Genomic DNA, 72,089 nt, shown 5'->3' on the forward strand with positions numbered 1-72,089 from the left:
CCCACGAAATGACCTTAATGACTCCACAAGAAATAAATATTGAATTAAAATGAACTCCAGCCTCCTAGGCCCAGGATTTCTTGATGTTTCTTTGGTGTTTGGGAGGACACTGTATTTCTGCAGCTTTAGGATGGCTTATGTACTCTCTGGCCTGTATTTGGTCCTAGCACCCCTGGTTTGAGTTTACCAGAAGCCAATGTGAGATTCAGGGACCAGGATAAAATGGACAGGCAGGTGCCATTTTGGTTAAGTTTGGTTATCAGGTGGGAGGTCCTCTCTAAAGTGAAGCTGTGCTTGGGGCCCAGATGCTGACTCCATGTGAATGCAATGGGTCTTGTGTGTTAGGAGGACAAGACTCCAGGAATAGAAATTCAGTGAGACCTCACACTAGAGCTCTAGGCAGGGGTGGAAGAACCCCAGGAAAGGAGCTGGGCTCTCAGCAATTCTTGATCCTTCTGTTCAGAGTGTGCAAAATTTGCATGGTGTTACCCCCATGCAGAGACCACTTGGGTTATGTGCCAATGAAAGTTTCAGGGCAATTCTCAAAGCAGGGAGCCAAGCTGAGGGGCTTGGCAGGGGGCAGACTCCACAAGAAAAGGCTGATTGGATGTCTGTGAGGGCACACTCAAGACAGGAGGGAGTCAGCAGGCCCAGCTGAGAAAATTCAAACTCAACTTTCTCTAAAGACATTCTTTAAGACACGTGCCTTCTTTATTTTCCACTCATTCTGCAATGTACAAATGTTAGCTGCAGTTAGAAATGTTAGCTGCAGGTAGAAAAGAAACATAACATGAACATATTTTCCTATTGGTGGATTTTCCCCTACAAGATCATTTTGATGAGCAGTGAAGAAGCTAATGGTTAGGACTCTGGGACCAGACTGCCTAGACTCAAATCCTGGCTCCATGTCTTACTAGGTATATGACCTTGGGCAAATTAACCTCTGCGCTTTGGTCTCCCCATCTGTAAAGTGGGAATAACAGTATCTACTTCACAGGTTGTTATGAGGATTAAATAACAGTTTCATCATATCATTTAGCATACATATATATACATATATACACATATATACATATATATACATACACACATATATATACACATATATATGTGTATATATATAACTTAGAATAGTGCCTGGCACATAGTAAACTCTGCTATAGCAGAGTTGTCTGTTATTGACAAATAGCAAGATACTCTGTCCTTTGGATGTGTGATAATTTCTTTAGCCAATCCCTTATTATTGTATATTTGGTGGCCTTCAGCTTTTTGTTGTTATTCAGAGGAGGATAAATTCTCAATAAATCCATTGGAAATAAATGTCTACAGTCTCCTAAGAATCCATGTAAGAGTTACAGTGGACAGGTAGGTGCCATTTCCTTCTTGTTTTTTCTGGTAGCAAAGCAGGATAGGAAATGTAGAGTCCAGCTGGGTGCCCATATGCCCTGCCAGCATTCACTAGGGAGTTCTACCATTAAAGGAAGAAGGGAACCATGGCTACTGCAGGGCGATTAGCAGACCCTGCCACAGCTTTTAACATCCATCCTATTTTCCAGACTGCAACTCCATGGAAGTTTGGTTAAACAAGGTAATCACAGGACTACCCTTATGTTGTCGTACTTTAGCGGATAAAAGTTAAAAAACCCTGGATCTATTTTTGTCATCCCTTAAATTTCAAACTCCCTTTGTTACCTGGTTTTAGGTACATTTTTTTACAAGCCATACATAGTTAGATTTAGTTTTCTAACTCACTGTTAAACTACCTCTGTCTTTGATGTAGGAATTCAATGTGTTCATATTATTTGTGATAACATTTATTATTGATTTTCGTTTTTACTTGTTATAGTCTACTGTACTTTGATTTTCTTTTCCACTTTCTTTACTTTTTCTATCTTGGTCAGTGTTTGCTTTATCATTTAAAAAAATTTAGGAGAAATTCTACTAAGAAACAAATAGAAAAAGACATTCAACAAAATCAAGGGTAGGCCTAAGTGACTAGTGGTATGGATACTTGAAAAAAGTCATTAAAGAGATGTGAACTACAGAAAAATAAATGAATATAAAAAAAAATTTTTAATATAATTCTTACTACAAAACATCACCTTTGTTAATGTTCTAATGCAATTATTTTAAGCCTTTTCTTGAAAATAAAATATTGTATTAACAGATATACATATGACTATAAATATGCATATACATGATATAAATAAAAATAAAAGAAATACCTGTGTATCCATAACCTATTTAAGAAACGTGAAGCCTCTCTTTTCTCTCCTAAATGTAAGCCCCTCCTTCCTCCACAAATGTAACTGATATTATAGATTTTGTGTTAATCATCCACTTGCTTTCTTTTCTAATTTTGCTACTTACATATGTATCCCCGAACATGTATTCTTGGTTTGTTTGGGAACTTCATATAAATAAAATAACATAGTATCTATATTTTCCCTTTTGATTCAACATCACTTTAAGATATACACATGTTGATGTGTTCAGTAGAGTTTCATTAATTTTCATTGATGTATATTATTTCTACCTTATGATTACATCAACATTTATTAATTTAGTTTATTGTTAATCAACATTTAGATATTTTCTTTAAAAAAAATTTTTTTTTACAAAAGCTATTGCAATGTTGCAGTGAACATTCTTGTACAAATTTGTGGGTGCAGATATGCAAGTTTCTGCAGGGCAATGTTTTTTGTGTGGTGAAGCTACTGGTATTCTAGATAAGACTATTTCCCATCCTTTCACTGACACATTGCAGGGAACATAGCATCTCTGGCCTCCCATCTACCAAGAGCCTGTAGCACGTCAGTCATGGCGACAACCAAAACAACATATTTCCAAACACACTTTAGGAAGTCCCGTTGAGAACTATTGTTTTATGGTATGTATCTAGAATCGGAATTGTTGGGCCACAGGTTATGTGACTCTTCAATTTTCACTTATAAAATATATTGTATTGTTGTGATTCTGAGACAATGGTGGGTTCCCATGTGCAAATCCAACATACACATAATTTATGTTATACAGCACACTCAAATCCTATGTAACTATGTATGTAACCCAACATACTTCAGGAAATCTTCACACATATTTAACGCTATTCTGTCAATGACTGAAATAATTCATAGTTTTACAAAATGATCATGTTTCACAGTCTACTAAGAACAAGACATTTTCTATTATTTAATTAGCCTGATATTACATCTGAAATATGACTTCTACATAAACAATTTATGCACAGGAACATTTTTTGTGTATCTTAAAATTAATTTTTCAGCCAGGCATGGTGGCTCACACCTGTAATCCCAGCACTTTGGGAGGCCGAGGCGAGAGGCTCACAAGGTCAGGAGATCGAGACCATCCTGGCTAACACAGTGAAACCCCATCTCTACTAAAAATACAAAAAAATTAGCAGGGCGTGGTGGTGGGCACCTGTAGTCCCAGCTGCTTGGGAGGCTGAGGCAGGAGAATGGCGTGAATCCAGGAAGCGGAGCTTGCAGTGATCTGAGATCCCACCACTTCACTCCAGCCTGGGAGACACTGCGAGACTCCATCTCAAAAAAAAAAAAAATTAATTTTTCTTCCACAGCTCTGAATCCTTGCTGAAAGCTTTCACATGTTCAAAGCATTCATGTGGTTTCACTCCTATGTTAATTTTCTAATTCCTATTCCTTATAACCTATAAACATACTTTCCTACATGTGTTTACACCTTAGGGTTTCTGCCCTGTGATTTTGCTGATGTTCAACCAATTTGGCTTGAAGATGCAGGTTTCTGCACATGGAGAATGTTGATGGGAGTTTCTTCTTGTGTGTTTTCCTTTGATGTTTGGTGAGAGCTGACCTCTGGCTGAAGGTTTTTCTACATTCATTACATTCACAGGGTTTTTCCCCTGTGTGAATTCACTCATGTTTTGTGAGGGCTGACTTTTCATAGGTTTTCCCACACTCAGGACATCTGTAGCGTTTTTCTCCTGTATGAGTTCTCTGATGCATGACAAGGTTGGATTTCACACATAAAGATCTCCAGCCTTCATTACATTTATAGGGTTTCTCACCTGTGTGGGTCCTTTGATGTTGAATAAGGTTTGATTTCACACAGAAGGTTTTCCTGCATTCATTACATTTGTACGGTTTCTCTCCTGTGTGAGTTATTTGAGGTACTGTGAGGGCTGATTTTTGGCAGAAGGACTTTCCACATTCACTACAGTCATATGGTTTTACTCCTGTGTGAGTTCTCTGATGTTCAGTGTAGTTGGACTTCACAAAGAAGGATTTTTCACATTCATTACATTCATAGGGCTTTTTCCCTGTGTGTGTGCTCTGATGCTGTGTGAGATCTGTTTTCTTATGGAAGCTTTCTCCACATTTATTACAGTCATAGGTTTTCTCTTTTTGGTGAGCTCTCTGGCTTTGTGTGAGTTGTGACTTCCTACTTGAGGCACCCCCACTTTCATTACACCCATTGGGTTTTTTCCCCTGAGTGCCTTCTCTGATGTTGAGTGTGTTTCAACTTCTCAAAGAAAAAGGTTTCTCACATTTATTACCTTTACAGTTTTTCTCTCTCGTTTTAATTCTCTGATTGAGAGTGAGGCAAGATTCCTTCTTTAAGACTCTTTCACTATCACTACACTTGCTGGGTTTTCCTGTTGTGTGGCATCTCTGATGTTGAGTAAGGCATGCTTTTTCATGAAAGAATTCCCCACATGTCTTACGTTCATAGATGTTTCTCTCCTGCATGAGTTCTTTCATTTTGAGCATGGTATAACTTCTTCAAGCCTTTCTCATTTTCATTACACTCATCAAGTTTTTCTCCTGTGTACATTCTTTGATGTTGGGTAAAGTTTGATTTCTTGCTAAATTTTCCAAATTCATTACATTCATAGTGTTTCTCCCCTGTGTGAATTTCCTGATGTGCATGTTTGGACTTCATGCATGAGGATTTCTCATTTTTACAGGGCTCATGTGGCTTCCTTTCCCTGAGGGTTCTTGGACAAGAATTGAGCTTTAATTTTCAGACAAAAGCTTCTCCATATTCATTTCCTTCTGAAGGTTTCTCTACCATGTGAGCTCTCTTACATATAACAAAGGATGTCTTTCTGTGAAAGGCTTTCCCACAATTATTATATTCAAGAAGTTGCTCCAAAGATGAATCCTTCTGATGTTGAACAAAATCCTCATTATGACTGTGGGATTTCTTCTTTTGATCATTTTCACAGGGTTTATTCTCTGTATCAGTTTTATTATGCTTAATATCAAGGAAGTCACACCTACTAAAATCAACTGACTTTTTTCTTACCTGGTTTCTGTTATTGATAATGGGTTCTGAAACACTTTTCAAGCTTGTTCCAAATGAGTCACATTTATGGGATATTTTTCTTGAGGGCACTGTGTTGGTAGCCATACTAAATGCTTCCCTTAAGGTTTTACTTCTTTCCTTAGTCAATATTTTGTTGTTGATGAATAAAGCTTGCCTCAAATATTAGTCTTTATTTTCTTCTCTCTTTCTTGTTATTGGCTTTCTGGACTTCTAGAAATATGAAAAATTAACCATACTTTATAAGTCTTAACACATTTCTTAAGGAAGAGGGTTGTATGCAAGTGCTCCATGCTGAGTTGACTCTTAGGTTTCAGGCCCAATATCCTGGGATAATAGAAGTCCTAAACAAATATTTATGCTAGTCTTTGGATGGGTAATACGAAAGCAAAGATAAAACATACACTATAGTTTAAAAAAAGGGAGACAAAATCAAAAATTAATACAAGTAGCTTTGGCTTATAAAACACATGACCTTAAGATGGATAAATCTTGGAATAAAACAAGAAATAGTGAACTGAGAACAAAGGATGTCAGGAAAATGAGTAATCCAATGGAGGATAATCAAAGCATGGGGCAAAGATAGGGGACACAGTAGGGAGACAATGAAGACTGAAGGTGATCAAAGGAAGTGTCAGAGCACAGATTATGTTTAGAGGCAAATCAAAGATTAGATCCTTCTCTCCATCTCTCCCCTATACCTTAATTACTGCAGGAGAATTTTTACTTTAGTCTACATGCCTCTGATCTTTCTCTTCCTTTCCATTATGCACACCAACCCTCAATTAAAGTTACAAAATCATTTATTTTCTCAGGCCTAAAGGTCAGTCCTATAGTTCAGGCCCCATCTCTCCATGCAGCTTTGATATGGACAAACAATGTCCAACGAGAATGTTACAATGAGAGGACAAGCCATGCTTGTAACAAGATCCATTTCACCTCCATATCCTGATTGTTGGTGCTACCACCTGATTCTATCAGAGTTAATCAATAGTAATCTGTCCTGTTGGCCTATCCTACTTTTCCCTCTTTCAATCTGCTGATTTACTTTACCAATTGTTTGTGCCCTGTCATAATACTGTTTTTTAATAGACTATTTTTAGATCAGTTTTACATTCATGAGAAAATTCCGTGGAAAGTGCAGAGTTCCCACATACCCCCGGCCCCCATATATGCACAAAGTTCCCAAATATCAACATCCCACACAAGAGTGGTATATTTTTAAATGATCGAACCTACATTAACAGATCAGAATCACTCAATGTTCATGGTTTACATTAGAATTCACTCTTGGTGTTGTACATTTTATGGGTTTGGACAAACGTTTACATATATATATATGTATCTCCACCATTATAATACCAGGGAGCATAGTTTCACTGCCCTAAAAATCTATGCTCTGCTTAGTCACCCCGCCCTCCCCTTTAACTCTTGGCAACTACTCATCTTTTTACTGTCTCCATAGTTTTACCTTTTTCCAAATATCATATAGCCTTCTCATTTCAGATTAGCTTATTTTACTTAGTAATATACATGTAAGGTTCCTCCATGTTTTTTCATGGCTTGATAGTTCATTCCTATTTAGTGCTGAATAAAATTCCATTGTTGGGAGGTACTACATAGTTTATTTATCCATTCATCTACTGAAAGACATCTTGGTTGCTTCCAGGTTTTGGCCATTATGAATAAGGCTGCTATATATCTCTATGTGCATATTTTTATAGGGACATAAAATTTCAACTCTTAATTTTATTTTATTTTTTATTTGAGACAGGGTATGGCTCTGTCACCCAGGCTGTAATGCAGTGGTACAATCAGCTCACTGCAGCCTCGAACTCCTGGGCTCAAGCAATCTTCCCACTTCAGCCTCCTGAGTAGCTGAGAGTACAGATGTGTGCCACCACATCCAGCTAATTTTCATTTTTTTTTTTTTTTTTTTTTGGTACAGGATCTTGCTATGCTGCCCAGGCTGGTCTTGAACTCCTGGCTTCAAATGATCCTCCTACTGTGGCCTCCCAAAATAAAATTAAGGCCTCCTTGGTCTTAATTTTATTTAGAGACAGGGTCTCACTCTGTTACTCAGGCTAGAGTGCAATGGTACAATCATAGCTCATTGCAGACTCCAACTCCTGAGCTCCAATGACCCTCCCACCTCAGCCTCCCAAGTGCCCAAGGAGCTAAGACTACAGATGTGCACCAGGATGGCCAACTAATTAATGTTTTTTTTCAGAAACAGGGTTTCACTATATTGCCCAGGCTGGTCTTGAATTCTTGGCCTCAAGTGATCCTCTAGACTTTGTCTCCCAAAGTGTTGAGCCACTGTGCCTGGCCAACTCTTAATTTTTAATTCTGCTTTCATATGTTTTATTTCTCTTTGGTTTCTCTTTTCTGTGAAGATGCAAACACCTGGCTACCTAATGTAGTCCAAGGACTTTTGTTGATCTTTGTCTTAACAATTTTGACTATGGGTGCTAATTGTTATCCTCTGCTATTCACATCATACGCGATAATATCAATTGTATGCTTAAGAGCTATGATTTTTCTGTAGTAGATAAAACAAATAGAAGTCAGTATACTAACAAAAAATTTGATATTAGATTTTAATGCTTAGATTTTATACTAGATTCTTAAACCTAAATTCACAATACATGTTCAAGTGACCATCCCACAAGTCTACAGTATTTTTAGCTCCCATCAGATCAGGCTATATAATTCCAAAATTGTTCATTTTCAACCACAAACCTCCCCTCCTGTTTTTCACTTAGTACACATTCTGTCCTTAGCCCTCCTCAGAACCTAGGCGTCCTTGAAAATAATGCTACTACTGTCCCATTGTTTAAAAAGTAATCTCCTCACCATTTTTATGTTTCATTCAAGGAAAATTTTCCAAGTCAATATTGTCTGTACAATGTATCCAACACTATTTCCACAGCACTGGTTTCTATGATGTTATTTTCTCTACTTCTTCTATAAGCAAGGCTGATTTTCATTGCTTTGGGCAGGTTTTTCACCTTAAAAAATATATCTGATAAGGATTTCAGCTGTCTTAGCATTTCAGCTGCCTCAAACTTCCAGTGAAAATTGAGTTGACATTTTGTTTTGTCTTTTCCTTGTGGTTTTTAGATACTTTTCAGGAAAAGATGAGGCAGTGCTGAACTCTACACTTCCATCTGCATATTGCGTCTCACTCCTTTCTTCTTTTTTTTTTTTTTTTTTTTTTTTTTTTTTTTATTATTATTATTATTATTATTATTATTATTATACTTTAGGCTCTATGGTACATGTGCACAACGTGCAGGTAAGTTACATATGTATACATGTGCCATGCTGGTGCGCTGCACCCACCAACTCGTCATCTAGCATTAGGTATATCTCCCAATGCTATCCCTCCCCCCTCCCCCCACCCCACAACAGTCCCCGAAGTGTGATGTTCCCCTTCCTGTGTCCATGTGTTCTCATTGTTCAATTCCCACCTATGAGTGAGAATATGCGGTGTTTGGTTTTTTGTTCTTGCGATAGTTTACTGAGAATGATGATTTCCAATTTCATCCATGTCCCTACAAAGGACGTGAACTCATCATTTTTTATGGCTGCATAGTATTCCATGGTGTATATGTGCCACATTTTCTTAATCCAGTCTATCATTGTTGGACATTTGGGTTGCTTCCAAGTCTTTGCTATTGTGAATAATGCCGCAATAAACATACGTGTGCATGTGTCTTTATAGCAGCATGATTTATAGTCCTCTGGGTATATACCCAGTAATGGGATGGCTGGGTCAAATGGAATTTCTAGTTCTAGATCCCTGAGGAATCGCCACACTGACTTCCACAAGGGTTGAACTAGTTTACAGTCCCACCAGCAGTGTAAAAGTGTTCCTATTTCTCCACATCCTCTCCAGCACCTGTTGTTTCCTGACTTTTTAATGATTGCCATTCTAACTGGTGTGAGATGGTATCTCATTGTGGTTTTGATTTGCATTTCTCTGATGGCCAGTGATGGTGAGCATTTTTTCATGTGTTTTTTGGCTGCATAAATGTCTTCTTTTGAGAAGTGTCTGTTCATGTCCTTTGCCCACTTTTTGATGGGGTTGTTTGTTTTTTTCTTGTAAATTTGTTGGAGTTCATTGTAGATTCTGGATACTAGCCCTTTGTCAGATGAGTAGGTTGCGAAAATTTTCTCCCATTTTGTAGGTTGCCTGTTCACTCTGATGGTAGTTTCCTTTGCTGTGCAGAAGCTCTTTAGTTTAATTAGATCCCATTTGTCAATTTTGGCTTTTGTTGCCATTGCTTTTGGAGTTTTAGACATGAAGTCCTTGCCCATGCCTATGTCCTGAATGGTATTGCCTAGGTTTTCTTCTAGGGTTTTTATGGTTTTAGGTCTAACATTTAAGTCTTTAATCCATCTTGAATTAATTTTTGTATAAGGTGTAAGGAAGGGATCCAGTTTCAGCTTTCTACATATTGCTAGCCAGTTTTCCCAGCACCATTTATTAAATAGGGAATCCTTTCCCCATTGCTTGTTTTTCTCAGGTTTGTCAAAGATCAGATAGTTGTAGATATGTGGCGTTATTTCTGAGGGCTCTGTTCTGTTCCATTGATCTATATCTCTGTTTTGGTACCAGTACCATGCTGTTTTGGTTACTGTAGCCTTGTAGTATAGTTTGAAGTCAGGTAGCATGATGCCTCCAGCTTTGTTCTTTTGGCTTAGGATTGACTTGGCGATGCGGGCTCTTTTTTGGTTCCATATGAACTTTAAAGTAGTTTTTTCCAATTCTGTGAAGAAAGTCATTGGTAACTTGATGGGGATGGCATTGAATCTGTAAATTACTTTGGGAAGGATGGCCATTTTCATGATATTGATTCTTCCTACCCATGAGCATGGAATGTTCTTCCATTTGTTTGTATCCTCTTTTATTTCCTTGAGCAGTGGTTTGTAGTTCTCCTTGAAGAGGTCCTTCACATCCCTTGTAAGTTGGATTCCTAGGTATTTTATTCTCTTTGAAGCAATTGTGAATGGGAGTTCACTCATGATTTGGCTCTCTGTTTGTCTGTTATTGATGTATAAGAATGCTTGTGATTTTTGTACATTGATTTTGTATCCTGAGACTTTGCTGAAGTTGCTTATCAGCTTAAGGAGATTTTGGGCTGAGACAATGGGGTTTTCTAGATATACTATCATGTCATCTGCAAACAGGGACAATTTGACTTCCTCTTTTCCTAATTGAATACCCTTGATTTCCTTCTCTTGCCTAATTGCCCTGGCCAGAACTTCCAACACTATGTTGAATAGAAGTGGTGAGAGAGGGCATCCCTGTCTTGTGCCAGTTTTCAAAGGGAATGCTTCCAGTTTTTGCCCATTCAGTATGATATTGGCTGTGGGTTTGTCATAAATAGCTCTTATTATTTTGAGATACGTCCCATCAATACCTAATTTATTGAGAGTTTTTAGCATGAAGGGTTGCTGAATTTTGTCAAAGGCCTTTTCTGCATCTATTGAGATAATCATGTGGTTTTTGACTTTGGTTCTGTTTATATGCTGGATTACATTTATTGATTTGCATATATTGAACCAGCCTTGCATCCCAGGGATGAAGCCCACTTGATCATGGTGGATAAGCTTTTTGATGTGCTGCTGGATTCTGTTTGCCAGTATTTTATTGAGGATTTTTGCATCAATGTTCATCAAGGATATTGGTCTAAAATTCTCTTTTTTTGTTGTGTCTCTGCCAGGCTTTGGTATCAGGATGATGCTGGCCTCATAAAATGAGTTAGGGAGGATTCCCTCTTTTTCTATTGATTGGAATAGTTTCAGAAGGAATGGTACCAGCTCCTCCTTGTACCTCTGGTAGAATTCGGCTGTGAACCCATCTGGTCCTGGACTTTTTTTGGTTGGTAAGCTATTGATTATTGCCACAATTTCAGATCCTGTTATTGGTCTATTCAGAGATTCAACTTCTTCCTGGTTTAGTCTTGGGAGGGTGTATGTGTTGAGGAATTTATCCATTTCTTCTAGATTTTCTAGTTTATTTGCGTAGAGGTGTTTGTAATATTCTCTGATGGTAGTTTGTATTTCTGTGGGATCAGTGGTGATATCCCCTTTATCATTTTTTATTGCATCTATTTGATTCTTCTCTCTTTTTTTCTTTATTAATCTTGCTAGTGGTCTATCAATTTTGTTGATCCTCTCAAAAAACCAGCTCCTGGATTCATTTATTTTTTGAAGGGTTTTTTGTGTCTCTATTTCCTTCAGTTCTGCTCTGATTTTAGTTATTTCTTGCCTTCTGCTAGCTTTTGAATGTGTTTGCTCTTGCTTTTCTAGTTCTTTTAATTGTGATGTTAGGGTGTCAATTTTGGATCTTTCCTGCTTTCTCTTGTGGGCATTTAGTGCTATAAATTTCCCTCTACACACTGCTTTGAATGCATCCCAGAGATTCTGGTATGTTGTGTCTTGGTTCTCGTTGGTTTCAAAGAACATCTTTATTTCTGCCTTCATTTCGTTATGTACCCAGTAGTCATTCAGGAGCAGGTTGTTCAGTTTCCATGTAGTTGAGCGGTTTTGAGTGAGATTCTTAATCCTGAGTTCTAGCTTGATTGCACTGTGATCTGAGAGATAGTTTGTTATAATTTCTGTTCTTTTACATTTATTGAGGAGAGCTTTACTTCCAAGTATATGGTCAATTTTGGAATAGGTGTGGTGTGGTGCTGAAAAAAATGTATATTCTGTTGATTTGGGGTGGAGAGTTCTGTAGATGTCTATTAGGTCTGCTTGGTGCAGAGCTGAGTTCAATTCCTGGGTATCCTTGTTGATTTTCTGTCTCGTTGATCTGTCTAATGTTGACAGTGGGGTGTTAAAGTCTCCCATTATTAATGTTTGGGAGTCTAAGTCTCTTTGTAGGTCACTCAGGACTTGCTTTATGAATCTGGGTGCTCCTGTATTGGGTGCATATATATTTAGGATAGTTAGCTCTTCTTGTTGAATTAATCCCTTTACCATTATGTAATGGCCTTCTTTGTCTCTTTTGATCTTTGTTGGTTTAAAGTCTGTTTTATCAGAGACTAGGATTGCAACCCCTGCCTTTTTTTGTTTTCCATTTGCTTGGTAGATCTTCCTCCATCCTTTTATTTTGAGCCTATGTGTGTCTCTGCACGTGAGATGGGTTTCCTGAATACAGCACACTGATGGGTCTTGAGTCTTTATCCAATTTGCCAGTCTGTGTCTTTTAATTGGAGCATTTAGTCCATTTACATTTAAAGTTAATATTGTTATGTGTGAATCTGATCCTGTCATTATGACGTTAGCTGGTTATTTTGCTCGTTAGTTGATGAAGTCCCTTCCTAGTCTCGATGGTCTTTACAATTCGGTATGATTTTGCAGTGGCTGGTACCGGTTGTGCCTTTCCATGTTTAGCGCTTCCTTCAGGAGCTTTTAGGGCAGGCCTGGTGGTGACAAAATCTCTTAGCATTTGCTTGTCTGTAAAGTATTTTATTTCTCCTTCACTTATGAAGCTTAGTTTGGCAGGATATGAAATTCTGGGTTGAAAATTCTTTTCTTTAAGAATGTTGAATATTGGCCCCCACTCTCTTCTGGCTTGTAGGGTTTCTGCCGAGAGATCCGCTGTTAGTCTGATGGGCTTCCCTTTGATGGTAACCCGACCTTTCTCTCTGGCTGCCCTTAACATTTTTTCCTTCATTTCAACTTTGGTGAATCTGACAATTATGTGTCTTGGAGTTGCTCTTCTCGAGGAGTATCTCTGTGGCGTTCTCTGTATTTCCTGAATCTGAATGTTGGCCTGCCTTGCTAGATTGGGGAAGTTCTCCTGGATAATATCCTGCAGAATGTTTTCCAACTTGTTTCCATTCTCCCCGTCACTTTCAGGTACACCAATCAGACGTAGATTTGGTCTTTTCACATAGTCCCACATTTCTTGGAGGCTTTGCTCATTTCTTTTTATTCTTTTTTCTTTAAACTTCCCTTCTCGCTTCATTTCATTCATTTCATCTTCCAGGGCTGATACCCTTTCTTCCATTTGATCGCATCGGCTCCTGAGGCTTCTGCATTCTTCACGTAGTTCTCGAGCCTTGGTTTTCAGCTCCATCAGCTCCTTTAAGCACTTCTCTGTATTGGTTATTCTAGTTATACATTCTTCTAAATTTTTTTCAAAGTTTTCAACTTCTTTGCCTTTGGTTTGAATATCCTCCCGTAGCTCGGAGTAATTTGATCGTCTGAAGCCTTCTTCTCTCAGCTCGTCAAAGTCATTCTCCGTCCAGCTTTGTTCCGTTGCTGGTGAGGAACTGCGTTCCTTTGGAGGAGGAGAGGTGCTCTGCATTTTAGAGTTTCCAGTTTTTCTGCTCTGTTTTTTCCCCATCTTTGTGGTTTTATCTACTTTTGGTCTTTGATGATGGTGATGTACAGATGGGTTTTTGGTGTGGATGTCCTTTCTGCTAGTTTTCCTTCTAACAGACAGGACCCTCAGCTGCAGGTCTGTTGGAGTACCTGGTCGGCCGTGTGAGGTGTCAGTCTGCCCCTGCTGGGGGGTGCCTCCCAGTTAGGCTGCTCGGGGGTCAGGGGTCAGGGACCCACTTGAGGAGGCAGTCAGCCCGTTCTCAGATCTCCAGCTGCGTGCTGGGAGAACCACTGCTCTCCTCAAAGCTGTCAGACAGGGACATTTAAGTCTGCAGAGGTTACTGCTGTCTTTTTGTTTGTCTGTGCCCTGCCCCCAGAGGTGGAGCCTACAGAGGCAGGCAGGCCTCCTTGAGCTGTGGTGGGCTCCACCCAGTTCAAGCTTCCAGGCTGCTTTGTTTACCTAAGCGAGCCTGGGCAATGGCGGGCGCCCCTCCCCCAGCCTCGCTGCCGACTTGCTGTTTGGTCTCTGACTGCTGTGCTAGCAATCAGCGAGACTCCGTGGGCGTAGGACCCTCTGAGCCAGGTGCGGGCTATACTCTCCTGGGGCACCGTTTCCTAAGCCCGTCGGAAAAGCACAGTATTCGGGTGGGAGTGGCCCGATTTTCCAGGTGCCGTTTGTCACCCCTGGAAAGGGAACTCCCTGACCCCTTGCGCTTCCCGAGTGAGGCAATGCCTCGCCCCTGCTTCGGCTGGCGCACGGTGTGCTCACCCACTGACCTGCGCCCACTGTCTGGCACTCCCTAGTGAGATGAACACGGTACCTCAGATGGAAATGCAGAAATCACCCGTCTTCTGCGTCGCTCACGCTGGGAGCTGTAGACCGGAGCTGTTCCTATTCGGCCATCTTGGCTCCTCCCCCCTCCTTTCTTCTTAAAACACCTTGTTCATGCTCTCCTGGTTCTCCCTCTGCCATGCTGGATGGTCCTTCTCAGTCTCCCTTGCTAGAGGCCCGTGTCTTCCTGACTTCTAAATGTAGTGTTTAAAGGTGTAAAGTCTGCCATATTCTCTTACCTATTATTTCACTTGGTGAAACTAAAAGTCTTACCAGGCTTATAAAGGTTTCACCCCAGCTAACTCTCTGGTCTTATCTGCTTCTTTCTCCTCACTGGATGTCCTCTGGTCCCACTGAGTTCCTTGCTGTTCTCTAATTACACCAAACACACTCTTTTCTCAGAATCTTGGCACCTGCTATTCCCCTGGTCTGGAAATTTCTCCAATAATCCATGGCCCACTCCATCCATTCATTGAAAACTCTATTCCACTGTTCCTGTTCAAATGTTCACCTCCACAAAGAGGCCTCCCCATATCCCCTTGCTAAAGCAATACTCTCTAGGAGTCTCTATATTTTTCATCTGACTTTTTCATCGTGTTGATTACTATCTGTTATGTGTTTGTTTGCTGACTGGATCTACTGATAGGAGTGGAGATGTTGCTTCTGTATCCCCCGTGCTTAGAATGTGACTGGTGCATAGCAGGTCCTTAATAAATATTTGTCAAATAAAGGAATGCATGAACAAATGCATGTTTACAGAGTGTTTGACACTGGGGAGAAGGTGAACAATGGCCATTGTTGGACAGAGAAAAACAGACATAAAACTCTAGGATGAGGAAGGCAGCAACTGGATTCTATAAAAACCAAGAAAGTCTCTTCCTTAAAAGTCAGACAGAAAAACAAAAAACCTTTATATATAAGCATATTTGGAGATTTGATATCTAAGGTATGGTGGTCATCTTTCTTCTGTTACTTCTAAAGCCTGGAGCCTCTAAAAGAGATTTATAAAATATATTTCAAAGATACCAACATCTGGACTGGCCACCTAGGATCTAATTTCCCCCAGCTTCTTTCTACCTCACCTCAACTCACCTATGTGGTTCTGACTTGGTGGTTCTCTCTTTAATATCCATGGTTCTTCTTGCTTCAACTTGACTATCAGCTCAGGTTTGGTAACACAGCGCCCTGTTATGGGAAATGACATGAGACTTGGAAAAATTGCTTAGGGTTCAGGGTCTCTGAAGGAGTAGAAAGGAGAAGCTCTAGAAGCTTCACAATAATGGTGTCCAAATGTGCTTCATCAAAGTAGGCCCTTTCACCAGGAAAGTAAGAATACAATATTCTTCAACGTAACCTCAAAGAGTCTTGACTCCCAAATCTCTAACATGAAATTCATCGCTCTCTACAATGATTTGGTTCCTAAGATAGGAAATGCATGCTGTTGGGAGTTGCATGGGAAGCTGGGCTTACCCAGTGACACCAGGTGCCTGTAGTCCTCCAGCATCACATCCCTGTACAGGAAACTCTGGGCAGGGTTCAGGAGCTGCCACTCCTTCTGGGTGAAGTCCACAGATACATCCTCAAACAGCACTGAGCCCTGTAACAGTCCAATCCTGCCCCATCTGAAGTGCCCAAGACTCAATGGCATGGCAAATATGTATGGGAACTAATCCCTACCGTGTTTACCAGAAAATGTTACAAAGGCCGTCTGACACGTACCTTCCTTCAGTTATATTTTATGGGGGAAACAGAAATCATAATGGAAATACTAGGCCTTTATGCTTATTTACAAACCCACTTATTAATTCATAAAACAATTGGAGTTTCCTCTATATGCCTAGAACTGTTCTGGTTGCAGAGGAGACTAGGGCAAAGAAGACATTGGTCCTGTTTTTTAGACTCTTCAGACTGATGAAGAGACTTTCTATACAAACACACACATGCAACAATGAATTCTGGAAGCCATGAAAAAATGTGTGTTCAAGGAAGACAGAGATCACAAAGAGGGGAGAAAAATTAATTCTCAGGTCGTTCTTCATCAAGGAGAGTAAGATTTGATTGCACACGAGCAGTGAGTTTTGTGTGAACACAGGGCAACGGCATAAGCCAAGATGCAGATCATGAACACACACCTCAGATGAAAGGAGTTACAAGGCAGTATGGTGGGACAGAAGAATAAGGCTGGGGATTTGGGAGATAAAGAACAATAAAGGTGCTCTGTGGTCAGACAGAGGGATTTTAGACTTTCTCCTATAGACCAGTGGCCTCCAAAATATTTATTCACCCATTAGTAAAAATCCCTGAGCATCCCTCAGTGTATTTATAAATTACTTACATACACAATTCTCAGCCATTCACCAAAAGTAAAACTTAACAACTTTCTTATGTTTTTTAGATACAAAACAAATTTAAATGGATATTCCAATACTTTCTTTCCACGCACCATCTGATTGTCCTGTGCAGTTCTCTAGAGTACACACCTCTACCTAGAGATCACTTCCATGGACAATGGGGACATACAAATAAGTAACGTAACTAGATTTATATTTTGAAAGTAATGCGCCAGGGGCAGAGTGGAGAATGCTTTAAGGCAGTGGTTCTCAACTAGTGGCAATTTTGCTTCCCCAGGGGCATCTGACAATGTTGTCATGACTGAGAGGGGTGGGGTTGGGATCTAGTGAGTAGAGGCCAGAGATGCCTCTAAACATCCTACAGTGTACAGGGCAGCCCCTACAGCAGCAAATTACCTGGCCCAAAGTGTCAATGGTCAAGATCAGGAAACTCAGTTTTTTGTTTGTTTGTTTGAGACGGAGTCTCGCTCTGTCGCCAGGCTGGAGAGCAGTGGCATGATCTCAGCTCACTGCGACCTCCGCCTCCTGGGTTCAAGCGATTCTGCCTCAGCTCCTGCATAGCTGAGACTACAGGCATGCCACCATGCCCAGCTAATTTTTCTGTATTTTTAGTAGAGACAGGGTTTCACCAGGTTGGGCAGGATGGTCTCGATCTCTTCACTTTGTGATCCGCCCGTCTTGGCCTCCCAAAGTGCTGGGATTACAGGAAACTCAGTTTTAAAGTGAAGTTAGAGAGGAAGATAGTAGACTGGTATGAGAGGTGACCACCTGTCTTCATGTAGCAGCAGTGGGGATTGAGAAGCCTGAACTGATTCTACATGGAATTAACCAGAAGTTGGTTATGCAGTGAAGGGTGAATGGAGCATTGTTCTCAGGTTATCATGAAACCAGCTGGGCTGATGCTGGCACCATACACTAGGATTGCCAAAACACGAGAAAGAATTGGGCAGAGAGAGCGAGAGACACCTGGGACATGTTATACTTAAGGTGCCTGTGAAACATACAGGCAGCCATGTCCAGGTAACAGTTGCATATAAGGTCTTGGAGCTCAGGAGAGAGAGCTAGTATAAACAGGAATCTTTGGGCCAGGCGCAGGGGGTTCATACTTGTAATCCCAGCAGTTTGGGAGGCTGAAGTGGGTGAATCGCTTGAGGCCAGGACTTTGAGACCAGCCTGGCCAACATGGTGAAACCCCGTCTCTACTAAAAATATAACAATTAGCCGGGCGTGGTGGCAGGTGCCTGTAATCCCAGCTACTCAGGAGGCTGAGGCAGGAGAATTGCTTGAATCTGGGAGGCAGAGGTTGCAGTGAGCCGAGATCCCTCCACCGCACTCCTGCCTGGGTGACAGAGTGAGAGTCCATCTCAAAAGAAAATAAAAACCCCAAAGAAGTCATTAAAATCTTTTTTGCCCTCAGTAAAAAAGGTGGAATAAAAGTACCTAATTCACAATGTGGTTGTCAGAATACATGAGCTAATCCAAGTAAGGAATTTAACAGTGACTGGAACATAATATGCAGACTTAAATTGTAAAGAATAGTAGAGCTGACCAACTATTATAATATTGTCATTCTATCTTCAAACTTGGAACAATAAAAATGGCCAAAAATGTATATTCTAATACAAGTTATTGTTCCAGTATCTGGAAGGTGTGATGCAATAGTTAGCAAAGGACTCAAAAAATATTTGTCATATAAAAAGAAGATGAAAAAGAAAAGTATTTAAATGATTTCCACAAAACCTGAGATGAGAGAAGAGTGTATCTTGTTTAGATGTATTATCGATGAAAAAAAATTCTGATGTTGATAGAAAAATACGTTCAACACATCAACAATAATCAATGATAATCCACAACAGAATAAAAATAAAATGTAGACTTTCAAAACCACTGGAAGAGAGAAAAAAGTAAAATAATAATGCAGGAAAAAAAGTCAGGAAGAGAAAAAATGAAGAAAAACAATGATCAAAAAAGCATGGTTACTAAAAATACAAAGTAGCTCTTAAGTTTCACTGGAAAAATTGAATAATAAGTAAATAATTCACCTGGGATGTGTTCATTTTCTTCTGCTCCTGGAAAAGTTTAGAGAACTGTGAAGGCAGAGCTGTAGGAGGGAGAAGGAGCAAAGAAATCATGAGAAAAATGCTCTACCTTGAAGGTCCTCAGAGCACGTGCCTAGAAATCCACACATACATCTGCAGGCAAATTGCTGAACTGTGGGAAAATTTCTCTAGACCCTTCAGAAGTGGCAGGTGGAAGTTTGCAGAGGGGACTCATACCCTGGCAGAACCACTGGAAGCTAGCAGAATCAGAGTTCTCACTGGGGAAAGTAAATGTTTGTTTCTTACAAACCTCCTTGGAATTAATAGCAGACAAATATAAACCACACAAAATTCAACTAAAAAGACCTGCTTGAACAATCATGTTACAACAAAGAATGAGATGTCATGCCATCAGTTCTATTACCACACATATTACAGGCCAAATTTGTTGATGTCTGATTGACTGATATTTTACTTTACAACAATCCATTAGAGGCAGGTAGTAACGGGGAAAGTGTACACGTGTGTGTGTGTGTGTGTTGGGGGGGTGGTATATAGATGAAATAAAATTGACCATATGCTGGAGCTGTAACAAGTACCTGGGAGTCATTATATCATTTGACTTTTGTATGTTTTGAATAATTCCATGATAAAAAGCATAAAAAATAATAGAGCAACAACCTTACAAAGATGTGCTCATTTACTTTTCTACCTATATTTTTAATTCCTTGAGGTTAAAGAATTAACAAGAACCTCTGACAACAAAACTGTTTGCTTTAAGGAAGTCTATTTACAAAAGAAAAAGGTCTGTTCTCCTCTGGTTTCAGTGTCTCCAAAGAATTTTTTTTTTTTTTTTTTTAACTAAGAAACTTGTTTTGACATAACTGAGACAGGTGGACAATGGTCTGGGAGTCAGGGGACCTGGGTTCTTTTTTTGGTTCTGCCACTAACATATAATGCATGCCTAGATTATAATAATATTAAGATACTGGCCGGGTGTGGTGGCTCACATCTGTAATCCCAGCACTTTGGGAGGCCGAGATGGGTGGATCACGAGGTCAGGAGTTCAAGACCAGTCTGCCCAACATAGTGAAACCCTGTCTCTACTAAAAATACAAAATTAGCTGGGTGTGGTGGCGGGCACCTGTAGTCCCAGCTACTCGTGAGGCTGAGGCAGTAGAATCACTTGAACCCGGGAGGCAGATGTTGCAGTGAGCCAAGATCGAGCCATTGCACTCCAGCCCAGGCTATCCTGTGAGACTCCGTTTCACAAAAAAAAAAATACTGACAATACTTGTATAGTAGTTACTATATAACAGGACTTGTTCTTAGTACTTTGTATGTCTTCCTTTATTTAATCTTTAAAATAAAGCCAAATATAGCTACTATTATGATTTCCATTTCATAGATGAGGAAAGCGAGAGGAAGACTGAACAATGTGATGGAGCTGGGCTTTGAACCCGGGCAGTCAGGCCCCAGAAGCCGTGCACTTAAGCACTGTGTTAATATTTTTCACTTTTAAAATGAGGCACAATCACACAACTCCTGAAAAGCTTCCCGGTACTCCTACAAAGTCAACAGTAGGTAGTGGGTAGCATGTCCCCAAATTCCAGATGTGGAGATGGGCGGCGTTTGGGGGCTCTGCAGAATCTAGGAAAAGGGGCTGGAGAATTAGGGGCATGGGAGGAGTTTCCAAGAGGAGTGGCGATGGTATCTTCCCAGTCCATCTGCCCACCAGGTCCTCTCCTGGGAGTTCCTCCTCTCCCGCAGCCGGCCTCCTGCCCACCATCCTCAGCCCAGCTCACCATCCTCAGCCCAGCTCACCTCTTTCCTCTGACAGCTGCCCCACACCTTCGCTGACCAAAGGTTCTTGGCAACCTCAAGATGCTGAGTTATTCAGGGCGGAAGAATCGGGAATTGCTTCAAGAGCAAGCACTTACAGACCTGCCTGTTTCCGGGACGTCCTTGGTGCAGCTGTGTGCGTTTTATCAGAATGGGTGGAGACCTCCCAGGTGAGATTCCTGCTTCTGGCGTCCCCTCCTCACAGGAGCAGGGTGACCCTGGCTGGGGGGAGGGAGGATAAATTCAGATAACTGGGCCCTTCAGCCAGGTTCCAACTTTCTCTTGGAGTTCACCATCTCCTACAGCAGCGGCTTTCAATGTGGACTCCGGACCGGCAGCATCAGCATCATCTGGGAACTAAATAGAAAGGCAAATTCTTGAGCCTCTCCCCAGACCCACTGAATCAGAAACGCTGGGGGTGGGGCCCAGTCGTGGGGTGGGATTTAACAGGCCCTCCAGGTGATGCTGATGCATGCGAGTTTGAGAACCACTGCCTGCAAATCTCCCTTGGGAGCCTGAGAACTGCGGAGGGCACAGACAGATGGACCTTGAGGTTCCCAGAGGCCTCAGGTATACAGTATCCCGAGGGTTCTGCAGAGATACCAAGAAATCTCCAAGAGCCTGAAGGGAAGGCTCAGTCCTTACACACTCCTGTTGGCCCGTAGAGACACGCCACTCTGCTAAGTGCTGTGAAGCATGCGATTTGGAAATAAAACTGTTTGGGGCTTGCACCCCAGATCCTTCACTTGCTAGCCATGTGACTTCGCCTCCAGAGTCCTGGTTTTCTTCTCAGTTAAAATGGGGTGGGTAACACCGACTTTGCAGGGGGTCTTTGAGAATCAAATGATACACGGAGTGAAAAGAACAGTGGGAAAGGCCGGCCGCATTTCCAGAGTGCTTAGAAAATGCCAGGACCTGTGCGGAGTGCTTTATAAGTGCTCTCTTATTCAACACTCAGAACGACCCTGAAGCAGGTTTTAAAATCATTTCATTTCACAGATGGGGAAAGTGAATCTTAGAGGTTAGGTTCATCACTGTGTTCATGGTGATCCAGTGACAGAGCTAGGATGTGAACTCGTCTTACTTTCAAACTCAGGCTCTGCAATCGGCTTGCTAAGGTAGGAATGATAGTATAGCATAAAGTAAACGCTGTAAGAATTGTTCTCATCCCCGCTGGAGTCGTGGGTTTGACCAACTGATGAATGGTTGCCCAGGGCACATGTGAATTTGAGGAGCTTCTGGAAACAGCTCTTTAACATGTGAATGCCTTTTCCTGGAGCCCTTTATTCCGATCAGGAAATCTGTGCCCTCCTCCCTTATCTTCTTTGTGGAACCTGAAGATCCGCAGCTGACCTCGTCCTCCGTCACTTGCTTTCTATAAGGACAGATGCGGGGCAGACTCCGTAACAAGTGCCTTAGGGTCTCGATCCGCATGAGATTTGCGCAAATTTTTGCGTCCACAGGCTGTGAACACAAACCTACCCCAAGCCCCGCAAAGCAGCCTTCTGAGCTAGGCTCTCACCTGCAGAGCTCATCCTTCGTGCAGGACCTCGTCTTTGAGTTACGCATAGACGCGGAGACTCCATGCTGATAGGAGACAGGAGTAAGTAACAATGAGGAAGAACTGCACCTGCGCAGACGGGGCTGCCAAAGGCCGGTCCCCGGGGCGCTCCCGGGGCGATCCATCAAATTCCAGACTCCGTTTCCCACAAGTCTCCGTGACCCCTTTCCTAAGGAACGTCTGGAGAGTTTCTGGGTTATTTGGTGAGTTGGGGGATTCGTGGTCCAAAGTCATCTCTACTCTTGTTTGGAGCTCTAGCTCTTCATAACCCACCAGCTACGGGATTTGAATGCGCTCCACCTACATTCAGTGTCACTTTAGATGCAAAGCTACCGTGAGAAGGGAAGGTGTTTGTCAACTGCACATCTGCAAACAAAGTTAATGAAAGCCAAGCAACATAGTGGAATATTTATAGAAAATAAAGCAAAGCAATAAGTAAAAGATTAATAACCACAACCAGCAAGCTTTTCCCCCAGAATGCAAAGACTGCCTCCACCTGAAACTGGATTTCAAAACTAAAAACCTCACATAATGGCAAATACACATAAATCAAAAGAAAATTTAATCTAAGAAGCACACTCATAATCTCCCCTTTCAGAGATGATCATGGTCAATGTTAGGTGATATTTATATTGAAATGGGACCCCAAAATCTCAATGAGTTATTTGGGTCTTTTCATTGCACATGTTTATAATTTTCTTACCCTTTCACACTCTTTATTTTGAAATATTTTAAACTTACAGAAAAATTTCAGGGATGATTCATTCTGAATGATCATCTGTAAACCATTTACTTAGATTCACCAACAGCAAATATCTGCCTCCCTGCCTCTCCTCATCCTTACCACTATTTGAGGGTAAGTTACAAATATGAACTGTCACCCCTAAAACTTTAGCATATATCTCCTAGATCAAGGGCATTTTTAAAAACATAACCATGATTATCAAACTTTTTAAAATGTAACCACAATTATCAAAAATTTTAAAACATAACAATTATCAAATCCAAGAACTTAAATAGATAAAATAGTATTATCTAAAATCTAGACCATATTCAAATTTTACCCATTGTTCTAATAATATCCTTTATAATTTTTTTCTGGTCCAGTGTTCAATTGAGGATCATTTTTACATAGAGTTGTCATATCATTTAGACCCCTTTAATCTAGTTCCTTGGCCTTTCTCTGTCTTTCAAGACATTGTTAATTTTGAAGAGGACACATCAGTTGTTTTGAAGAATGTTCCTCCATTTGGGTTTGTCTGATTGTTTCCTCATACTTCGATTCAGCTTATATATTTCTTGGCAGGAATCCTATATAAGGAATATTGTGTTCTTCTTGGTATATCATGCTAGGTCAGTGAGATAATGTCAGTTTATCCCACTTTTGGTAAAAAAAAAATTTGGCACAATTCTCCTTTATTAATCTACCTATTTGATAACAATTCCTTGACCACAAATCTAGCACTGAGAGCTGAAAAATATAAAGTAACATAGACTTTGTATTGACTCAAGCTGGATGATGACTTTTACACTAAAATTGACACATACTGAAGAGGTAAAAAGTTCTCAAAGTTTATGCATGTATAGGAATACAAAGTGAATACAAATTTTAAATAGAGGATGATTACATTTCAAATTATTTAAAGGGAAGCCTACTTTCAAACACCCTAGGAACAAGCCACTCAACTACGTAAACTTAGAAGAGCTCCGAAAGAGTATTTTTCCACCAGCAAACCAAAACACGCACCAATTGGCAGTAGACAGATGCATGTCTTCTTACTAAGAAATGGATATTATACACATGCATATTTATGGCATAATTTTACTTCATGTGAATAACCGCTAAAGCATGACACCATACCAAGTACTGGTAAATAATTAAAACATTATTTAATGAATAAGATAAATAAATTGAAACTAAGAAGTGCAAAACTAAAATGGTAATAGAAAAATAAAGAATTTAATAAAACACTGTTAGAAGAATAACAAAATACTCTTCTGAATACCTTCTATGAAATTATCTATACCCATGAAGAATAGGCATTTTCCAATATTATAATTGGTGCATTGTGGTCATACTCCATAATAGATACTGAAAACTATCATCTGTAAAATTTTTTTTTTTTACTTAGGAAATGTACTTTTTACAAAAGGGCAGCTGTAAAATACAGAGATTTTGGCAACTGTTAGTCCACACTGCACCATTTTGTAAGCCCCCTGCCATTTCACAGACCTTGGTCAAAGTGAAACACTCCACGGGGGTTCAGGTCGTGAGAAACATTCTTATCATACCCTGCTGGGCAAAGGCCCAACTGAAGAGACATCCCCATCATATTCTGCAGTGCAAAGGTCCAAGGAACATCTTGTCACATCCCACTGGAAAAAGGGCCAAACCGCTTAACCATAGGTACATCCTATCAATATCCTGCCGGGCAGCAAGCCAGATGGCCCAGACCCCTCCCGCCCATACCTATAAGTACCCCAGCCTTTAAGCAGCGGTGGGCACTGGCTTCAGGCTGATCCCCCATCTCTGCAGGTTTTTGCAATATGCTTGTGTGGCTGTTGAGCCCCCTTCTCTCTGTGTGTCTTTCTTGAACCCTCATCCCTTCAAAACCTCACGGCAACAAATACTTGTTTTTTTCTTAAAGTTAAAGAATGAGTGGGATCCAAGGAATCAAGTGGTAGACCAGGAGCATGTCCAAGTTATTTTCAGGAAACAGCAATAAAGCACAAAGGCAAAATTTCCAACAGAAATTCTTTTAATAACTTAGCTTGTCTCAGGGATTACCATCTCCTCCCCTTTAGTAGAAAAGTGTGACTTATCACTGTAGACCAATTACTCCACTTCAGTAAACACCTTAGAATGAAGTTTTGAATCACATCTGTCTACCTGAAAGCTCAGAGGTGGAATCAGGCAAATACCCACAAAAACAAACACAAAAAACTCAACAACAAAACACCTCAAATGAGGACAAATGTTTTTCAAAAAGTGCCTGGATAAGAAAGCCTAGATTGTAAACAGTAAACACAATTCTGTATTCAAGCCCCAGTTTGTGTTAATAGCTGGGGTTATTTAGTTAATAACCAGACAGTTTTAACTCTATGGCTAACCCCATTTCTTTCTTTATATAGACAGACAGAGCTAGTACTTCTATATTAACAACTACCAATATACTGCTTTGTCCTTTAAGATTTATCTGCCACACAAGGCTTAAACCACAAAACCAAGTTTCTCTACTAAGGCTAAGAATACTGCATCTATGCAGGGATGAGAAGCTTATCACATACTCACACTCACACACACCAAGCTCTTGGGAGTCAACTTCCAGCTCTGCATTGGTTTTATGCCCCTCTATCTTTTATTTCCATTCTTTCTCAATTTTCCTGTCATACAAAACATGGTAGGGCCGGGCATGGTGGCTCATGCCTGTAATCCCAGCACTTTGGGAGGTCCAGGTGGGAAGATCGGCTGAGGTCAGGAGTTCAAGACCAGCCTGGCCAATATGGCGAAACCCTGTCTCTACTGAAAATACAAAAATTAGCTAGGCGTGATGGTGCGTGCCTGCAGTCCCAGCTACGCAGGAGGCTGAGGAAGGAGAATTGCCTGAACCCAGGAGGCGGAGGTTGCAGTGAGCCGAGATTGTGTGACTGTACTCCAGCCTGGGAGCCTCGGTGGCAGAGTGAGGCTCCATCTCTAAATAAATAAATAAATAACCACAGTAGAAATCTCAACACATTTGCACCTGGTTCTGGTTACCCAGTAATATTACTTGTGTGCAAGTAAGCAAGAGACCAAAACCACAGAGCAAGTGGACAGGGTGGGAATTACAGGGTAGGGAACAGATATAAAAACACAGATGTGCAGATTTCAGCAGCAACCTCAAAGATCCACACATCCTGTGTTGCAGCAGAAGGCTCTTTGCAAGCATAAGTCCCTTCACCCATCACTGCTATCCTTGGACCCCAAAGCAGGGCCACAGCTTTTACTTTTGAACCTAGGGTCCTCAGAATGAGTGTGTGAAGTCCATAAACACAATCTGGATGAAAACAGATGACACACCACACCTACATGACCTGTCTGACTGTTAAATTCATGTTACAAAACACTGACTTTAGGATTTATTTTTGAAACTTTTTTCAACCGAGAAAATAACACACTCCTTGGGGAAGGGTCACAGATTGAGAAGACAGGCCCTGGGTAAAAATTATGAAGACAGCACCTGAAGTTGATAGGCCTGCCTAGGAGAGAAACACAGGCACTGTCACACCACCACAGGGGACTGCTGCTGTCTGAGGTCAGCAGGCCAGTTCACACGCCATGCAAGGTGGCTACTGAGCCGAGTCATAAAAATCTTCCAGATCATCATGGAACAAGTCCCACTCATTTTCAAAGTCTGTCAGTTCATCGTCCCCATCTGCAGCCAAAAGCGTAAGCAACATCTCGCCCAGCTCAAAGGTGACAACCTCTTCTTCATTGTTGTCAAAGGGGTCATTGTTCTCTCTTTCCTCAATGAACTCCCAGAAGTGGTTCCTTCACTGGGCCCAGTATCTGCTTACCTGTCTCTGTGTATCCTTTCCATGGTCATCAGGGTATGCCTGCTTGTAAAAACACTTCCCCCCAGGTGGGCAGCTCCTCCGTCCTTCATCAAAATCCCTTCATGTCTGGCTGCTCATTGCCTCCTTGTCCTTCTGGATGAATTTCTGCTTCTCTTCTTTCTCCCACCCGGTACTCACTGGGAATGACAAAGTTAGATGTGATCCAGCATTCTGGGTAGGACACTGATCTTGCTCTCAAATAGCTTAGTGCCCTTCCACTTGTGAATACTTGAGACAGTAAGCATGGCTGCAGCTGGAGAGGATCCCAAAGCTATGCTCACCTCCATGCAGATCCCACACACTGTATCCTTGCTGCACTGCACAGCAAATGAGAGCTCCATTTCCTTCTCATGGGCCTCAGGGCAAGATTTTTATATGCTGTGGTCTCTGGGCAGCATCCATTGGATGTAGGACCTCCAGCTCACAGGATCACATGACTCTCTGTGAAGATACACACAGTTCTACCCATTTCCGCCTCTCCCACTGCAGCCTAGGGGCAAAGCGGCTTCTTTGTTATCACAGCTGTTTGCTCCTTCTCTGATTCTCCCTTGGTCACTGCGGAAAGGGGCAGCACAGCTGCAGTAGAGTTGCCCAGGAACAAACTCAACAGCATCCACCCAGTCCTCTGAACCCGCTCCTACAGTTGCAAAGTCTGAATTTGACTCAGCTTCGCCTGTATTCATTTCCACAAGTGGTCCCGCTATGAAGGAGAGACTTGAGGAAGCAACAAAGAATGAATTTGTAGTTAGATCTAATGTAGCGGTTGCTTCTTCCGGTTTCAGTGGCTTGCTGTGTTCACGTCTGCAGCGGCCTCCATAAACACAGAACCCTGGCTGAAAATACTTGCCCAATACGTCATGTGGACTGTCAGAGAGGGAATGCAAGTAGCGACAGTTATCTCCTTCCTTACAAATCCCATGCACAAAATCCCAGCAGGTGACCTGTTTAGTTCAGCGGTTGCCGCAGCTACTGCCACTCCTTCTTCCCACCTCCAGGGATGGGGACGGGGACGGGATTGTGACTACAGAATAGGGTCGGGATAGCTGACGCTGCAGGTCCTGCTCCTGATATTGTGGCTGTTGTTCTGGGAGCTGCAGCCTCCACTGTTTCTGTTTATCCCACACATTCATTTTTGGTAAAATTAACTTTGATCCCATGGTTAAGATGATATGTAGGCCAATATACTTTTATATCAATTGTTTCTTTTCTGGCAATGATGATATGATAATAATAACTTAATTTATTTATTTTTGATACAGAGTCTCGCTCTGTCGCCCAGGCTGGAGTGCACTGGCCTGATCTCAGCTCACTGCAAGCTCCGCCTCCCGCGTTCACGCCATTCTCCTGCCTCAGCCTCCGGAGTAGCTGGGATTACAGGCGCCCGCCACCATGCCCCGCTAATTTTTTTGTATTTTTAGTAGAGACGGGGTTGCACTGTGTTAGCCAGGATGGTCTCTAACTCCTGACCTCGTGATCCACCTGCCTCGGCCTCCCAAAGTGTTGGGGTTACAGGCGTGAGCCACCACATCCGGCCGATAATAATAACTTTAAAAATAGTAAGCTCCAGCCAGGCATGGTGGCTCAGGCCCGTAATCCCAGTGCTTTGGGAAGCCAAGGCAGGAGGATCACTTCAGACCAGGAGTCAGAGACCATCCTGGGCAACATAATATGATCCCATCTCAAAGAAGAAAAAGAAAAAAAAAATCCTAGAAAAAATTAGCTGGGCATGCCAGGGGCAGTGGCTCACCCTTGTAATCCCAGCACTTTGGGAGGCCGAGGCGGGTGGATCACGAGGTCAGGAGATGTAGACCATCTTGGCTAACACGGTGAAACCCCGTCTCTACAAAAAATACAAAAAAATTAGCCGGGCATGGTGGCGGGCACCTGTAGTCCCAGCTACTCCGGAGGCTGAGGCTGGAGAATGGTGTGAACCCAGGAGGCGGAGCTTGCAGTGAGCTGAGATCGCACCACTGCACTCCAGCCTGGGTGACAGAGCCAGACTCCGACTCAAAAAATAAATAAATAAATAAAAATAAAAATTAGCTGGGCATAGTAGTGTATACCTGCAGTCCCAGGTACTCGGGAAGCTGAGGTAGAAGGAACACGTGAGTCTGAGCTGTCCAGGCTGTAGTGAGCTATGATCGCACCACTGCACTCCAGCCTGGACCAGGGAGTGGAGTGAGACACCTATTTGGGAAAAAAAAAAAAAAAAAAAAAGACCACGTGTGGTGGCTCACGCCTGTAATCCCAGCACTTTGGGAGGTCGAGGCAGGCAGATCACCTGAGGTCGGGAGTTTGAGACCAGCCTGACCAACGTGGAGAAACCCCGTCTCTACTAAAAATACAGAATTAGCCGGGTGTGGTGGCGGGCGCCTATAATTCCCAGCTACTCAGGAGGCTGAGGCAGGAGAATTGCTTGAACCTGGGAGGCAGAGGTTGCGGTGAGCCGGGATCGCACTATTGCACTCCAGCCTGGGCAACAAGAGGAAAACTCCGTCTCAAAAAAAAAAAAAAAAAAAATTAGAATATGATAAAGGTGGAATTTCTAGGGAAGGAGGGAAAATCATGTTAGGAAACTAGAGGTGTTGGTGGGAGAGAGGAAGATTATCTGTCTAGCACATACACCCTATAACACATACATTTCACCTAGACTTTTGGCTTAACATTTTTAACACTAAACCAGCAGGAGTCTAGAGAAAATACAAAATAATTTTCTTATCTACTTTACTCTAGACAAATTTAAAATCTTGCTTTTAGAAAAAAACAAGCAAAAACACACAAAAAATACATTTGTTACGTGTATGAAAGAAATGGTTTGTTGACTTCATTTAATTATCTCTTACACATTTGTAAGAATATTACACTATCATAAAAATGATCTATGAATATGAAGGGTAAGTAATAAAAAGGAAATGCAAATGAAGAATAAATATGCAAAAACGGTCCATAAACTACAAATTAAAAATGCAAATGTTTGTTTATTTATTTATTTTTTGAGACACAGTCTCACTCTGTTGCCCAGGCTTGAGTGCAGTGGCTCAATCTAAGCTCATTACAACCTCTGCCTCCTGGGTTCATGCGATTCTCCTGCCTCAGCCTCCCGAGTAGCTGAGATTACAGGTGTGCACCACCACTCTTGGCTAATTTTTGTATTTTTAGTAGAAACGGGTTTTACCGTTTTGGGCAGGCTGGTCTTCAACTACTGACCTCAGGTGATCTGTCTGCCTCAGCCTCCCAAAGTACTGGGATTACAGCATGAGCCACCACACCCAGACAAAAATGCAAATGTTTAAATACAAGTTTTGGCCTTTATAGTCAGCAAAGATGATAAAGAAAAATGATATCTAGGATGGGTATCAGTTTGGGGAAATGTTAATTCTCATAAATTATTTTTGGAATATAATTTCTAAAACAAATTATATTTGTTGGAGGCCACTCCACATCAAGATTTACAAGGAGCATGCAGTTTAATATAGCAACTCTAGCTCTATTAATGTGACCTAAGGAAATAGTTGTCCAAAGATATGTGTGTAGGTACGTTTCTTATAGTTCACGTTAACAGCAATACATTGTAAAACATCTAAATGTGAAGAAAAAGATAAAATAACTTGTAGGAATCTGTAAGGTGAGATGCTAGATGCCCATTAAAAATTATTTAATGCAGGTGACTTCCTGCTGCCAAGGATAAAAAAGAAAGAACAGGGCCGGGCGCGGTGGCTCACGCCTGTAATCCCAGCACCTTGGGAGGCCGAGGCAGGCGGATCACAAGGTCAGGAGTTCGAGACCATCTGGCTAACACGGTGAAACCCTGTCTCTACTAAAAATACAAAAAATTAGCCTGGTGTGGTGGTGGGCGCCTGTAGTCCCAGCTACTCGGGAGGCTGAGGCAGGAGAACAGTGTGAACCTGGGAGGCGGAGCTTGCAGTGAGCTGAGATCGTGACACCGCACTCCAGCCTGGGCGACAGAGTGAGACTCCGTCTCAAAAAAGAAAAAAAAAAAAAGGAAAAAACTTATAATGCAGGGATATTCTAAGTGATATGGGTGGAGTTTACAGTTTTTTTAAATAAAATGTACTTTACACACAAAAATAAGACATTGTTTTTTTTTGTAAAAATATTGCATATTTCCTCAGGGTTTAAAATATATGTAAATACCAAATACAGGAAAAAATTGAACCAAAAGCAAAATTAAAAATCTACTTCACCCTCACACATAACGATAGTGCAGTCTATGCCAAGATTTTGTTTACAAAGGCCTAGGAAAATTCAAAACCTGCATCATTCAACACTAATATCCCCCTAAGAATAGACATCTGATAGAAAGGAGGCATTCTCAGGGGCATAAATGTACATCCTTTGTGGAATATATCTACGCTAATGCTGCCTTTGTAATTTTCTCAGCTTTAGCTCTGATGTTGTATTGAGTGTTCTCTACTAACCTAACTGTACAGTGCATTGTGGTGTTTAAGTGTCATTGTAGTACATTCTAACATCTAATTGCCACTTCAAAGTAATTGATCTTCATGAATTTTTTAAAATCCTCTAAAAGCTCTACTATTTAATGAATATTTGGATGGGACTGGTGTAGTAATTAAAATACTTAAAATTTTAATAAAAGTAAATGTTAAAATAACTATCCATGTTACAAAATCATTTAGAATATTCTAAAGCATTAGTAACAATGTGTTCATCACAGGACACTAGCAGTCATGGATTTGATTGTTAAATGGGTCTATTTTAGTTTATATGCTAAAGTGATATGGCCAGGTGTCATTGACATAGCCAAAATTGACAATTAGTGTTCTTTACTGCTTATAAGTGATATGACTCCTTACAAATTTTGGAAACTTTGGGAGAACTGCATGATATTGAAATTTGTACCTAATGTTGATGTGGGGCAGGCAAGCCTCCAGATTAGATCTTAGCCCGGGATGGCTTTTGGTGAGCTGGTGGTGTTGGACAGCAACTTTTACTGAGGCGGTGGTGCACAGCAGCAGCAGAAATACTGTTGTGGAGCAGGGCTCCCGGGTAGGTGGTGTGCCCAGAGTAACAGCTCAGGGGCACTTCTCCAGTCATGTTTATATCCACATTTTTATTTTTATTTTATTTTAGACAGAGTCTCACTCTGTTGCCCAGGCTGGAGTGCAATGGCGCAATCTCAGCACATCTCACTGCAACCTCTGCCTCCTGGGTTCAAGCAATTCTCCTGCCTCAGCCTCCCTAGTAGCTGAGATTACAGGCAATGGTCATCATGCCTGGCAAATTTTTTTTTTTTTTTTTGTATTTTTGTAGAGACAGGGTTTCACCATGTTGACCAGGCTGGTCTTGAACTCCTGATCTCAGGTGATCCACTAACCTCAGCCTCCCAAAGTGTTGGGATTATGGACATGAGCCACCGCCCCGGACCTATACCCACTTTTAATTATATGCAAATTAATGGGCAGAATATGCAGATATTTTAGAAAAAGGGTGGTAATCTCCAGGTTGCCAGGCCGTTGCCATGGAAAGAGGCTGTAACTTCCAGTGTTGCCATGGCAATGGTAAACTGACATGGCACTCACTGGTGGGCGTCTCTTATGGAGAGGGGCTTTTGCTTCTTGCCTGCTTTAGCTAGTCTTTAATCTGGTCTGCAGTCCAAGCCTGCCTCTGGAGTGGAATCCCACCTCTTACCTCAATATGAGACACAATTATTAATATGATCATTCTTCGGCCTCATTTCAAATTTGTCTAATTGAAATTCATGTACTCTAGGTGGCACTGTACTAGGTATTTTCTATAGTTTCACCTAAAATGTATAGATATGAATACTTGGAAATAAAGTCAAGAACAGTACATGCTGACCTGATGACAGTACTTATTTCTCTAGAGATGATCAACTTAAATGGGACTTATTGCCAATGTTTTACTTTTTTTAATCAACAAAAACATGTACTCATTTTATTTGATATATAATTAAAAATTGACCATGTGAAAATAATGGTATCAGTAGACAACATTATACCTGTAACAAGAAAAACCCAGATCATAATTGAAAGCTATCCCCCCAAACTGGGAGGGAGCCAAGAGAGCAAAAAATGAGTTAGCTTGGCAGGTAGATGAGTTTATTAGGACTTACATACGAAGCACTCCTGGATGGTAGCGGGACAGCTTTAGAGATTCACCCTACCTCTCAGCCCTAAGCTACTTTTAAGCAAATTTTCTGGCTCTTTGCCTACCATGTGTATGCAATGAGACTGTTTTGTTGTAGATTCTTAGATACCCTCTGGGAGGCTTGGGTTCACAAAAACACCTGCTCCTTGCCTGGGCACCATGACCTTGGCTCATTGGCTGGCCTTCAGGGTTCAGGCAGCAGACATACACCCTTAAGTAAACTGATGGGGGGCATATCACACTACAGTACCACACTTGCTTATCCATATTATGAATGGGTTGGAGAATTCTAAGCTGTCTTTTCCCCAGCTAGTGACTTCTCAGATCATATCTCATCCTTACAATTGCTATCCTTAAAATAGGGACAAGATTCACCCCACTCAGGCTTTTGTATTTAAAATAGTAGAGCTCCCAGAGCTCCTAGGACAATGCCCATCTAATATAAAATAGGCACTCCATAAAAGACAGTTGAATTTCAACTTCTCTCATTTTACAGAGAAAGAAACTAGTGCCAAAGAGGGTCAGTAAGTTTTTCAAGGCCCTACAGTAATTTTTATGAGCTGAGGCTGAAGCCTAGGTCCCCTGGCTGGCTGCCAATTCCCTCCCACTAGAAGATCTCCCACCATCCCCTTATTGGCTCCATCTTTCCTCTTCCTACCTCATCTTCCACCCAAATGGCCCTTCAAGTGAAGCAAGCACTAATTCCAGGTCTTGGTTTTCTCCTTCTCTGTCCCTTTATGTGCTCCATTGAGGTGACCAAATTGCATTAGTGATTTCAGCTGGAGGAAACCACTCTGCGATGTGAGGCTTTCTGTGGGAGAGGGAGGAGGGATGCCTTATGGCCAATGGAGTCTAGAACACGATCTCAAGGTATACTGCAGGTGGGAATCACTGTAGCCATTTTACCAGAGAGGAACCCAAGGGACAGAGTGGGTTGAGACAGGTCCAAAGATAAACACTATCCTTTTATGCTAATTATATTCTACCTTTTCTTTACACGTTAACCACCCAAGCATGCATTCAGAAACACTCTATTGTATGCGTCCGTAAACACTCTATTTTAGCTTTGCCTGTTACTTGAAGTCCAGGTAAATGGAAAAACACTTTACATGTTATCTTGTGTCTATGTTTGTGACATTTGTCCATGTTATCATGTCTAGCATGTTATTTTTATTACTGTACAGTATTTCAGTATATGAATATACTGCCATGTAGTTATCCATTCTACTCCTAATGGATGTTTGAATTTTTCTAGTTTATGAACATTATAGTGCTGCTATGAACATTCTTGTACATAAATTCTGGTGAACAAAAGCCTAAATTTCCATAAGATATTACTCAGGACTATAATTGCTAAGTTACAGGGTACAGATATCTTCAGTTTTAATAGATAATGCTAAAATGTTTTCTTTTTAGAAACTGTAAAAATACACTCTTCACCAACAATGTGTGTGGTTCCAGTTGTTCCACATGCTTGACAAAACTTGGTATTGTCAATCATCTTAGTTTTAGCCAATCCTTTTAATTTTAGGTGGTTGTGTGGTACTGTCATTTTGGGATTAATTAGATTTCTCACAACTACTGATGAGACTGAGCACCTTTTCTATATCTATTGTCCATTTTGATATTGGTTGTGTGTGAAGTGCCTGTTCAAGTATTTTGCCCATTTTAAAAATTGGGTTGTCTGCTATCAATTCAAAAAGGTTTGTGTATATACAGTATAAGAATACTGTGTCAGGTATATTTATTGCCAATACCTTCTTCCATGCTTTGGCTTGCCTTTTTTCACTTTTTTAATGGTGTTTTCTGAGGAACAGGTGTTCTTAATTTTAATGTAGTCAAATTTATTAATCTTTTCGTTTTTTGTTAATGTGGTTTTGTCCTATTTAAGACACCTTTTCCTACTTTGAATTCATGAAAATATTGTCCTATTATATCACCTAACGCTTTGTTTTGCTTTTCACAATTAGACATAAATTCACATGGGATTGGGCCAGGTATGGTGGCTCATGCCTGTAATCCCAGCAATTTGGGAGGCCAAGGTGTGTGGATCACAAGGTCAGGAGTTCAAGACAAGCCTGGCCAAGATGGTGAAACCCCGTCTCTACTAAAAATACAAAAATTAGCAGGGTGTGGTGGCAGGCACCTGTAATCCCAGCTACTTGGGAGGTTGAGGCCGAGAATTTCTTTAACCCAGGAGGTGGAGGAAGCAGTGAGCCAAGATCGCCCCACTGCCCTCGAGCCTGGACAACAGAGCAAAAGTCCATCTCAAAAAAAAAAATTCACATGGGATTGATTTAAGTATATGGTGAAAGGTAGATTGATTGATTGATTTTTCATATAATTTCCCAGATGACTCAACACCATCTATTGAAAAGACCATTCCTTCCCCACTGCTTTGCAGTATGGCTTTTTTCACAAGCTATATGGGTTTATTTCTGGGTTCTATATTTTATTCCTTTCCTTTAGTTATATGTTCTTATGCCAATACCATACTTACTTAATTACTGCCATTTAAAAATAAGTCTTAATATCTGGTAGTGTAAGTCTCTTAACTTTGTTCTTCAAGATTGGCTGGGCTACTCTTGGCCTTTTGCATTTCTAGGTACATTGTAATGTCACTTTATCAATTTCCACAAAAAAAAAAACTTGCTAGGATTTTGATAGGGGATTGCATTGAATTTATCAATTAACTTGTCGATTCTTGACATCTTTACAATATTTAGTTTTCCAGTTCACGGACATAGTAATCACTGCATTTATTTAGGTCTTTAGTTTTCCTAAGCCCTCCAAGTGGTCACTCATGTCTTTCTAGCATAATAGCCAAAGTCCTCACTTTGACTTATGAGGCCCTAAGTTATCTGTTTCCTGTTAACTCTTCTGACCTTCTTCCCTGCTACTCCACCCCTTGCTGAATATAGTCCGGCTATGGTGGCTTCCTTGCTGTTCTAGACCCTGGGAAAACAGCAGTGAACATATACAAGAAGCTCTCCCCTTATGAAGTTCCCCATTCCAATGAGGAAAACAGATAATAAACCATATCAATAAATAAAATACATAGTAAGTTAAATGGTGATGTGTAGTAGAGAAAAACATACAGTAGGGAGAAGAAATACAAATGGCAGGAGGTTAACATTTTGGACTGTGTGGCCAAGGAAGGTCTGAGAAGATGGCTTTTAAGTTGATATTTTAAGAAAGTGAGAGAAATAGCCATGTGGGTTCCAGAAGGAAGACTCTCCCAGGCAGAGAAATCAGAAAGTGCAAAGACTCTAGGACAGCCTAAATAGCTCCTTGTGTTCAAGGATTGGTAAGAAAGCTACTGAAGCCAAAAAAGAAGAGAGCTAAAGAGTTAACAGGAAAATAGGTCAAGTAGGTAGGACCTCATAAGGAAGAATGAAGACTTAGGTTTTTAATCTGGGTCACATGGGGGCCACCAGAAGGCTTAGAGCAGTGAGTGACTCTGTCTGAACTCTGTTTTAAAGGGATTACCCTGACTGCATGGAGGCAAGGGTGGAAGCAGTAATCCAGATGAGAGATGATGTTGGCTTGGACCAGAGTCATGTCAGTGAAATCATGGGAAGAGGTCAAATTCTGAACATATTTGGCAGGTAAACTGACAGGATTTGTTGATTACTAGAAGTGGATGTATTAGAAAGAGAGAAGTTGGGGTTGACACCTCAGTCTAAGCAACTGATTTAATTCTTTTAGTAGTTGTAGAACTATTCACATTTTCTATTTTTTTCTGGATCAGTTAGTCAGTTTTAGCAACTTCTATTTTCTAAAAGTTTATTTGGTCCACTTTTATTGGCATAAATTGTTCGTCCTTCTCTTTTATGATATTTTAAATGTATGCATCATTTGTAAATAAAACTTATTTTTAGTTGAAAAGATTCTTTTCTTCTTTTTATTAGGCTACCCTCATATTCCAATATTCATTATTTGTACCTTTTCTCTTCTGTTCTAAGTAGGTTTCACTAGTGTTAATTTTATTAGTCTTTTTAATAACTGAAGTTTGACTTTGTTGCTTCCTTGCATTGCATGTTTTCTATTTCAAATTGCTATTTGGTATTTCTTTGTTTATACTTTGTTTTGCTGTTCCAACATCTTGAGATAAGTGCTTCATTATTAATTTTTTCTTGTATTCTTTTCAATTGTATGCATGTAAGATGATAAACTTCTCCCTAAGAACTGCTCTAACTATACCTTGATAGACAGTTCTTTCTTATACTTCAGTTCAAACTGTCCTTTTATTTCCTTTAGTTTGATAATAATCCCATTCAAGATCATTTATTCTTTGTTCCCTTCTTTCCTCACTTTCCCAGATTTTAATCATGCATTTAAAAGTGGAGAGCATATTATCTAAATACATGTTCCTAGCTGCTAAGGATACATTCATCAATGAACAAGACAGACATATTCTGCTCCTTCATGGAGTGTACATTCTAGTGAGGAAGACAACCCAATTACAAATGTACAGGGTGGCTATAAAGTTGGGAAACATGAGTAAATATTTCACTTTATGTGACCATGTTTTATAATCAATTAACACCTGCACTTGACAAGGTAGGGGAAGGTCACCCAAAGTGAGTCTATTGGGATTGCATGTTACCCCATTATCCCAGAATGCAGAGGGACTTGTTCGATGATTAATTTTCAAAGATGGATTGGGTGATATGGCAACGTGGAATTGGCTGTGCATTCTCCAGCTCTTAAGCTCATCAATTACTTCTTCTGAGGGATGCTAAATGCACTGGGGAGCCTTGTGAAAATCAGAGTCAAAGCACGTTGAACCACACATTGCTAACTAGGGAGAAGAATTTGAATATATCACATAAGCCATTAAATATAATGTGTCTTGGAGCATCAGTAAACAATTATATATATGTGTATACTCACCTAGATCCAGAATTTATGGCCACCATGTAGATTGATGAAGAGTCAATAGCCAGAATAATTAGATCATGCTGATTCATGTCCACATCTGTAGGAGTTTAAAGTCTTGTATAGAGGCCTGCCACCTCTGCAAGATGCTTGAAGTCTTTTTGCTCAAATTCTCCCTTTGCATGTTGGGGCTAAAGCAAATCTAAGACAAAGAATTATTGTTAAGGCTAAGTGTAAAGCATGTGAAATATAAAGAGTAAAGTGCTAAACGGAGAAAGTCTTCGATAGATACAATGACTGCGTAATGTATTGCTCTAACCAGGGCACCTTTGGGGGCAAATGGGGGTGCAAATAATTTCACCAATTGGCATAACCTTCATCACCTTGGTTAAATTAGGAGCTACGGTAACCCCATCAATAAATGGTGGTTTAGTGAGAGAGACAGAGAGAAGAGAAGAGGGGGTGAAGGGATGGAAGGAAGAGAAACAGAGACATAGATAGATTATTAAAGCTGACAGGAGCTTCCAGTATCATCCAGTACTTATTCTCACCCTGTCATTTACATGCCCTAAGGAACCTGTGGATCTATTCCAATGAGTAAAGTAAACCACAGGATTTTTTTTTCAGATAAAATATTATAGGTTTATTTAAAACTTAATTCTCACCTTGAGTATGCAAAATACAAACTCCACAAAATGTTCATTTTACTTTGTAGTTTACAAATATATAAGATAGATGTTTGCTTAAATTTATATTACATATTTATTAAGGCAAGGAACTATATAGAAAAACACATTTGTTCTGCTTAAGGCATACTTGGGAATAAACCATTGTACAAATTATTGCACATCTGAAACCACAGTGCATAACAGACTGTCTGCATAAAAATGCTAAAGAAGTCAACCAGGTATATTACCTGACTTAGGTCGTAAATGTAGATAGGAAGACAAATATAGATATTCCTTGTCAAAGTATGCAGCAGTTTGAAAACTTTGGCTTCCTTGATTGGTACCTTTAGAACCAAGACTCACCAAGCACCATCATTTAGGCTACTTAAACATGTTTTCTGTACCTGAATTTCTTCCTCTTCTTCTAACATCATAATAATGGCGTTTAGAAGGTAAAGAGAATACAAGGTGATCTTTTGTGCTTATATTGCATCAATACACAATTCAAGGGAATTCTGGTCTTCCCTCCCCCAACTCACGGATATAATTTATACCCTGATATCCACAACTTCCAGTCACCCCCTTGGCATTTTGTAAGTCCAGGAAAATTCAAGTCTGATTTAGAATTGGAATGATAGAAGATCCAGTCACAGACCCCATCTGTTCTTTGATTTTTGTCCTTTGGATTCTTCATTTTTCCTGATTATCCACGCACAAGATGACTCAGTTGGGAATTTGTGATGATTGTAGTGCTTTCTGGCTGGGCTCCTTCTCTCATCGGGAAGACAGTGTGAAAAGTAAAAATTACTGAATTCTCTTCTGGCAGTGTGGGTCATATCCACTGTTTGGGATTTAAAAATGCCTCTTCATGTGTAAGGCGAGGTGGTCCGACCTGGAAAATGCTCGGTCGCATTTTTGGCACTGGAATGGGCAGTGCCCAGTGTGTTTACGGTAGTGCCTGGTCAGTTCATCCGAGCGGGCGAATTTCCATCCACAGCTGTCCCAGACACAGTGGTAAGGTTTCTCACCTGTGTGGGTTCGCAGGTGTGCCTTGAGATGGGAACTCTGTGTAGGCTTGGCCGCAGCCCGCGTAATCACAAGTGTGGGTGGCGGCCCTTTTCGGGGCCACTATCGTCTTCCCCTCTTTGGCTTGGGCTCCTCCGGCATGCAGGAACCGGGTGGCATGAGCTCTTGGTAATGGAGCGGCGGGACTTGCGGCTGCATCTGGTCGGGCAGGAAGGATGGGTAATTGGGCCCCGGGTGGGGATGGAAGCCGGAGGGGGAGGGGGGAAGCGGCAGGGCAGGGTGACAGTCCCGGCTGCTCAGCACTTCCTCCAGACCCAGGGTCGGGGTAGTCCTGCTGGGGAGCTGCCGCCCCAGGGGGAAGTCGTGTGCAGCCGGCCGGTGGCCATTGCTGAGAGGGGGTCCAGCGCCCAAGTGGGTGCACGAGGAGACCGCCTCCCGCTTGATCTTGGGGCATGTGCGCGGCGGCCCGCCGTTGTAGGGCGCCACCACCACCGGGTGGCTGCCGTCAGGGCTGCCTTTGCTGACGCTGATGACCGACGGGCTGCCCTACTCGCTGCCAGGGGCGCTCAGCGACGCCTTCAGCACGAACTTGCCCATCAGCCCGGCACCTGGCGGCTGCGGCTGCTGCGGCGGAATGTACACCGGGTCCAATTCTGGCCGCAGGAGCTCGGCCACGAAGCCGCCCGAGGGGCTCCCGTTGTTGATGTCCGCCAGGTTGAAGGGAGCCGTCGGAGGGGGAGCGGACTCCCTGCCATCAAGAGGCCTCCGCCCATGCCGCCCGGCGCCACGCCCGGGTGTTTCCCGGCCCGGATGGGATCGGTGAAGCTGCAGGTGGGGGGCGCGCTGGCAGGGCCGCGGCTCCACCGGGACGACGAGGAGGAGGAGGAGGCTGACGCTGACGAGGACACGGTGGCGGCCACTGACTCCGGAGGATGGGTCAGCGAATTGGAGAGGATAAAAGTCCAGGTCCAGGAGATCGTTGAACTCCTCGGTCTCTCTCCGAGGTAGGGGCGCCAGGTTGCTACCGCCGCAAGCCGCACCGGCTCCGCCGCTCTCCAGGTCATAGGGGCGGCCGGGAAGCACCGGGGGAAGTCGCTCCATGTGGGAGAGCTCCTCCCGCCAGCGGTTATTCGGGGTACCTGCCTGATGCAGTGTCTTCTCCCTTCCCGCCGGGCCAGACGCGAACGTGGAGAAAGATGGGAGCAGCGCGTCGCTGACAGCCATGTCAGACTCGCCAGGTGGCTGCCCCATTAATGTGGGGGCCCAGAAGGTCCTCGGGAGCCGGAAGCAGCTGGGGCACCCGAACCCCAAAGTCAACGAAGAGAAGAAACGAAGCCAAAACCCAAAACCCCAAATTGGCCGAGACCTTCTTCTTTGGATTAAATATAAATTGGAAGCGTCGTTTTTAAAAAGTTCCTTTGTATACAAAAGTTCTTAGAAAAGTTGTAAACTCAAAAATAGACAATCAGCAAGGCAAGTAAGTAGGTCCGGTGGCCGGGCTGCGCTCTCTTCCACTCAGCAACGTCCCCCACCACTGTCGCGGTCGCCTTGAGTGCTGCCGTGGGCGCAGGGGCTGTGGCCGGGGCGGTGGGCGCAGGGGCTGTGGCGGGGGCCGTGGGCGCAGGGGCTGTGGCCGGGGCGGTGGGCGCAGGGGCTGTGGCGGGGGCCGTGGGCGCAGGGGCTGTGGCCGGGGCGGTGGTCGCAAGGGCTGTGGCCGGGGCCGTGGGCGCAGGGGCTGTGGCCGGGGCCGTGGGCGCAGGGGCTGTGGCCGGGGCGGTGGGCGGGCGGTGCCGCCAGGTGATACTGGCTGCGGTGGCGGGGAGCTGCGAACTGGTCGGCGGCGCAGGGCGCGGAGTCCGGGGAGTTGTGTGGAGCGCGCGCAGCCGTGTTCGCGGGACCCGGGCGGGTGGGAGGGTGGGGGGCTAGAGGGGCGGGGAGGGTCACTCGGCGGCTCCCGGTGCAGCCGCCGCCCTCCACCGCCTCTGCTCCCCGCGCGCCCGCAGACACGCAGACACGTTCGTTCTCTCTGGTAGGGGAACTGCCCAGGATTTACTTGACATATCTCCTTGGAGGATAAATTGTATTTAATATCACATAATAGAAGTCATTACTAGTCTATGTAAAATATAAATATGGAGTAAATCAGAAAACCATCCGTTTTAAAAATAAAATCTAACCTTTTCAACAAAAGGTACTGGAGCAATTGGACATCCACAAACATAAAAAACCAAACCTTGACTTAATTCTCAAGCTTTATACAAAAATGAACTCAAAATGAATCATGGATGTAAATGTAAAAGTATAAAACTTTTAGGAAAAAATAAAAATCTTTAGACTGGAAACAAAAACATGATCCATAAAAGAAGATATTTATAAACTAGACCTCATCAAAATTCAAAACTTTTGCTCTGTGAAAGACAAGTGAAGAGAATGAAATGACAAACTACAAAGTGGGAGAACATAGTTGCAAACTACAGACTTGACGAAGAGTTGATATCTAATATAAAGACTTCTCAAAACTGAACAGCAAAAAAAAAAAAAAAAAAAAATCCAGTTAGAAAGTGGGAAAAAGACATGAAAGGACATTTCACTGACAAGAATATACAGATGGAAAATAAGCACATGAAAAATGTTCAACATCATTAGCCAGTAAGGAAATGCAAATTAAAACCACAGTGTGATATCACTACATGCCTATCAAAATGGCTAATGTAAAAAATAGTAACCACTAAGTGTTGGCAATGATGTGGTGAGACTGGATCACTCTCACATTGCTGGTGGGAATGTAAAATGGTGCAACCACTCTGGAAAATAGTTTGGCAGTTTCTTATGTGCAATTACTCTACAATCTGGCAATTTTACTATTGAACATTTATCCAAGAAAATAAAAGGATATGTTAGCAGAAGAACCTATACACTAATTTTCATAGTAGCTTTATTTGTAATAGCCCCAAACAGGAAGCAGCTCAGATGTCTTTCAAGGGTAAATCACAAAACACGTGGCATACATCCATACCACGGAATACTTCTCAGCAGTAACAAGAAGCAAATTATCAATACATATAGTGACTTGGATGAATCTCCAGGGAATTATGTTGATGATAAACACCAATCCCAAAGTTATATACTGTATGATAATATTTAGATAACATTCTTGATATGATAACATTTTAGAAATGGAGAAGAGATTAGTAGTTATCTGGGACAGGAGAGAGGGTGGGAGGGAAGTGGGTGTGGTTATTGAAGAAGTCTATGTGGGTAACACCAGAGATCCTGGAGGTGATGAAAGTGTTCTGTAACATGACAATGGTGGTGAATACTAGAACCTACACATGCGATAAAACTGCATAGGATTAACACACACATACAAATGAAGTAAACCCAGGGAAATCTGAATAAGATTGGAGAATTTTATCCACCTCAATATCTTGGTTTCGATACTGTATTACAATTTTGCAAGATGTTACCATTAGGAAAAACTGCATAAAGGGTACATGAGGGCTCTATTTTTTCTTGCAATTTCATGTCAATCTACAATTATCTCAATACAAATGTCAGTTATACAAAATAAAAGTTAGACTTAGTGTCTTTCTTCTTTATATGTGCAGTCTCAGGTTATACCTGCAGAACCTCAGATATACTTGTGTTATGCTGCTGACAAAAAATGCCAAAGAACCCAAGGCCTTCATTTTAAAGATGAGTCACATAAAGGTTAGGTGACTACCCAAGCTGATAAAGCTTGTTTATATTAAGCATTTATCACAGTTTCTGCATTTCTATAGTTACAATGATGGGGAATTTTATGACAACTGTTAAGATGTCCAGTCCTGGGTTCAGACAACTTTGGGATATATCCTATCAGTACTCAAAAAATGCAAAACAATCTGTTTCCATTTTCTACTCATTAAAATTAGATAATTCATGCTGGTACGTGGATGGGTGATAGGAGACTCTCAAAATAATGCCTGTTTTCTGGCATATTAAGTGCTGAACACTAGAGCTAAAGGCTTTGAATACAAAGAGATAAAAGATACAGTTTCTGCTTCCATAAGCAGAGTCTAGGAGACGGAATAAAATAATATAAAGATAACTGCACAGAATAAAATGTGAAAAATAGGAGGGTACAGGGAATTGGTGGTTAATGAGGCTGGATATGTAAATGTGGCAGGTGGGGAAGGCACCTTTTTAGGAATCTGCACTTTGGCTAGGTTTATGTCATCAAGGGTAGTGCAAAAGAGTGTAACAGCCTGGTCTTTTTTTTTCCCCCAAGCGACAGGGTTTTGTTCTGTTGCCCAGGCTGGAGTGCAGTGATGTGATCATAGCTTACTGCTACCTCGAATGCCAGGGCTCAAGCAATCTTCTCACCTCAGCCTCCCAAGTAGCTTGGACTATAGGCACATGCCATCATACCTGGAATTTTAAAATTGTTTGTGGAGACAAGGTTGCCCAGGCTGGTCTCAAACTTCTGGCCTCAAGCAATCCTCCTGCCTCAGCTTTGTAAAGTCCTAAGATTACAGGTGTGAGCCACTGTGGGGCTGGCCTAGAGCCTGGTCTTTTATAATCAGATGGATTTGAGGATGGAGCTCAGTGCTATCCCTCACCAGCTGTGTTACTGTGGGCAAAGTTCCTTATTTTTCTAATCCTCCCTTTTCTCATCTCAAAAATAGGAAGATTGCAATAGAATAATTCCCTCTAGGGTGCCTGTGTCAGTTAATGAGATCGTGAATATGGACACGCTTAGCACTCAGTATCTTCCTGCAGCTTGCTAAAATAGCTACAGTGTATGCAAAAATGTAAATATCTTCTGTATAACTGGGCTACAAACGATGGTAGAAAACATAATCATACCACTCCAAGGTCACTTTACATCTTCATGTTTAAAGCAGAGACTATTCTGAAAGTGTCATTTGACTGATAAATTAAATTCTCTGATTTCAACATTCATATGTGCTCTCTGGCATGTTCTCTCCTCTTAAGCCCTCCCTCTCTCTTTCCTTTGATTTTGCCTCAGAATTATAGTTGTCGATGAAAAGAGTCCAACTCTGTAAAATATTTGAAGAGATTTATTCTGAGCCAAATATGAGTGACTAATGGCCCATAACACAGCCTTCAGGAGATCTCGAGAACATGTGCCCAAAGTGGTCAGGCTACACCTTGGTTTTGTACATTTTGGGGACTCAAAAGACATTAATCAATACAAACAAGATGTCCATTGGCTCAGTCTGGAAAGGTGGGACAACTGGAAGCCAGGGGCGTCCAGGTCATAAGCAGATTCAAATACTTTCTAATTGGCAATTGGTTGAAAGGGTTAAGTTATTGTCTAAAGACCTAGAGTCAATGGAGAGGAATGTCTGGGCTAAGATAAGAGGTTGTGGAGACCAAGTTTTTATCATGCAGCCGAAGTCTCCAGGTAGCTGGCTTCAGAGAGAGTCTGTTGTCTCAGTAATTTCAAAAGGAAGGAGGGCATAATGAGGCACACCTAAACTAGTTTTTCAGGTTAACTTTGGAATTTATTTTGCCAAGAGCAGGGGTTCATTCTGGTGGTTGGAGGGCTTAGAATTTTATTTTTGGTTTATATAGTCTTTGTGCAGGGGAACACTTAAAAAGTGAAGGAGCAACGGAATATGTGTCAGGTCTGGGTGCTGGTGGCTGGGCCCTGCTGGCCTCTGTAGGGACATTTCACCCCTTTGGGTCTTTGGTTTAGGCTTCAGTCCTGCTGCATCCCCTGCTGGGGTTGTTCGGTCCCCCTGGCCTTTGGACGCAAGTGAGCATCTGGGCCCGCTGTCCACCTTCATGGCCTTTGGTCCCGATGTCCTCACCCTGCGCTCAACTCATATCATTCCTGGCCACCCTCAGTCTCTGGCCTTCTGTGTCAGTTATCTATTGCTGCTGGAACAAATGCCTGCCAACTTAGTGGCTCAAAATAACAAAAACTATTCATAGAGGTCTGGAGGTCAGAAGTCCAAAGCGGGTCTCATGGGACTAAAATTAAGGTGCTGGCGAGACTGTGTTCTCTCTCTGAAGGCTCTAGGGGGGAACCTGTCTCCTTGCCTTTTCCTGCTTCTGGAGGCTCCTACCTCTCCTTTATTATCTGATTTTCTTGCCTCCCTTTTTGTTTGTTTGTTTGTTTTTCAGACAGAGTCTTGCTCTGTCACCCAGGCTGGAGTGCGGTGGCTCGATCTCGGCTCACTGCAAGCTCCGCCTCCCGAGTTCACGCCATTCTCCTGCCTCAGCCTCCGGAGTAGCTGGGACTACAGGCGCCCGCCACCACACCCAGCTAATTTTTTGGTATTTTTAGTAGAGACGGGGTTTCACCGTTTTAGCCAGTATGGTCGCCATCTCCTGACCTCGTGATCTGCCCACCTTGGCCTCCCAAAGTGCTGGGATTACAGGCGTGAGCCACCATGCCTGGCCTTTTTCTTTTTTTTTTTTCTTTTTTTGGAGACAGAGTCTCGCTGCAACATCCAGGCTGGAGTGCAATGGTGCGATCTCAGCTCACTGTAACCTCCGCCTCCCAGGTTCAAGCAATTCTCCTGCCTCAGCCTTCCGAAAAACTGGGAATACAGGCGCCCGCCACCATGCCCAGCTAATTTTTATATTTTTAGTAGAGATGGGATTTCACCATATTGGGAACTCCTGACCTCAAGTGATCTGCCTGCCTCAGCCTCCAGAAGTGCTGGGATTACAGGCGTGAGCCACCACGCCCGGCCAATCACAATAATTTTTTAAAAGGTGGAGGGAAGCAACCAAATGTCTACCAGAAATGAGAAGGTGAAGGTAGAATATAAGTGGCCATTCTTAATTTATTTCATGTAATATTTGAATTACAAATATAATTTTCATATTTTTTCAGATATAACTACTTGTCTTAATATGATATATTGAATACATCATTTTTTGCCCACAGCTTTGCAATGTCATCTAAATTCTTACATACTTCTTGTCTATACATGTTCCTGCAAGGAAGCAGCATTTAACCATTTTACAAATTAAAGAAATTTCATACATATTAACATTAATCTGCTTTTTCTAAGATTTTCTGCATGTATTTTAAATACTCTGTGAAAGGAAACAAAAAAAAGCAAAGCACCAAAATTTGCCACTATTTTAACAGTAATTTCATTAAAGAAATGAAATTTCCAATTCTTCAAGAAAATGAAATCTATTTCTATTAATTCGAGTTTAGATATTTTCAAATGTTATGCTGCTGTTGTAAGAGAGAATGTTTTTCTATCTTATTTTCATTGCCATATAGAAAACAATTGAGGCTCTAAAACAGTGTTGCCAAAAATCACTATATGTTTATTAGAAACAGAAGCCTAAACATACACCTTCATGATCCTATTATTGTAAAATTATAAAAAAGTTGTGAATCTACCATGAGGCAGAGTCATTTCTGGAAGGAAGATAACAAGTGTTGTGTGTTATGCTTTCGTTCCATAGTTTCAGATTTATTTACAATGTTTTTATGTTAGTTATATCTTGCTGTGTAACAAATTGCCCCCAAAATTAGTGGCTTAGAACATTATTATGATCTCACATTTTCTCACGGTAAGGAATCTGGGCACTGTTTAGATGGGTTCTCTGCCTTGGCACCTCTTTCGGCAATCAAGGTGTCAGGTGTGGCCGCACTCATTTCAAGGCCAACTCAGAAATATCAGCGTCCATGCACACTTTCATGGTTGTTGGCAGGATTCAGCTCCTTGCTCTGAGCCTCTCCATAGGGCAGCTCACAACATGGCAGCTTGTTTCATCAGAACAAATGAGAGAGAGAGAGAGATGAAAGTTATGGTCTCGTAAAACCCAACCTCGGAAGTGCTATGCCAGCACTTTTGCTATGTTGTATGGGTTAGAAGTCATTAGGTGCAGCCCACACTCGAGAGGAGGAGATGGCACAAGGGCATAAATACCAGGAGAAGGGGATCATTGGGAGCCATTTCAGAAAAATCTTCCTGTTGTAATAAGCAACTGAGAAGTTCAAAAGCTTGCATAAATCTTTTAAAATGATAATTAGTGGGGCATGGTAGCGGGCACCTGTAGACCCAGCTACTCGGAAGGCTGAGGAGGGAGAATGGCATGAACATGGGAGGCCGAGCTTGCAGTGAGCTGAGATCGCACCACTGCACTCCAGCCTGGGCAACAGAGCGAGAGACTCCATCTCAAAAAAAAATAATAATAATAATAATTAGTATTACTGGTTTTTTATTCCAGTGGCAGAATTAATTGCTCATGGGTTTTAATCTCTTATTGTAGCGCAAGCTTATATTTTCTTAATAGATGCTGGATTTGATCTTCTATGGCAGGGGTCCCAAACCCCCATGAACTCTGAGAAGCATATGGAATGCTCCCAGAATTGTCTCCTGGGGGACTAAAGTTTACAACATTTTTCATCGTTTCCAGTGGAACTGTCCACCATCTCCAAGACCCAAGTTCTCTATCCCAACAAAGTTAGGAACCGGGCCATGCAGAAAGAGGTGAGCAGCAGGTGAGTGAGAACTACCGCCTGAGTTCCGCCTCCTGTCAGATCAGCGGTGGCATTAGACCCTCATAGGAGTGGGAAGCCTATTGTGACCTGCGCACGTGAGGGATCTAGGTTGCACGCTTCTTATGAGAATCTAATGCCCCCCAACCCCGTCCATGGAAAAATTGTCTTCTATGTAACTGGCCCCTGGTGCCACCAAGTTTGGGGACCACTGCTCTATGGGATCAGTTAATCCTACCATAGAAGGCATCTGCCTAAAGCGGCCATCCTGATAGAAGTATGATATTGCTTAGTAAAGGCTCAGCTAAGGCAGAAGTTTTGGAATGCCACCCTAAGAGTTTTGGGTGTTGTCCACCAGGATGTAGCTTATGTATGGAACCAGTGGCTGATATATGCTGTTGTATCAAGTGGCTGGAAACGAAGGGATGACAGTAGAATTCACCTGCTTCATCATCACTTCCACTTTCTGAATTTGTGCTTTCCAAGCCCACAACTTTTATTATTTATTTATTTATTTATTGAGAGAGAGTCTTGTTCTGTCACCCAGGCTGGAGTGCAGTGGCATGATCTTGGCTCACTGCAACCTCTGCCTCCTGGGTTCAAGCAATTCTCCTGCCTCAGCCTCCTGAGTAGCTGGGATTGCAGATGTGCACCACCATGCCCAGCTCATTTTTTGTATTTTTAGTAGACACAGGGTTTCACCATCTTGATCAGGCTGGTCTGGAACTCCTGACCTCAAGTGATCCACCCACCTCAGCCTCCCAAAGTGCTGGGATTACGGGCATGAGCCACCACACCCAGCCCCAACAATGTTAGACTTTGTTGGGATAGAGATCTTGGGTCTTGGAGATGGTAGACAGTTCCATTGGAAACAATGATGAACAAATGTCCTAATCTTTAGTCCTTCAGGAGACAATTCTGGGAGCATTCCATATGCTTCTCAGAGTTCATGGAAGAATCAAATCCCTGTTGTCCATAGCAGGGACCTTAATTGCACCCACTTAAGTTGGCGTTTCTCCTTCTTTATCTCATTTTCTCTAGTCCCTCATCCCTGGAAAGTGGATGCCATGCTGCTGTCGCTGCTTCTAGGGCCACTGAATAATGGGTATGACTGCTGTTGTTGCTGGTATAAAATGAATGCATAAAAGACTGCATTTTCCCAAATCCGCTCTTCCGGTGCATTTGTATTAGTTAGTTGGTAGAGGCATCTGTTTGTCTGAACTTAGGTCACATGGCCCAAGTCCAAGTGCCAGGGGGCAGAGAAAACAGGTATCTGGCTTTTCAGGTTTCCCTAGTGAGAGAAGGTGCCTTGCCTTCTAGCAAGATTTACACAGTGGATGAATTGCCATACACAAAGGGGATGATCAGAAGTCAGGTAATTAGAAAGAATGAATAAATGAATACAAATAAAATGTCTAGCACAACTTCTGCAGCTCTCAGATACACTCGTGTCATTTGATAGATGATGCACAAAGAAAAATCCTGTGGTGCAATGAGCAGAGTTGTCCAAAAGCGTCCCCTGCAAGTTCTCACGAGGTTGCCTGGACCTTAAGCCAGCTGGGTCATTGCAATGGACCGAATGTTTGTGTCCCCCCTAGAATTCATGTGTTGAAATCTTAACTCCCAGTGTGATGATACAAGCGGTGGGGCCTCTAGGAGGTGATTAGGTCAGGAGGATGGAGTCCTGTCAATTTTCCTTTTTTGTTGTTCTGGATCACTTGGTCTCAGGTCCCTCTTTTTAGGGGAAAATCTTTCAAGAACTTCATCAACGACACTGAAGTTTCAGGGACTCAGTTAACTCCTTCTCCCAAGGACATGTGTGTATCTTGGAAAGGCAATGCCTAACAACTTCCAATAAAGCACCAAGAGTGACTTGGTGTCACTTGTGGAGAATAAGTAGAAGTAGATTGTTTGAGGAGAGGGAGTGTCCCAGTTCCTTAAATTGAAACAGGGATGCCCTGTTGTTAGTAAGTCTGGTCCTGGTGGTCTTTCACCATCCTGCCTCCCCATGCTAGCAAGCTGGATGGTCCAAGAAGCCTGGACCCAGGGCTCAAGCCCGGGTTAGACCAGGCAGGTGCCTCCAGGTTTCCACCTAGTACCTCCTTGGGCTCGTCAGCCGGAGTTCCAGTGCCAGGTTGAATGCAAACACCTTTCTCCACCTGCATCACCTGAGGCTAGTTCTGCAGGAGTTAGTAGGACTGACAGGTAAAGGGGAGGAGGGCTGGGAAAGGGCTAGCAGCTCTAATGCCATTTGTCATCATCTTGACTGAGCTGCAGCCAGGGTCACATTAGCCTTCTGAATTTCTTATGGAGCCTCCTCTGGGAGCTGAGACACATCAGCTGGGATGAAGCCATCAATGCAGATGGATCAAGAGGAGAGAGTGAGATACAGGCTGGGATGGGGAGCTGGCTGGACTTAGCGAGGTGGAGTTAAAGGCTACTGGGTGCTTCCCTCAACTCCTATATGAAGAAAGAGAGAGAGAGAGAGAGAGAGAAAGAAGAAAAGGAAGAAGAAGAGGAAGAAGAAGGAGGAGGAGGAGGAGGAGAGGTTGTTGCCCTCTTACATCTAGAAGAGTGCTTGGCACATATTAGGTGCTCAATACATGTTAGCTAAATGGATAAATTGAATGAATGAATGAGTGAACCAGACCCAAGCCTTTCTGAGTTATTTTCATCTTCCCCACCCTCCCTCAAACCTCAAACATGTATCCCTCCCCTCTAGCCCACAGGGGAAGGTCTGACAATGTCATTTAGTTGAAGGTGTGAGTGTCTTAATGGCAGGCCCCTACGAGAACACCAGAAAAGAGAAAGCCACAAAGGTCATGAGCTAATGGTGGAATTTTAGGACTGAGAAACAGAAGGTGAATGGGGTGGAAGCCTCTGAAGTGGCCTAAACTGGGGCATGAAGATTTTGGAATCTGTGCAGAGGGCAGCCAGATGTGGGTTATGTCTGCTGACAGGGAGAGATTACTAATTACTAGTAAGTCTGGAGAAGCCCCAGCCAGTAGTAGGGCCTGGTTTAGCTCAGTGCCTGGTTTAGCTCTAGTGTTGCATGGAGGTGCCTCTGGGAGTATATCCATTAGAAGGCTTCCAGTTATAAAAACAAACCCAGTTCAACTGGGTTTAGACAATACTTACTGGCTTACAGAACCAAGAAATCTCAGCAACAGGATAGGTGGGACAGACATTGTGGGTTGCTGACCAAAACAGCTATTCTTCCCTCTTTCCCTTATTTACAGATATCTGATTTTGTTTGGGCTACAGTGTGTCCTGGAAAGGTGACATCTCTCCCCAGCCATAGAACATGAACTATGACTGGTCTATGTCAATCATGAAAATCCCACTTTCCCGTGGAAGTGATTAGTGATTGGTTTAATGATGGGCACAAGACCAGTTCTGGCCAATGAGAGGTAAGGGGAAGTCGGCTGAGGAACTTCTGGGAAAGACATTCCTCTTGGATGAGAACAGAATTAGGGAATGAGTAAGCTTTACCTTATGTTTCTGTTTGCTTATTATCATGTGATGCACAGAGCTGCTGCAGCTAAACGTGATCATAAGGAGAAACACTGCTGATGCACTGACTAGTCAAAAAATGAAAGTGCCTAGATTATTTAGGATGTCACTGAGCCACTGAACCAGCCATAAAACTGCCTGCTCCAAGACTGTTAAGTGAAATAATATAACGTTCTGTTATTTAACTCAATTTTAGCTGGATATTCTGTCACTCGCAGCCCAAAACACCAAATCAATATGGGGACTTCAGGCACAGTATGATCAGGTTCTGGCTCTGAGCCTTTGGATTCTTTAGACTCTGCTCCCTCTATGTATTGGCTTCATGCTTAAGCTGGTGTCTCTTACAGTTGCAAGCTGGTTTCCAGAAGCATCCAGGGATACCTGTGTCTTGACTCTCATCTGGGAGGAAACAGCATGTTGATTCAGCAAACAGCAAACAAAAGTCTGGAGCCAATTGCACGGTTGGGGGAATTCCATGTGCTATTAACTTCGCCTGATCTATGTACCTGGCATTGCCCTGATCAGTGAGTCAAAGAGATGAGAACACCCCTTGGCTAAGGCCAAGCAGGCCTAGTCCCTGGAGCTGGGGTGGATTCGTTCTACCCAATCAGCATAGCTATGCTGTGATACAATGGGAAGGGCAGTGTAGATTCTGGGGAAGTCACCACAATGTCCACCGCAGCAGAGAAGCACAGGGCTTGGGCTCTGCCTCCCCTTACCTCTTTGACAAGAACACCTCCACTTTGATTCCACATATAATTTCATTTTTAAAGGGCTGCATAGCTTCAACTTCTACTTTAGGGAAAGAGCAGAGTACCTAATGGTGTCCAGAATCCAGGTTCTAAGATCATACAGACTTGGAGTTCCAGTCTTGGCTCCATCAGTTTACCTGTCATGTGACCTTCAGGGAGTCACTTAATGCCCCCAAGCCTCAATTTCCTCACCTGAAAAATGTGGGTGCAAATAGCACCTATCCTTTTGAGTTGTGAGGAAGACTTGAGGTGAGGGTTATAAAGGAGTTAGCACAGTGCTGGACACACAGGACATCAGTGTCAGCCATCACCACTAATGATTGCTACTATCATTGTGTATAAAACACGGGGCTTTTCTCTTTTTTTATTATACTTTAAGTTCTAGGATACATGTGCACAACATGCAGGTTTGTTACCTATGTATACATGTGCCACGTTGGTTTGCTGCACCCATTAACTCGTCATTTACATTAGGTATTTCTAATGCTATCCCTCCCCCAGCCTCCCCACCCCCCGACAGGCCCCAGTGTGTGATGTTCCCTGCCCTGTGTCAAAGTGTTCTCATTGTTCAGTTCCCACCTGTGAGTGAGAACATGCGGAAACACGGGGCTTTTCAAGGTGACTTACTGGATCCACAACACTCTGCTGAAACAATCAGGACAAGACTGTACCCCAGGAAGTAGGGGCTTAAAGATGTTTATGCAGAGTTTGAACTGACATCTTCTCCGATGGCTTTGATGTCCTTTGAGCCACATCAGGCTGACTGTGTTGTGAGTGAGACCCAGGAGGCTTGAATAGTCACTGCCTCCAGAGCTAGATGATCCAGCAGTGTTCGCAGAATGGCAGCCACAAACCTGCTTTATTCAGTCTGTACTTTTCCTCCTTTTTGATAGAGTCAATATTTTAAAGAAGATAAGTTGCACATCAAAATCCATTCTGATTTTTTTAGAAAACAAAAGACCGGGCCCCACTGGTCCTGCATTTCCCAGGATAACAAGTGCCTGGAGTGGGAGGAGCACCTCTAGGCAGTCACGCTCCCTCCCCCAGGTCCCACTTTCCTCTATTACCTTCCTAGTGTCTGTCTGATCTTCTGTGTGGCCACAAGGCTTCCCCAGGTTTCATTGACTCTTTTTATTGATGAGAATTTTTTTTCATGACAACCAAGACCAGGGGGATTGCAGGTAATTTCCCAGCGTGTTCCTGGTCCAGTGCCTTCCTGACTGCACTCTCACTGGTTGTGGACCTTTCCCATGCAGTCCTCCTTTGCCTTGCTCCCAGTAGGCAAGTTCGCTGCCATCATCATGTCTTTACTGAGGCCCTTCTACATACAGGGCACCCTGCTGGGCATCGTAGGCACTACAAACATAATACCAAGAGGGTCCCTGCTCTCAGAGCTCCCTGTTAGGTTTTGAAGGGAAGGTGAGGGTTAAAGAAAGACACACACACACACAGAGGGTGGCTCAACAGCAACACAGGTATATTGCAAAAAACCTGCAGAAGTAGGGGATCAGCTTAATGCCAGAGCCCTCTGCTGCTTACAGGCTGGGGTACTTACAGGTATGGGCGGGAGGGGTCTGGGCAATATGGCTTGCTGCCCAGCAGGATATTGAAAAGATGTACTTATGATCAGATGGTTTGGCCCTTTCTCCAGTGGGATGTGAATAGGGTTTTCCTTGGACCTTTGCCCAGCAGGATATAATAGGGATGTCCCTTCAGTTGGGCCCTTGCCCAGTGGGGTATGATAAGAATGTTTCTAGAGGTTTTCGAGGAAGCATGGCCCTACTGACACCTTGACTTTGGACTTCAATCCTCCAGGACCACAAGATAATTAACTTCTGTTGTTTTAAGCCATTCAGTTTGTGTTAATTTGTTACATCATCCCTAGGAAACTAAAACACATGACATGCTCCTTCCTGCCTCAGAGGTTGAGTACTTGCTACCCTCTACCTGGACCCCTCTTCCTCTGACTTGTTATATGGCTGGTTCCATCTCACCCCTTCAGGTCTCCACTAAAATCTCATCTCTTCAGAGACAGCTCCTCCAACTATTCCAGCTGAAGTCTCTCCCTTAAGTTACTCTGTGCCACAATGTCTTGTTTAATTTTCTTTAAAAGATTTATCACTTTGAAATTATTTTATGGATTTTTAAAGTATGCTTGTGCTGTCTGTTTCATCCCAAGAGAATGCAGCTTATATAAGCAGCACAGCTTTATTCCCAAGACCCAGACATATCCTTTATATATTGGAAGAATTCAATAAATATTTGTTACATGAACGCATCAAGCAAAGACTCACAATGGTCAAAAAAATAAAAAAACTTACACAGGGTCACACCACTAGGAAGCCGCAGACTTTTTATTTAAACACAGGCCGTCTGAGTCCAGAGCACAGGCTCATAACTATTATGCAATAACACTGTACCAACTTTGATGCAAGCGAGAAATAAATACAATTTGGGATGAGGTCCTATGAATAAGGGAGGCGACAGGAAAGAGATTAATTCTACTTCAGTTATTGGGGTTGAGACATTACACAATCAGCTGGAAAATGAAGTCTGCGTTGTGGAGAAGCCCTGACCTGGAAGATCAGCCCTAATTTAAGGCCAGAAGAAATCTCAGTAGAACTCTGGGTAGCTGTCTTTGACCCCTGGTGCTGAATTTAAGGTTGGTGCTTGAAAAACCCACCTCGTGGCTTTTGTGTACAAGATCTGAAGTCATTCCTCCTGGGTACTCAAATCCCCTCCACTACCTGACCTTGTTGGGGCAGCTCTTCCTTCATTGCTTCGTTTAATTCCTGAGCTGGTTTATTTAGTCCACTGGGCATCTTCCTTGTCCCCTGTCCAAGCTTCAGTCCAGTTTGGGAGAGAAAACTCCCCTTCACAGAATATCTATAAATGAACTTATAAAACATTTGAATCTCTTGGTATATGATAGGATTCAGTTTACAAAGGCATTAGAGAAAAAAATAAGAAAAATATTCGCCACTACTGGACATCAATCATTGATTTAACTTCTGTTTTTTCTTTCAACAGGAGAAAAGCACAGCAGTTGTTTTCAGAGAAGTTCGACAATATCTCCTTGCTGACAAAGCTTCAATTTCAGCTCTTGCAAGTGCTTCAGATCCCCTGAGGGTTTGCTGGGACCCCTATTTGGTCTACATTTCAGTAGCCCCTACTATAGGCCTTGGATATAAGATCCCTTCACTCCCCCAACCCCCTGCCAACTGAAAGAACACCCAATGGTCAAAGCCAGAACAATTTGGTAACACAATAAGGTGGTATTAGATTATAACCCAAATAATGAAATAAATATCTATGAGTCCATACAGATAAAAAATAAGTGACTCAATAATAAATAAATGAGGAGAGAATAGACAAATCTCATGTGCAGAATTTCAAATCATTTATGTAGCTACTTCTCCCTCAAGAAGGTAAAGCATTACTCCCCATCTCTTAATGTGGGCTGTGTCTAGTGACTTCCTCCCAAAGAGGAAGGCAAGGAAGGAAAAGATTAACTTCACAGTGAAGGAACCTTGTATCAAACACTCCCTCAGCTAGGTGATGAAGGCTATATCAGCAGTGGCAAGTCATGGTGATAATATGTACCCTTGATATGATGTGTTGAGAATAAAGTCTCTTCCTTTATGGGGTTACAACCTTATTACTTTGCAGTCTGTGATCTTCCTCAAAAAGATCCATAACCCCAGTCTAATCACAAGAAAAACATCAGACAAATCCCCATTGAGGGAGAATCTACCTGCGCAGTATGCCTCAAAATCATCCAGGTGATCAAAAGTAAGGAAAGTCAGAGAAACTGCCACTGCCAAGAGGTTCCTAAGGCGATGTGATAACTAAATGTAATGTAGCACCCTGGATGGAATCCTGGGACAGAAAAAGGACATTAGGTCAAAACAAAAGGAATCTGAATAAGTATGGGCTTTATCCAATAATAATGTATTAATGTTGGTTTGTTAATTATAACAAATGTAACATAAATGTAATAATACAGGAAGCTGGGTGTGGGGTATATAGGAGCTCTCTCCACTATCTTCACAATTTTTTAAAAATCTAAAACTATTCTAAACTTTAAAAATTTATTTTGAAAAGGGGGAGAACCTTATTATCTCAGCTTAACAAGGAGTCTGAGGTAGGCAATGGCAGAACTGGCCGAGTCAGTAAATTATACTATCAAATACTCAAACTCTTCTCATCTTTCCCCTCATCCATCCTTAGCTTGTTCATTTTTGCCCTCAAACCTGTCTTCTCATGATTACAAGATGGCTGCCACAGTTCCAAGCATCATATTGACATAGAGTCATGTTTAAAGGCACCAAGGACCATTTCTCTTTATATGTCTCTATCAGGAAGAAAAATCTTTTTCTTCCAGAATCTTCCAGAAGATTTCCTGTAGGCTCCACTGGCCAGGATCGGGGCACATACCCAAGCCCCAGCTGCAAGAGAAGCCGGAAGAGTGAGAACCAGGAATCTCCAACCTCCACAATGGGAAGCCATTAAGAAATAATTTGGGGGTCGGGCAGGTAATGGTGTTGATTAGGCAACCATCAGTGTATACCACACATGGGTTCTCCTCAGTATGCCTGAGTTTTCTATTGGAATTTCTATCATCACGTTCTACCCATTGGGCTGAGTTATAGATAACTGAAAATGCTGGTCTCTTCTTTTTTTTTTTTTTTGAGACGGAGTCTCGCTCTGTCGCCCAGGCTGGAGTGCAATGGCATGATCTCGGCTCACTGCAATCTCTGCCTCCCGTGTTCAAGCAATTTTCCTGCCTCAGCCTCCCGCGTAGTTGGATCACAGGCCCCAACCGCCCCGCCCGGTTAATTTTTGTGTTTTTAGTAGAGACGGGGTTTCGCCATGTTGGTCAGGCTGGCCTCGAACTCCTGACCTCAGGTGATCTACCTGCCTCAGCCTCCCAAAGTGCTGGGATTGCAGGCGTGAGCCACCGCACCTGGCCTTGGTCTCTTCTTAAGAATCTATTATTTTGAGATACGTCCCATCAATTCCTAATTTATTGAGAGTTTTTAGCATGAAGGGTTGTTGAATTTTGTCAAAGGCCTTTTCTGCATCTATTGAGATAATCATGTGGTTTTTGTCTTTGGTTCTGTTTATATGCTGGATTACATTTATTGATTTGCATATATTGAACCAGCCTTGCATCCCAGGGATGAAGCCCACTTGATCATGGTGGATAAGCTTTTTGATGTGCTGCTGGATTCTCTTTGCCAGTATCTTATTGAGGATTTTTGCATCAATGTTCATCAAGGATATTGGTCTAAAATTCTCTTTTTTTGTTGTGTCTCTGCCAGGCTTTGGTATCAGGATGATGCTGGCCTCATAAAATGAGTTAGGGAGGATTCCCTCTTTTTCTATTGATTGGAATAGTTTCAGAAGGAATGGTACCAGCTCCTCCTTGTACCTCTGGTAGAATTCGGCTGTGAACCCATCTGGTCCTGGACTTTTTTTGGTTGGTAAGCTATTGATTATTGCCACAATTTCAGCTCCTGTTATTGGTCTATTCAGAGATTCAACTTCTTCCTGGTTTAGTCTTGGGAGGGTGTATGTGTTGAGGAATTTATCCATTTCTTCTAGATTTTCTAGTTTATTTGCATAGAGGTGTTTGTAATATTCTCTGATGGTAGTTTGTATTTCTGTGGGATCGGTGATGATATCCCCTTTATCATTTTTTATTGCATCTATTTGATTCTTCTCTCTTTTTTTCTTTATTAATCTTGCTAGCGGTCTATCAATTTTGTTGATCCTTTCAAAAAACCAGCTCCTGGATTCATTGATTTTTTGAAGGGTTTTTTGTGTCTCTATTTCCTTCAGTTCTGCTCTGATTTTAGTTATTTCTTGCCTTCTGCTAGCTTTTGAATGTGTTTGCTCTTGCTTTTCTAGTTCTTTTAATTGTGATGTTAGGGTGTCAATTTTGGATCTTTCCTGCTTTCTCTTGTGGGCATTTAGTACTATAAATTTCCCTCTACACACTGCTTTGAATGCATCCCAGAGATTCTGGTATGTTGTGTCTTGGTTCTCGTTGGTTTCAAAGAACATCTTTTTTCTGCCTTCATTTCGTTATGTACCCAGTAGTCATTCAGGAGCAGGTTGTTCAGTTTCCACGTAGTTGAGCGGTTTTGAGTGAGATTCTTAATCCTGAGTTCTAGCTTGATTGCACTGTGATCTGAGAGACAGTTTGTTACAATTTCTGTTCTTTTACATTTATTGAGGAGAGCTTTACTTCCAAGTATATGGTCAATTTTGGAATAGGTGTGGTGTGGTGCTGAAAAAAATGTATATGCTGTTGATTTGGGGTGGAGAGTTCTGTAGATGTCTATTAGGTCCGCTTGGTGCAGAGCTGAGTTCAATTCCTGGGTATCCTTGTTGACTTTCTGTCTTGTTGATCTGTCTAATGTTGACAGTGGGGTGTTAAAGTCTCCCATTATTAATAATAAGAGCTATTTATGACAAACCCACAGCCAATATCGTACTGAATGGGCAAAAACTGGAAGCATTCCCTTTGAAGACTGGCACAAGACAGGGATGCCCTCTCTCGCCACTTCTATTCAACATAGTGTTGGAAGTTCTGGCCAGGGCAATTAGGCAGGAGAAGGAAATCAAGGGTATTCAATTAGGAAAAGAGGAAGTCAAATTGTCCTTGTTTGCAGATGACATGATAGTATATCTAGAAAACCCCATTGTCTCAGCCCAAAATCTCCTTAAGCTGATAAGCAACTTCAGCAAAGTCTCAGGATACAAAATCAATGTGCAAAAATCACAAGCATTCTTATACATCAATAACAGACAAACAGAGAGCCAAATCATGAGTGAACTCCCATTCACAATTGCTTCAAAGAGAATAAAATACCTAGGAATCCAACTTACAAGGGATGTGAAAGACCTCTTCAAGGAGAACTACAAACCACTGCTCAAGGAAATAAAAGAGGATACAAACAAATGAAAGAACATTCCATGCTCATGGGTAGGAAGAATCAATATCATGAAAATGGCCATCCTTCCCAAGGTAATTTACAGATTCAATGCCATCCCCATCAAGCTACCAATGACTTTCTTCACAGAATTGGAAAAAACTACTTTAAAGTTCATATGGAACCAAAAAAGAGCCCGCATCGCCAAGTCAATCCTAAGCCAAAAGAACAAAGCTGGAGGCATCACACTACCTGACTTCAAACTATACTACAAGGCTACAGTAACCAAAACAGCATGGTACTGGTACCAAAACGGAGATATAGATCAATGGAACAGATCAGAGCCGTCAGAAATAATGCCACATATCTACAAGTATCTGATCTTTGACAAACCTGACAAAAACAAGAAATGGGGAAAGGATTCCCTATTTAATAAATGGTGCTGGGAAAACTGGCTAGCCATATGTAGAAAGCTGAAACTGGATCCCTTCCTTACACCTTATACAAAAATCCATTCAAGATGGATTAAAGACTTAAATGTTAGACCTAAAACCATAAAAACCCTAGAAGAAAACCTAGGCATTACCATTCAGGACATAGGCATGGGCAAGGACTTCATGTCTAAAACACCAAAAGCAATGGCAACAAAAGCCAAAATTGACAAATGGGATCTAATTAAACTCAAGAGCTTCTGCACAGCAAAGGAAACTACCATCAGAGTGAACAGGCAACCTACAAAATGGGAGAACATTTTCGCAACCTACTCATCTGACAAAGGGCTAATATCCAGAATCTACAATGAACTCCAACAAATTTACAAGAAAAAAACAAACAACCCCATCAAAAAGTGGGTGAAGGACATGAACAGACACTTCTCAAAAGAAGACATTTATGCAGCCAAAAAACACATGAAAAAATGCTCACCATCACTGGCCATCAGAGAAATGCAAATCAAAACCACAATGAGATACCATCTCACACCAGTTAGAATGGCAATCATTAAAAAGTCAGGAAACAACAGGTGCTGGAGAGGATGTGGAGAAATAGAAACACTTTTACACTGTTGGTGGGACTGTAAACTAGTTCAACCCTTATGGAAGTCAGTGTGGCAATTCCTCAGGGATCTAGAACTAGAAATTCCATTCGACCCAGCCATCCCATTACTGGGTATATACCCAAAGGACTATAAATCATGCTGCTATAAAGACACATGCACACGTATGTTTATTGCAGCATTATTCACAATAGCAAAGACTTGGAACCAACCCAAATGTCCAACAATGATAGACTGGATTAAGAAAATGTGGCACATATACACCATGGAATACTATGCAGCCATAAAAAATGATGAGTTCACGTCCTTTGTAGGGACATGGATGAAACTGGAAATCATCATTCTCAGTAAACTATCGCAAGAACAAAAAACCAAACACCGCATATTCTCACTCATAGGTGGGAATTGAACAATGAGAACACATGGACACAGGAAGGGGAACATCACACTTCGGGGACTGTTGTGGGGTGGGGGGAGGGGGGAGGGATAGCATTGGGAGATATACCTAATGCTAGATGACGAGTTGGTGGGTGCAGTGCACCAGCATGGCACATGTATACATATGTAACTTACCTGCACATTGCGCACATGTACCATAAAACCTAAAGTATAATAATAATAATAATAATAATAATAAAAGAGAAAAAAAAATAATAATAACATAAAAAAAAAAAAAAGAATCTAGATAGCTTTGAGGAGGTGCCGGTTGCTGTGCGGCGCTGCCCATATTTGAGTGTATGGGAGGGTGAGTGAGTGTGAGCGTGTGTGTGAGCTCGTGAGGCGTGAGTGCGCGTGTGCGAGGACGAGAGCCCGCCTGGCCGCCCCGCCGCTCCCACCACAGCAGGAGCAGAACTCGCGCGTGGCGGGAGAGAGCGGCGGAGCCGGCGCCCAGGAAGCCCGCAGGGACAATGGCAGAGACACCGATCCCCACCCCCAGCCCTGGTCCCTCGGCTCTCCTTCGCGGGGGGGATCCTCCCCGTTCCTCCACCCTGGCCGGCCTCTACCCTTCCGCCCCACTGGATGTCCCCGGCGCTTTCCCGGGGCCTCTTCCTGCTCTTGCCGCATCAGTCGGGCTGGTGCTGCCGCCTGGGGGCGTAGAGCGGGCGGATTCCTGGGGACTGCGGCTGCCCGTGCTTCCCCGGTCCCCACCCCTGCCCCCGGTCCCCCGACCCAGATCTCCCGGCCTTGGAGGATGTGACAATGGACTATGACTTTAAAGTGAAGCTCAGCAGCGAGCGGGAGCGGGTCGAGGACCTGTTTGAATACAAGTGCTGCCAAGTTGGCCAAGGCACTTATGGTCACGTCTACAAAGCCAAGAGGAAAGATGGGAAGGATGATAAAGACTATGATTTAAAACAAATAGAAGGAACTGGGATCTCTGTGTCCGCGTGTAAAGAAATAGCATTACTTCGAGAGCTTGAGCATCCAAACGTCATTTCTCTTCAAAAGGTGTTTGTGTCTCATGCTGATAGGAAGGTGTGGCTTCTGTTTGACTACACTGAACATGACCTCTGGCATATAATCAAGTTTCTCAGAGCTTCTAAAGCAAACAAGAAGCCAGTTCAGTTACCTCGGGGAGTGGTGAAGTCACTATTATATCAGATCCTAGATGGTATTCACTACCTGCGTGCTAACTGGGTGTTGCACAGAGATTTGAAACCTGCTAATATTTTAGTTATGGGTGAAGGTCCTGAGTGACGAAGAGTAAAAATTACAGACCCTGTCAGCACTCACCCTAGTGCCCTCAGAAATGCCTGTTAAGTCTTTACATGTGCTTTTAAAGAAGTTTCTCCAGTCCATTTTGGTGGCATCAAATTCAAATCTGAAATGGGCTTTGCCCAATTATTTAATTCCCCTTTGAAGACTTTAGCAAATTTGGATCCAGTGGTTGTTACATTCTGGTACCGAGCCCCTGAACTACTTCTTGGAGCAAGGCATTATACCAAAGCTAATGATATTTGGGCTGTAGGGTGTATATTTGCAGAACTACTAACATCAGAACCAATATTTCACTGTCGACAAGAGGACATCAAAACTAGTAATCCTCATCACCATGACCAGCTGGACAGAATATTCAATGTAATGGTATTTCCTGCAGACAAAGATTGAGAAGAAGTAAAAAAGATGCCTGAACATTCAACATTAATGAAAGATTTCAGAAGAAATACATATACCAACTGCAGTCTTATCAAGTATATGGAAAAACAAAGTTAAACCAGATAGTAAAGCATTCCACTTGCTTCAAAAGTTGCTTACCATGGACCCAATAAAGCGAATTACCTCAGAACAGGCTATGCAGGATCTCTATTTCTTAGAAGACCCACTTCCTACATCAGACGTTTTTACCGATTGTCAAATCCTTTACCCAAAATGAGAATTTTTAACGGAAGAAGAACCTGATGACAAAGGAGACAAAAAGAACCAGCAGCAGCAGGGCGATAACCACATGAATGGAACTGGCCACCCAGGGAATCAAGTCAGCAGTCACACACAGGGACCCCGTTGAGGAAAGTGAGAGTTGTTCCTCCCACCACTACCTCAGGTGGACTTATCATGACCTCAGACTATCAGCGCTCCAATCCACATGCTGCCTACCCCAACCCTGGACCAAGCACATCCCAGCCGCAGAGCAGCATGGGATACTCAGCTACCTCCCAGCAGCCTCCACAGTACTCACATCAGACACATCGGCACTGAGCTGCATCGGAATCTTGTCCATGCACTGTTGCGAATGCTGCAGGGCTGACTGTGCAGCTCTCCGCGGGAACCTGGTATGGGCCATGAGAATGTACTGTACAACCACATCTTCAAAATGTCCAGTAGCCAAGTTCCACCACCTTTCACAGACTGGGGTAGTGTCTTCCAAGTTGTACCTATTTTGGAGTTAGATTTGAAAAGAAAGTGCTAGCACAGTTTGTGTTGTGGATTTGCTACTTCCATAGTTTACCTGACGTGGTTCAGACTGACCAAGGCATTTTTTTCAGTGACAGTCTGTAGCATTCACAGTCTGTGAATGTGCTAGGGGCAAGCATTTGTCTTTGTATGTGGGGAATTTTTTCAGTGTAACAACATTATATGACCAATAGTATACACACAGACACAAAGTTTAACTGGTACTTGAAACATACAGTATATGTTAATGAAATAACCAAGACTCAAAATGAGATTATTTTGGTACACCTTTCTTTTTAGTGTCTTATCAGTGGGCTGATTCATTTTCTACATTAATCAGTGTTTTCTGACCAAGAATATTGCTTGGATTTTTTTGAAGGTACAAAAAAGCCACATAGTTTTTCCAGAAAGGTTTCAAAACTCTCAAAGATTAACTTCCAACTTATAAGTTTGTTTTTATTTTCAATCTATGACTTGACTGGTATTAAAGCTGCTATTTGATAGTAATTAAATATGTTGCCATTGATATAAACCTGTTTGGTTCAGCAAACAAACTAAAATGATTGTCATAGACCGTGGTTTATTTTTCCTGTTGGTGTTGCTGATTTGTGAGCATGCTTTAAGATGAAAAAAGCATGAATGATAACTTCTGTAAAAAGGTGTGGCATCCAATCCAAATATTTGCATCCTGTTTTTAAACCTGGTTGGTGTAGTGCTATTAAAATTTTGTTTAGTTAATTTTCCTTTTGAAAACTTGTTCGCACATTGTTTATGGTGCCCTTACTTCAGCAAAGGAGAACGAGTAGGAGAGCCTTAGAATTTTTGAGGAAAAAAAATCTATAACATACAGTGTACTGTATTTTACATGAATGACACAAGTATTCTGAATAAAAAATAATTGAACATTGTTAAAAACAAGGTATTATATAATAAATTTATTTTTCATAAATCAAAAAGAAAAAAGAATCTAGGTAGCATCTTCACTAGTCTTGCTCCCTCCAAATCTCTCTCTTTCGCTTTCCTGTGTTTTTATTCATATTAAAAGGCTCTCCACTTCCCCTTCTTGTCTGTTATGGATGCCCCTTGTGTTAGATCCTAAGTTCCCACACTCCAGCCCCAAAATTTAGTCTTAAACTCACAAAATTTAGTCTTAAACTCATGAAGGCTTCAGGAAACCAACTTTTCTTTTTTTTGTTTTGTTTTCTTTTTTTTTTTTTTTTAGATGGAGTCTTGTTCTGTCGCCCAGGCTGGAGTACAGTGGTGTGATCTCGGCTCACTGCAAACTCTGCCTACAGGGTTCAAGCAATTCTCCTGCCTCAGTCTCCCGAGTAGATGGGATTACAGGCACCCGTCACCACACCTGGCTAATTTTTGTATTTTTAGTAGTGACGGGGTTTCACCATGTTGTTCAGGCTGGTTTTGAACTCCTGACCTCAGGTGATCTGCCCGTTTTGGCCTCCCAAAGTGCTGAGATCACAGGTGTGAGTCACCACTCCTGGCCCCAAATCAACATCTATGAGAGGGAAAGTAGATTCAAATAATGCAATTCTGTGAGCTAGGTTTAATTACTCAGGATTCTTTTATTGCAAGTGACAGAAACACAAGTCAGATTGAACAAAGCAAATCAGCTCATGTAACTAGGAAGGACAATGGTAAAGCAGGCTCTGGGAAAAACTGGATCCAGAAACTCAAACAAGGTTGTCAGAATTCCTGGTGTCATCTCTGTCTGGCTTTATTCTCTCGTGTTGCAAGCTTTTTACATGTGAAGGGGACACAGCTGCCAGAAGTTCTGTGGTTACAACCTTATTACTTTGCAGTCCATGAGGAAGAGAGAAATTCTCCCTCCCAGCAGCCGTATACTCTCCCAGCAAAAGTCACTCACTGAGCTGGTTTCGGTTAGATCAGTGACGCTATCCAGAGAAATGGGGAACCAGCGCTAGGATTAAGGTAGGCTGACTGAGGCACCTCAGTGCAAAGTTTAATGAGGCACTCACTCTTGAGTGCATTTCATGATTACCCTAGTGAGTGGCTCCTTAAGAGTAAGGCACCTGGGGCCTCAGGTTCATGCAAGAGTGCACCCCCTTAACTTCTGTGCCCTAGGCTTCTGGCTTCAGCAAGAAGCTCAAGCCCTCTAGGAAACTGTGGTTGGCCAGACCTACGGACAGGAAATGACAAGGTCCTGGGATTGGGCATCAGAGTTACATGAAACAGGTATTGGTGGAATAGTGGTTCCTCTGCGGAAACGTTGAATGATGTTACAAGAAGTGGGAAAGTATGCTGGGCAGACAAAAATAATAGAGGTCCACTAGAAAGGTATCTTTCTAATCCCCATTTTGTAAATGAAAAAAATGGGACTTAGAAAGTGACATGGATTGTCCTAAGTCATAAAGCTGGTAAACGACTGAACTGGGAGCTGTAACTTTCACATTAATGCAATTGATTCCAAAGCTCGTGCTCTTTTCATTGCACAACACAGTGTGCAATATATGTGCAGGGAGGATGTCCTGGAGGAGGGGAATTATGAGTTTGGTTAGCTTTTGACAAAACCATCTGGGATGCAGGAAAGGGGTAGCCTCAGACATGTCTGTGTGATGAAGCATGGACAGCGTCTGTTTTCCTACAGGCTGTGCTCTGAGTGACAAGATCTCTTCCCTGCCCCAACCTCACCAGTTCTGGTGGGATTTCCATAACAGATAGAAATCCATCTCAGCACAGCCTGGTGTAGCTCCAGGCTGTAGCACATAGCTAAAGTTAAATATACTTAAGAATGCAAAGAATATCAATTTTTAAACAACACATTTATAATAGTAAAAATGGTATACAATGCAAAAGAAAAATCTTAAAGACAATAATACACAAATGACTCCAGTTTGGGAATTGTTCACCTAAGTCTTCATGTGACTAACAGTCACCTATCTAGGCTTCACTCACCTCAAACGCCCTCTCTTCCTTATTTCTGCCCCTGCCCTTGCCTCCCTCCCCATTCCTGGTATCAACAGTTGTCACCCAAGGTGACACTAGAAGTGACATAAGGAGCCTGAAGTTGCCACCCATCTTGGCTCCAAACAGAACAGACATACTATTCTCCCAGGTGGGCATGGAGTTAGAGTCACTGGGAAATCTGTTTCCCCTTGATGACAGTAGCCGGCAAATCACCAATGTCCACCACTGGATCCTTTCCTAGGGTAGTTGCTGTCGGTAGCCTGATGTTTGAGAGTCAGGTCAGCTTCTCCTAAAATCACAGTTTCCTCAGCTCAGGGTCCAGCCCAGATGCCCCCAGTCCAGGGCATGTGATTCCTAGGGTGGGAATGGAGGCAACACCTGGCTGGGGATAAACAGAAGCTGTGCTGCCCTCAGAGGGTCTCCATTCACTCAGTCATTCAGCAAACATGCACTGAGCATGCTGGACTCTGGGAATGCAGAAATGAACAAGATCATCATTAACCTGTTCACTCACACAGTCATTTATTCACTCACTAGGGCATTCTTCCCTTCCGTAGACATTTACCACGGGCTTAGACACATTGCAGTTTTACAGATAGCTCTTACTCCCTTGGCTTTGTTTAGATAAACACTGAAGTGACAAAGTCCCTGAGAGATGATGTGATACCTCAAATTCACCCAGTTCTCAGTGAGTGAGCTAGGATTTGAATCCAGCTCAGGCTGACTCAAAACAACATTGCCAAGTTATACAATATTATTTCCTTTCCTCCTTCCCCTTCTTCCTGGAGAGGCTTCTGGAGATTGCAAACAGATAGACAGCCTCCTCCACCCAGCCCTTCCCAGCTAAGTTCAGAAAGGCTCCTGATCTTTGAAAGCCAAAACCTTCATCTGGCTCCTCCTGCTCCATTGTAGCAGATCACCTTTTCCAAGGATGCTCCAAAGATGGACCTCACACGCTCTTTTGCAATGTGATCTTGACCTTACCACTGCTAGTCAAGAGGCAGGTCGATGTCTTTACCCCCTTGAATCTGGGTGGGTCCTGGGACTCCTTTGGTGAAAGCCATGTCTAGATGCAGACGCTGTGCCAGATCAAAGTGTAGCCCTGAACTGGCCTGGCAGCTTTTGCTTCTCACCTCTCAGAGTCTCAAGTTGCCATGCAAGATGTTCAGGGTACTCTGTTCAGGCCATGTGAAAGAGTTCTGGGGCCCAGACACTGTGAGTATAGAAACTATCGGGGTGACCAGCCCAGTCACGCCTTCAAAGGGCCCTAGTCCCTGACATTCTCTGTCTGTTCCCATATGAGAAACCCCAAGCGAGAATCACCCAGCCAAGCCTAGACAACCCACAGAACTGTGAAAATAATAATAAATTATTGCCTTGAGTCTCTGTGCTTTGGGCAGTGTGCTACCCAGTAACAGATAACCAAGCACACTCATCCTGCAACAAGGCGAACCTGTAATAGAGAAAGGATTAGAAATAGCCTCCTAGCCCCCTGCCCCCAGTTTATGGAGATTTTGGTTTTGCTTTCCTTCCCTTTAATGGACCCTAGGACAAGTCTGGTGTGGAGAAAGGAAGACATCAATAGGGCTTAGAAAGCCTGATGAGGCCTAGGCCAGGCGCGGTGGCTCACGCCTGTAATCCCAGTACTTTGGGAGGCCGAGGTGGGCAGATCATGAGGTCAGGAGATCGAGACCATCCTGGCTAACACGGTGAAACCCCGTCTGTACCAAAAATACACAAAATTAACCAGTGTAGTGGCGGGCACCTGTAGTCCCAGCTACTGGGGAGCCTGAGGCGGGAGAATGGCGTGAGCCCAGGAGGCGGAGCTTGCAGTGAGCCGAGATTGTGCCACTGCACTCCAGCCTGAGGGACAGAGCGAGACTCCGTCTCAAAAAAAAAAAAAAAAAATCCTGACGAGGTCTCATGGGGCAGGATTGCTCTTTGAGGCCCTGGTATGGGCATTTTTTGGCAGAAAATTTCAGGCAGAGTAGGAGGTGTCAGCATTTTCCTGCATTTCAACATTGCTCCTCTCTCTGGAATATGCGTTCTATTCTTGTCTAGTCAAGACAAGGAGAATTCTCTTGACTTTATCAATCAAGGTGAGCAAGTAAATTAACTGACTGAAAGTTGCTTGGCCTGGCACGGTGGCTCACGCCTGAAATCCCAGCACTCTGGGGAGGCTGAGGTTGGCGGATCACAGGGTCGGGAGATCAAGACCATCCTGGCTAATACGGTGAAACTCCATCTCTACTAAAAAAATACAAAAAAATTAGCCGGACGTGGTGGCGGGCACCTGTAGTCCCAGCTACTCGGGAGGCTGAGGCAGGAGGATGGCATGAACCCGGGAGGTGGAGCTTGCAGTGAGCCGAGATGGCGCCACTGCACTCCAGCCTGGACGACAGAGTGAGACTCCATCTCAAAAAAATAAATAAATAAAAGAAAATTGCTTTGGCATAAAGTTACTTCATTGTCTCACATAGAAAGAGGCCAAGAGGTAGGTGATTCTGAGAGGAAAGCAGCAGTGAGCATCCTCATCAAGCGCCCAGGACTTCCCTGTCTTTCTGCTCTGTCATCCTCAGTGTGTTGGCTTTACCTTCTGAGGCTCATCCCAAGACAGCTACCACAGCTCCAAAGGCAATGTCCCTGTCAATCATGCTCAAGACAGGATGAAAGGGCAAGAGGTCGATGCTAGAAAGAGCACCTTCCACGTCTACCTCATTGTCAGGTAGCAGAAGACTTCCCAGCAGCCCCCAGGAGACGTCCTTGCACCGCATTGGTCAGAAGCACATCACGTGGCTACTCCCAGATGCAAAAGAGGCTGGGAAAAAGAGTTTCAGGCAAAGGCCATTGAGACGCCTAGATTTGATTGTCCTAGACCACTAGCCCTCAGCCCTGGCTGTACATTACAATCACTGGAGGAGCTTTTATCTTATTTTCAATTTTTCTCTTAGAGACAGGGTCTCACTCTGTCATCCAGGCTGGAAAGCAGTGGTGCGATCATAGCTCACTGCACCCTCAAACTCCTGGGCTCAAGTAATCCTTCCACCTCAGCCTCCTGAGTCTCTGAGACTATAGGCATGCATGACTACACGTGGCTAATTTTTACTTTTTAAAAAATAGGTATCAGGTCTATGTTGCCCAAGGGGGTCTTTAACTCCTGGTCTCGAGCAATCCTGCCACCTCATCCTCCCAAAGTGCTTGGATTATAGGCGTGGTCCACCGAACCCAGCCATGAAAAGCTTTACAAAGATATAGGTGCCTGGGCCCTATTATGGATTAACTAAATCAGAATTACCAAGAATAGACCCAGGTGTCACTATTTTTTTTTTAAATACCCCAGATTATTCTAGTAAGTACTAGTGTGTCTGGAACTGGTGAGTTCTCAGCCTCACTGACTTCAAGAATGAAGCCACAGACCCTCAAGACGAGTGTTACAGCTTTTAAGCAGGCACATCTGGAATTGTTCCTTCCTCCCATATGGAGTTATTCATTTCTCCCAGTGGGTTCGTGGTCTGGCTGGCCTCAGGAGTAAAGCTGCAGACCTTCAGGGCGAGTGTTACAGTGAGTGTCACAACTCACGTGGACCCAAAGAGTTAGCACCAGCAACATTTATTGCAAAGAGCGAGACAATAAAGCCTCCACGGCATGGAAGGGGACCCAAGAGGATTACCCCTCCTGGCTCTGGCAGCCTGCTTTTATTCCCTTATCTGACCCCACCCACATCCTGCTGAGTGACCCATTTTACTGAGAGCTGATTGGTCCATTTTACAAATTGCTGAGTGGTCCGTTTTGATAGGGTGCTGATTGGTGCATTTACAATCCCTGAGCTAGACACAAAAGTTCTCCAAGTCCCCACTAGATTAGCTAGACACAGCACACATTGGTGCATTTACAAACCTTGAGCTACACACAGGGTGCTGATTGGTATGTTTATAAACCTTGAGCTAGACACAGAGTGCTGACTGGTGTATTTACAATCCTTTAGCTAGACATAAAGATTCTCCAAGTCCCCACTAGTTTAGCTAGACACAGAGCACTGACTGGTGCATTTACAAACCTTGAGCTATACACAGGGTGCTGATTGGTGTATTTACAAACCTTTAACTAGACATAAAAGTTCTGCAAGTCCCGCCAGACTCAGGAACCCAGCTGGCTTCCCCTAGTGGATACCTGGATCAGGCGCCAGGACCACCTGCCCGCCAGTCCCGTGCCTCGAGCTTGCACTCCTCAGCCTTTGGGTGGTCCATGGTACCAGGTGCCAGTGAAGCAGGGGGCAGCGCCCGTGGGGAGGCTCCGACCTCGCCAGAGCCCACCTCCGGGGGCTCAGGCATGGTGGGCTGCAGGTCCCGAGCTCTGCCCCACGCGGAGGTGGCTGAGGCCCGGCGACAATTCTAGCTGGTGGGGGTGGGCGGCAGTGCTGGGGGACCTGGTGCCTCCTCCGCAGCTGCTGGCTCAGATGCTAAGCCCCTCACTGCCCGGGGGCCGGGGCGCTCAGAGTGCGGGACAGGCCGAGCCCGCGCCCACCCGGAACTCGTGCTGGTGTGCGAGCGCTGTGTGCAGCCCCAGTTCCTGCCAGCGCCTCTCCTTCCACACCTCCCAGCAAGCAGAGGGAGCCGGCTCCGGCCTCGACCAGCCCAGAGAGGGGTCCCCACAGTGCAGCGGCAGGCTGAAGGGCTCCTCAAGCGCGGCCAGAGTGGGCACCGAGGCCGAGGAGGCGCTGAGACCGAGCAAGGGCTGCCAGCATACTGTCACCTCTCACTAGGATTGAGAAGCACTGTTTTAAATCAATCATGATTCAGCTCCTGGAGCTAGAGAGGGACTTAACATTTCCTACACACCAACCTCCTCTGATATATATATAGGGAAATGGAGGTTCAGAGAGGAGAAGGATTCGTTTAATATCACACAGCCAGGTAATATCAGGTCTCCTTGATCTCATACGGTTGCTCTTTCCACCTGGGAAGCATTTTCTACATTGTGGAAAGAGGACACTATACAAGAAAAGTCGTTTGGCCTTGCTGAGAAGTTGTGATTCCCAATGGCTTGTCCCAGACTTGGCCCAGATCTAGGCTCCAAGCCAGTTTCCTCCCAAAAGGGGAAACATCCGTCTTCTGGGGGAAGCACAGTGCTTGCAAACTGACACAGGACCGGAGCCAGAGGGAAACTGCATGAGGGATGGGATGGGATGGGGTGGGGAGGGGACTTCAGCTGCTGTCAAGAAAAAGAGCTGTCCTACATGAGATTTGTGTTTGCTGCAGAGCATCTGTTATTGCACTGTTTGGGGGAATCAACATCCTAGAAGGAACTCGAATAGCCATCACCTGGAGCTGAGTCTCCAGTCCCAATTCCCAGTCTCATCCCAGCCCTAGCCATCATCTTCCCTCCCCAGAGCTAAACAGTACTCTGAACTTGGGGTTTTTAGTTCTCATGCTTTTTAACAAAAAATTATGTGTGTATCCATACAATATGTATATTTTTTAACAAAAGATTATATATATCCATACTATGTATATATCATATTATATTCCATGCTCTTAAATTTTCTATGCAAGCCATCACATTGTATATATCCTTTGGCAACTGACTTTTCTTTCAGCACTGTATTTTTTAAAGCTTTGTCTATACTGGTACATGTAACCCAGGTTATATCATTTCAGCTGTTCCGCAGTGATAGTTCTGCATCTTGGCTGCATGTTAGAATCACCAGGTTTTAAACACCTTGATGCCCAGGCTGCACCCCAAACCACATACATCAAAGTCGCAGATGGGTGGTACTGAGTTTCAATGCTGTTGTTGTTGTTTTGTTTTTGTTTTTAACTCTCCAGGTGATTCCAAGGTGCAGTCAAGGCTGAGAAGAAATGAAATAAATGATAATTTGATGGTCCATTCTCCTAT

At 42.9% G+C, this 72,089-nt stretch overlaps 1 protein-coding gene and 3 pseudogenes across 1 annotated transcript; 1 reads left to right on the top strand and 3 right to left on the bottom strand.

Moving 5' to 3' along the window:
• Positions 1-15,469: 15,469 nt before the first annotated feature.
• LOC129050435 (zinc finger protein 37A-like) lies at positions 15,470-18,911 on the bottom strand. Its single transcript, XM_054532482.1, has 3 exons — positions 18,897-18,911; positions 15,974-16,100; positions 15,470-15,688 (listed from the first exon to the last, which is right to left on the bottom strand). The coding sequence occupies exons 1-3, from the start codon at positions 18,909-18,911 to the stop codon at positions 15,582-15,584; spliced, it is 249 nt and encodes an 82-aa protein (XP_054388457.1). The 3' UTR covers positions 15,470-15,581.
• Positions 18,912-26,625: 7,714 nt separating this feature from the next.
• On the bottom strand, positions 26,626-31,968 carry LOC129050029 (E3 ubiquitin-protein ligase makorin-1-like; annotated as a pseudogene).
• A 6,935-nt stretch (positions 31,969-38,903) lies between these two features.
• Positions 38,904-40,945, bottom strand: LOC100938864 (Krueppel-like factor 4; annotated as a pseudogene).
• A 20,614-nt stretch (positions 40,946-61,559) lies between these two features.
• Positions 61,560-63,212, top strand: LOC129050436 (cyclin-dependent kinase 8-like; annotated as a pseudogene).
• The last annotated feature ends 8,877 nt before the right edge of the window (positions 63,213-72,089 follow it).

The sequence above is a fragment of the Pongo abelii genome, chromosome 16 (assembly GCF_028885655.2).
Source record: "Pongo abelii isolate AG06213 chromosome 16, NHGRI_mPonAbe1-v2.0_pri, whole genome shotgun sequence".
Taxonomy (NCBI): Eukaryota; Metazoa; Chordata; class Mammalia; order Primates; family Hominidae; genus Pongo; species Pongo abelii.

Coding starts and splice junctions, on each gene's coding strand:
- LOC129050435 (XM_054532482.1), bottom strand. Junction 15,689..15,973: donor CAGGCACCTGGTGTCACTGG/GTAAGCCCAGCT, acceptor TTCCCATAACAG/GGCGCTGTGTTACCAAACCT.